General features: G+C 37.2%; 2 protein-coding genes across 3 annotated transcripts; both read left to right on the forward strand.

The window, feature by feature from the left end:
- The first annotated feature begins 364 nt into the window (after positions 1-364).
- Positions 365-25017, forward strand: LOC582738 (nicotinate phosphoribosyltransferase). Of its 2 annotated transcripts, XM_003725859.3 has the most exons (15): positions 365-465; positions 2699-3053; positions 7236-7446; positions 8135-8265; positions 8823-8938; positions 9611-9807; positions 10849-10989; positions 11562-11646; positions 14751-14777; positions 18779-18859; positions 19675-19777; positions 20467-20552; positions 20955-21026; positions 21574-21681; positions 22348-25017. In XM_003725859.3, the coding sequence occupies exons 2-15, from the start codon at positions 2735-2737 to the stop codon at positions 22423-22425; spliced, it is 1755 nt and encodes a 584-aa protein (XP_003725907.1). In that variant the 5' UTR covers positions 365-465; positions 2699-2734; the 3' UTR covers positions 22426-25017. The 2 variants fall into 2 exon arrangements, with proteins under 2 accessions (XP_003725907.1, XP_011673723.1); XM_011675421.2 differs by lacking the exon at positions 14751-14777.
- A 10610-nt stretch (positions 25018-35627) lies between these two features.
- LOC582706 (zinc transporter 2) lies at positions 35628-56739 on the forward strand. The gene is made up of 8 exons (XM_030974883.1): positions 35628-35798; positions 46172-46362; positions 47626-47772; positions 48464-48617; positions 49589-49847; positions 54181-54286; positions 54875-55009; positions 55785-56739. The coding sequence occupies exons 1-8, from the start codon at positions 35776-35778 to the stop codon at positions 55943-55945; spliced, it is 1176 nt and encodes a 391-aa protein (XP_030830743.1). The 5' UTR covers positions 35628-35775; the 3' UTR covers positions 55946-56739.
- The last annotated feature ends 261 nt before the right edge of the window (positions 56740-57000 follow it).

A 57000-nucleotide genomic window follows, 5' to 3' on the forward strand; every position in this document is an offset into this window, starting at 1 on the left:
ATATTATTATTATGTCAAAACTCTAAAACACGTTCTTGTGATTTACAGGCATTTAATCTAGATCTAGATTCTAGAGTCTATAGGCCTAATGAAAATTAAGGTAGTTTAAAAGTGTTTTCTGAGCTCTTCATCTTTGCTCTTGAAAATTAATCGACTTTGAAAAGATTGAATACGGCGTATGAATATATCAGGGCAGCCAAAGAAACCTGTTTTTATGGCATTTCAAGCCCTTTTTCTTCACAAAAATCGCCACTTGCCGCGCCGGCAGAGCGTACTACGAAAGTACGGTACGGTACAAAGTCAGAGTAAATTGTCTTGATAATAATCAGTCTTTGCTACGTTTTTACGTACATGGAGCTCGGAAATACAGCTAGTGCTACAAATTGCATTCGAACCGACTTGTTGACATCATCTTACCAAGAGGCCTGGCTTTGTACGATACCTTTCCATATCATCTAGTAATTTGTGAGTAATAAGTAATTACATTTTGCATTTATTGCTATAGTAGGAGTAGTGTAAATCATTTTAGAAATACGACGACGGAATTGATTAATGGAGTCCACACTCCCACCAAAGTACACGCAGCTAGCCGCCCTGGCTCTTCCGATCCCGTGCTGCTGTGACGGCCGTCTTGTTCGTTCCAGCTCGGCTGCTCCATCGACGATGACCACTGCCAGTCAATTTGCAACCGTCGCTAGGGAGAGGGAGATGGAGATGGGGAATTAGCTATATTAACTAGGGAAACACGTAGTCTCACGTCGGCCACAAGCAAATAATGAGAAGAGTCGATACTTTATAGGTCTATCTGTAAATTGTAATCTAGATCTAGACCTTAGGCCAGAATATTATTTTATGCCTTTGAGTTTGAGTTTGAATTTGATTTTGCATACAAGGACCACCTCCTTTCTGGCTGCTACTTTCTGGCTGCTACCAGCATTAGAAATTTCCTTTGTATTTTTTATGTTTGTAAATTGATTCTTCTTCTTCTTCTTCTTCGGGAGTACTCCTCAACGTTCCGTAAGGAACCAAGCGAGGAGGATGAGGGGGTGCGCACTGTGCTTGTTTAGTTCTTATTGCTTGAGTCTTGGTTGCGGAAAAAGTTGGTTGCTTGGAGTTTGAAGGTGTCAATGTTTGTGATCCTTTGGATTTCGGAGGGTAGTGAGTTCCAGTCCTTGATGGTACGTGGAATGTAGGAGTGTTTAAAACAATTGGTGCGGGTGGAGTATTGGATAAAGGAGTTTCCTGAGGTACGTCTGGTGGCTCGTGTAGCTGTGCGTATCTATGGTAGTAATTGTAATTGTGTGAAACTTTGTATGGTCTAGTCTAGATCTAGAGTCTACTGCTTTTGTTTTACCCTGTATGTTTTTTATTGCTTGGCAAAATAAATTGAATTGAATTGAATTGATTCACGTTTCACTGGCTACAAATAGATCTAGACAATAGTACAAACCACTCTGTCTTCTTTTCTTTTCTTTTCAATTAAATTGTTGTAAATGTAATGTTAAGGGTATTGTTTGAATGCATTGTTCTTATCTTATTTAGTCTGCCGATTCTCGATATTGCCAATAGGTCTATACCCAAAATGCATATGGATGTAGCCTCTTGGGCGTAAGTTTGAGCTACCGTACTTCCGATGTAGGGCCTACGGACAGTGTACATGTATATGTAGGTCTATGAAGGGATAACCAAAGTTCGCAGAGATTTTGAAAATATTAGATAATGTGTTATTCGATCTATGGTCTCTCATTCATGTTCTACACAAATGTTATTATTTCAATTATTACCAAATGGACGGCAAAGTTTTTTTTACTACAAATTGGTTGGCGCTTTTTCAGAAACCTATCCAAAATTTGACCCGTAACTCTGGCATGGAGATACCCTACTAAAACATACCCTACTAAAACATACCCAAAATGAAGAAAATATTCATTAAATGTCCAAATAAAGATCATGAGTTAAAAGAAAAGTTTATTACCTGTTTCGTGTCAATTTTCTTGTTATTTTTGGAGTATTTTTTGAAAAAAACATTGATATTATTAGTATACACTTTTTGACAGGTTTCACGGCAAACCGCTGCACAATACAAGTGCATACCGATGGTGGGTTGCAGGCAGGAGCGCGCCTGTGTGAAGTTATCTACAGTACTGAGGATCTGAGACATTTTATTTTTAGTGCTCACCCCCATTGAGCAAAAAAAAAAGGTAAAATTGTGGTTACCATGTTTGGCGGGAGGTTTTGACATAAAAATCGAAGCAGGAAGAAGGGCAAGGTAGCAACATTTTTTCTGCTACGAGCTGTTGGGATGGTCGGAGAATGAGCGTGGTGGCTTGAGACTCCCTCCAAATGCAGGAGGTTTGACAGCTCTTCATCCTACTGTAGGTACCGCACAAGAAATTTCACTCCTCCAGATCTCGTACATGTAATTTCTGCTAAAGCATGTCAAAATTGAAATATTGGTCTGGTCAGGTTAGGCAAAATTTATTAGCAGTTTGGGCCTTGGAGTTGTTTAGGGACTAAAGGTTTAAAGGAGATATCAGAGCATCACAGTACATGTAACTCTACAATTTAAACTACTGTAGTTTTCAATAAGTGATGCCTTATGTTGACCTTGAAAAGGTCATGCACAGTAACCTGTACCTGTGCAGAGAAACATTTTATTTAGAATTCTAAGGATGATTACCCTGGTTCTCTCTTGCAGCAAACTAAAATCTAGCTTTGACCAAGCGAAACCAAGATGTCAGCTGGGGATGCTAACCCTAACACATCCCTGAACAACAGCAGCAGCAAGAGCGACAAAGTGCCAGCGATGAATGGTCCTTCGCCTGCTGAGCTTCGTAGGGCGGCCAGCTATCCCTATGGCCTTGTCCAGCCCCTGCTCACTGACCAGTACCAGGTGACCATGGCTTATGCTTACTGGAAAAGTGAGAGAACCAATGACAGCGCTGTCTTTGACTTCTTCTTCAGGAAGAATCCCTTTGACGGAGAGTTCACCATCTTTGCAGGACTTAGCGAATGCCTCAAGTTCCTACAGAACTTTGAGTTCAGTGATTCAGGTGAGTTTAAGATTTATTCAGGTAAATTGGTCTTCAAATTTTGCAGGAAAAGTATGAGCATGGCTCTCTTATGAATTTGTGGTTATTGTAGAATATTTGTGGATAGTGTTGGTGCAAACTTTGCTCTGGTGAAATTTCTCAAGGTTTTATTTCACAGAAGATATTGTTACGGTAAGTAAAGATTAAAGTAAGGAGTTTTTAATTGTTTTTGAGGGTTAGAGTTCGGAATAGTCCATGGTTGATGTTGGTATTGTGCTTACATGTAGTATAACTGTAAGATATGAACTAGAGCAATAGGCCTACTGTTATAGAATACGATTTTTTGTTGGTGTCTTTTATTCCTTGACATTCAGAGAAAGTTCAGTTTTATGTTTCCTGTCCTATGGTTCCTTTTTACTCTAAAAATGATCAGATTTACTAAAAACTCTTGTTCAGTGTTTACACTAATGAACAAGTGGGAAACTTGTGACAGTTATAGTCCCAGCATGAATAACCTTTCTTCTGTACTACTTTTCTAGACTGACGATTTATTGCCATTCTAGAACACTTAATGTAAACACACTGTAGTCTATGACATATTATACACTGTATTTCTTGCATGTCTTACTTTGGGTTTTTGTTTTTTTTGTTATCGGTGTACATGTATTTTATAATACTTTGGTCAATTAGCTTAATTGCATGCATTGTGAGTTTTGTATCTGTCTAGGTCAAGGACTTGTGCGCAGTTAATGTATATGTACATGTAGGTGTTCAGTTTTGTGTACCAATAACTACGAAAGGGCAGGGACATAATACAATAAATAGCACTGACCTTTGATGTGTGCTTTTATCCATGAACTACATTTTAGTTTATAGTGTTTTTGTAAGTACCCTGTCAGAGTCATTACTTTGATAAATCTAGGTCCATATAATAACCATCACAATCAACAACCAAATTCCATATATACGTTATACGTTACAGAGGCAGTAGAATTTGCTATAATCACTATTTTTTGTTAGTGGTGGTTAAACCCCCAATTTACATGCATTAGAACAGAGAATGCAGTTTATTTTTACAGATTGCCAGACACTGTGGTTTGAGTGCATTAATAGGAATCAGCATGGCTTGGACCAAGAAGAGCTGTGCTTTTTATTTTTACTTTTTTTTTGTTGCTTTCATGGATTCCTACAAACTAACATCTGGAGTAATAAAATGCTCAAGAAGAATTTTAAGGACATTTTCAATATATGGAGGAAAAAAACTCTCTAGATGCAACAAAATTACAAACATGGCATACAATGATATGGATTATAAAAGACAAACTTAGTATTTGTAGGCCTGTGGTATATAAAAAGAAGGAAAAAACACCAAGATGAAGTCTCCGGTTTTGTGGAATCCAGGGAAACCTGAAAGTACATGTATGCTACACTCTTAACAGAAGTACAGCACCTGACACCTGGGTATGCTGTTCGCCCACACCAAGGGTTCATCTCCCATCCAGGCATTACTGTACCTGCACTCAATGCCTTGCCCATGACCACATGAAATACAATTTCTATAGTCAATCTTCTACATTTGTACTGTATGCAAAATTGCAAAGACCCTTGACAAAACAACAAAAATGTATGTGAGGATCATACTCCTACATGTACATACACCTGTAGTTGAGTTCTACAAATAAAAATTATATGTGTGAACAAAAGGTTGAATAGATGTTTATTCTCCTTAGCTAAACGCCATTTTCATTTGCATTTTATCACGGTATTCTTTTGTACATGTAGATGTGTACACAATGTACTCCTGTTGACTTATAAATACAAGCGCCTCAGTCACACCCCCAAACTGACCTTTCTGGGGTAATGTAATTATTGTGTGTCGTTTTCATTGGTGGGACTGGGGTTCCACAGTAGTTTGATCTGTGGTACTCTGTAGTACCTGTTGCTTGATTTTAATTTAAAAAAAGCATTTCAAGGAGCACAGGTGCATGCCTCATTGAATGAATGAGTACAACATAAAGTTGATAATAAAACATTTATATATCCAGGGATTTTGTGTAAAATCTACTCTTATTGTCATTTTCAAGTCCGCAATTGTACAACCTTGCATTTGTATTCAAACTTTGTTAATGCATGTTTGTGACTGGTCTCCAGTCAAGTGCTTGTGTTTGTCTTGCACTACTGTAATCCCATAGTCTCTTTCATTTTAAGGCAAAATAATTCTTACTGAAATGTATTTTTTTGTTGTAATTGAGCTGGTAGTGAAAATATAGAAAGTAGAACATCAATATTGTTTGAAGTATGAGAGGATCCGTTTTGAAACCAAACGCACAGCATTGCCTATACATGTATGTAAGTCCATTTCAAAACAGGAAATAAAGGCAAGGATTATTTACAAGCCTTATTCTTGGTAAAACGGAGTATTATAGATAATGGGTTTTGTTTTGACTGCTTACTATTGCTAAGGTAGGAATAGAAAGAAAAAACATCCATCCAACATGGCAACAGGAAGTAGACTACTGGACTTACTCTGTAGTTGATCCTATTGTGATAGAAAGCCACAAAGGTCAAGCAAAAACGACCTTATTTTTGTAATTAGTTGATCAATTTTTGGGACGTTGATCATATACATGTTTGTATTTTCTGTATAAATTTATAGGAACGGGAGAACAGTTTTTTTTCCAGTGTGTCACTATGATGAAAACTTTCTCCATTACTTACATGTACAGTGTATGACTACAACAGTATACATTTTCTTGTGATTTTAAAAGGTTAATAAATTGATGTTATTAGGGGATATTTGTGAGATGTTAAATATTTCAGAGGTATTGATAGGATGAAAGAGTTAAGGTTAAGCTGGTAGGCCTACTGCCTACATGTGAATTATGTGTTTAATTAAAATAAAACTTTCCCCTTTGTGTCTCTCTCCCCATTCAGTATGATGGACAATTTTATTTTGTATATATCTATTTTGGGTGGAGGTATATCGTTCAATCGTTCATTACCAATTTAAAGATACATAGCTCTTAAAATACATGTTGGAAAGTCTGTTTAAAAAGTATTGTGAAGGAAACTAATACTTGAGTAGATGTTGATGATCATGTTATAAATATGGTTATTTTTCACCACGGTAAGGAGTAACCACATTCACAGTTTTCATACAATGAAAGTTTTATCTTATATTGTAATACAACAAATTTATCAACCATGCCTAAAACATATTAAATTGTTTAGTTTAACAGGTCATGGGAAATAGGTTTGGGAGCAGGCAGGGCTGCACACCACAATTTTTAGTAATAACGAAAAATTAAGCCATAGAGTACCAAAGTGTGACATCTTAAAAAGAAGACAATAAATGATATATTCTATTCTTTTCTATTCATACTGGCCTAGTTGTGAGATCGCTGATTACAAATAATTTTGTGCCAAACAATGGCGTGGTCAGGCAGGCGTGGTGATCACACCAGAGCCAAACGCTGAATTTGCACTGCTCCAACCCTCTGCTTGAATGATTTTGCAGTGAACCTCATGCGCGGACTCTGTTGCTTAAAACCAGTAACCTTGACAACGAGCAAATATGATGTTACCACTTTATTATTACTGTGATCCAATTTCATTTTAGCATGAGTTTTTGCATTATTTGTTTAAAGTGAGTAGTACACTGTACATGTACCTGTAGGTGCTTGCGCATAAAATTACATTTTCATTATGCCACAAATTACATTTTGCATAATTAAAATGTGCATTATTGATGAGAAACCATTACAGAATTGTAATCAGCAAGAAGCAATAAGCCATAAGTGTTAGAGTGTGTTTGAGTACATGTACGCGATGTAGTGCAATTATCATTATGCAGTGTGGATGTGTATTTTATATTTTCATTATATCTCCCTAGTAACCAAGTTGATTTTCAGTCCATGTGCAAACTACAATGGAGTAGAGAACAGATGCGCTCTGTAAAGAAAAAAAAAACTCTGTGTATTTGGGTCTGTCTGTCTCTCTCTATCTATCTACCAGTATCTATCCTTCTCCCCCCCCCCCCTTCTCTCTCTCTCTCTCTCTCTTTACATCCTACAATTTCCTGCTTTTTTTTATTTCCCATTATGGTTCCATAGAATAGGAGCCAATGCACATACATTGTATATGAAGAATTTTGAATTTGAACAAATGTTTTCCCTCATGTTCACTCTCAAAATTAATTTCCAGACATCGCATACCTGAAGACAACCCTTCCCGCTTCAACCGAGGAGGGATTCTTTGAATACCTGAAGACCTTGGACTGCTCTAACATTGAAGTGTACGCCATCCCTGAGGGCAGTGTTGTGTTTCCCAGAATGCCACTGTTAAGGCTAGAGGGACCTCTGCCCCTGCTCCAGTTGATTGAGACGCCACTGTTGACACTCATCAATTTTGCAAGGTATGGATAGCTGCATTCAGACTAGTTAGTAAACGTCCCTTTCCAGTATTAAAGCAGAGAGCCACATTCCACATTGCAATTTCTTTCTCAGTTAGGTATGGATTTATATTGGAAGGACCCTTGTGAATATATATTTTTCTTTCATTTTCTAAAGGAGGGGAGGGGGTGTCACATTGTAGGTGTTAAACTCTGCAATAATACATTTCTAGCAGCATTACAGTATTCATTGATACTATATTGCTGTGTTCAGACTAGCCAATATTTGTTTCAATCAGAAATTATTATATTAGCTTTTTATGAAGATTTAGAGACATGTTTTGTATTTTGGATATTTATGAGTCAAATCTTGAGATGTTGTATGACTTAATGTGAAACACTTTCAGGATATCTGATTCGACAAATCAATGATTATTTGAACTTTTTTTTTCTTCATTTTATTTTAAGTACTAGTCAAGTCCATATACTAGTAGCACAAATCTAGAATGGAGTCAAGTAGGCATTCAAGTCTTCAGCCAATGGTGAATAGATTGTATTGACGAGTCAGACAAAAGCAGACTGACGAAAGAGTAGAATCACCGACTCTAATGACTTGAGTCATATCCCTAATGTTTGAATATGACATAAACCATCCCTTTATCTTCACAATGCTCTTCATCTCCCCCCCCCCCCCCCCCCACTCCCCACATAGTCTGGTAACAACCAATGCAGCACGGTTCCGGTTAGCGGCAGGCAAAGAGAAGGTACTATTAGAGTTTGGGCTGAGGAGAGCCCAGGGGCCCGATGGGGGGCTCTCGGCCTCGAGGTACTGCTACATGGGAGGTGAGAAGACTTTCCATGATTATAAAATCTTATCCAATTTTGAGTTTTTAGTATTTCATAACCTGAAAGAAAAATGTAAGAAATCAGGGGATAACAATTTACTGGTAATAAATGGGTATTGCTTGCATTTGTAGGCTTGAATACATGATAGCAAATTTTGGTTTGATCAACCCCAAACGGATGCCCCTATAATTGGCACTTGGCAGTCCATTGTCTTGATGGTGACATAATATTGCATGGCTGCACAATCCTATTCTGCTGGCACCGTGCAAGCCACAGATATTGCATGCATGATAGCTGGGCCTACATGGTATACATATCTAGTGCTGGAACTAATTTTAATTTTTTTTTTACCAGCAATATGGGGGTAAACATGTAAGATGCTATTTGGTTATTTGTGTAAAGGGTTTTATCCATATTATCACTTGACAGTATTTCCTTAGGAGAAAGTGATGATCGACCAAGTCATAATGAAGGATTTGGTAAAACAAAAAAATCATTAATGTACTTGTTTTCTTTCCGGGAAGTTGATTCTTATTTTGCTTGATCCATCCCAGGTTTCAACGGAACAAGTAATGTACTAGCCGGAAAGCTGTTTGGCATTCCAATCACAGGGACTCACGCACATTCCTTTGTCATGTCATACGGTGGGCTTGATGAAGTGAAGAACAGGGTATGTTGTGAACATTACTAGAACGTAAAATGAAGAAAAGACAAAATGTAGATACAATGACTTTTTGTCTCAGACATACCACAAAAATGAACCCAAGCACACTCCAAAAGTGACCAACTCTTGGCCAGTCGGGATAATGTAATGTTTGATCTGTTGTCAGTTTGATGTTAATCTCTTCGCTGTGAATGGGGTATCAAATAACTAATGCACATGGTTCTTCTAAAGCGCATTTACACGTAGATGTGTGATCAAATAATAATCAGAGGTTGTGGATGTAAGAATGTGAGTCGGAAGTGCTGAAATATCAGGTAGAACGAAGAAAACAAACAATTTCTGATTGACTTATAAATGTACAGGCTAAATATTAACAATAGGAACATGGTAAGGTAATACTGTGTATCCTCTTTAAGAGAATACACACCTTAAATTTCCTCTAAAGTGTGAAAGAGGATCTCATTTAAGACACACTTCTGCAAGGATTTTCAAAACAAATGTGTTTGAAGTCGAATATTGATTAAAAAATTTTGCCATCAAATGTTTGGCAAATTTGGTGCTCCCAAAACTTTAAAGGGACTTTAAATGTGCTGATGAACTCTTCTCAGAGCCTTCTGGTGAATGCATCGTTTGCTGTTCTCTCAAGATTTTTACCATGCAAATCCCTTTGTTATGCAGATGCTTCAACCAGCAGATGAGAGCAAGCCTCCTGTAGACTTTGTAGAGATCTGTATCCGATGTCGCGAGAAGGTCTGTCAGCTGATCAAAGTTCTCCAAGAACAGACACACGAGGGCGAGCTTGCTGCGTTCATCTCATATGCACTCGCCTTTCCAACAGGCTTCTTGGCACTTGTGGATACCTATGAAGTACTCAAGTAAGTCTGAGAGCAATGGGAAGGCCCAAGGTGCAATAGTAATAATGATAATAATAATAATTCCGCTTTTATATAGCGCTTAATACATCTATAATGTCTCTAAGCGCTTTACAGACATACTATTACCCCGGTCGTTGGATTCAATACTTGCCCGCACCAATTGTGTGCACAATCTCTACTCCCTGGGGAGCATTCCAGCCAGGCGTTACTTGACGCTCAAAAACTGTTTGGTCGCATCCTACCGGGTACCCATTTAACACCTGGGTGGAGAGTAGCTAGTGCAGGTTAATATCTGGCCAAAGGATATTAGTGCCGTGTCGGGATTCGAACCCTCGACCTTTTCATCTACAGTCAAGCGCCTTAAACCACTCGACCAAGACACTCCTTAGTGCAGTAGAGTAGTGGTCTTTGGACGCAAGATTCTTAGACCAATTATCACTAGTACTAGTTTGATATTTCAGCCACACCCCCAAACCAACTATAGGCCGACTGCACAACGACCAATTTTGGGCTATTTGGGGTAATGATTTTTTGTTTGGTGTGTAGTCGAGCTGTGGTCAGTCTCGTTGGTGTGACTGAGGTATTGGGTATTGATTTGTGATAACCTTGAAAGCAGATTCATATGAATATGGTTTTAGCATAATACCTGAAAGATCATCTTGAAGGATTGTGTTAACACAATTACAAGAATGGGATATATATATATATATATATATATTTTTTTTTTTTGGGGGGGGGGGTAGTCAGAAAGTAGCCCCAAGATGGATTTTGAGCTTATAGTTTGTGAGCAAGGATGTCTTTTCTCATTGATTCATCTCCGCTGAACCTCCTCAATTTCAAATGGATCATGGAATTGAGAATCACAAGCATGATTTATCATAATGACTGGACTTATTTATCAAGATTAACAAAATATTATTGACAGGACTTTCATTCCATTTCCTTGCCTTAACTTGCCTATAGAATATATTCATAATTATTTTACCAGTGGAAACCCCAATCCCTAATCCCTATTTTCTTCATTTTGTTTGTTTTTCACAGGAGTGGTGTTGCTAATTTCTTAGCTGTCACACTAGCCCTGGATGAGGTTGGCTACAAGGCGAAAGGCATCCGTATCGACAGCGGTGACCTCGCCTACCTGTCCCTCTGTGTCAGGGATATCTTCAAGACAGTCGGAACCGAGTGAGCTCTTGTTTCCCCCCCCCCCCACCTTCTATTAATGTATATAATCATTACAATTATCTGATATAAGGCTTAAGTTCAGTCAAACCTCCTTTAGTGACCACCTGATTACAAAGACCACCTGTATATAAAGACCAAATTTTTGGCTTCCCTTGGAAATGGTTTCTCATTGAGACACGTACTAAAGGAACCTGTCTACAAAGAGCACATGTCTACAAAAACCACTTTTTGTGTTTCCTTTGGGCGGTCGCCATAGACAGGTTTGACTGTAGTAGATAGTGACTGTCAATTTTGTTTGTCAAGGAAATTTCATTCTTGCTTTGTTATCGTTGTTGTTGTTTGTCATCATTTTTGAAGGGGTTTGAGTAGGGTCTGGACTTAAATTATTTTTTTTAAATTAATTTAAAGTTACTGCCAGTCGTAACCATTCACATTTGATACAGTAAAGTAGGTCTAAAAATCTACTGTACGTTGAAGGGGATCAATATACAGTACTGCCAGCAGGTGATGATCATGAATCCAAAAAGATTGTTGTCACAACTTCTTTTCTTATTTACACTTATTGTCTACAGATATAGCTTACCTTGGTTGGAGAAACTAATGATTGTAGCCAGCAATGACATCAATGAAGAAACATTACTATCACTCAACCAACAAGTGAGTATGACATGTTGTTAATTTTGATTGTAGTAACCTGGTTATTTGTTGTTCCACCTTATTTTACCATGTTGATTTTTATAGATTTGTATAGTTTTGATATCAATTAATCTTTATCTTTTTATGCCTCCGCCCACTGAAGATGGTCTAGAGGCATTAAGTTTTCGGGTTGGACGTCCGTCCGCTTTCTCGTTAACGCGATATCTCAAGAACCACTTGAGAGGTGAACTTCAAACTTGATGATAGTGTGTATCACCATAGGAAGACAATCTTATTAGATTTTAGAGTAACTATGTCAAAGGTCAAAGGTCACAGAGGTCAACTTATGAAATTCAAGGTATTGACCTCGTTATTGCGATATCTCAAGAACGACTTGAGGAAAAAGCTTCACATATAATTCTATCCATTACCTATAATGAATTTAGGGCGGAGTCATATGGGAGATATAGTCCTCTTCGTCTTCTTATTTCTAAACTTAAGCACGAAGCACTTTGTTATGATGGAAACTTTAAAACCTTTGAAAGGTGTTTAAGAAAGTGTGCTGTATCACAATTGAGAGATAAGCTTGTCAAGCTTTGGGTAAAGGAGCTAAAGTTCTATTTTGATATTTTTTATTTTTTTAAACAGAAAATTTAAATCATGTAACTTTACACTTGGTTCAAGTATTAAGACCTGTAATCATGTAAAAAATACACTTATTCATGATGTTTACGAATTGTGATTTAAAGATCATATCTAAAAAGATATATATGTATGCAATTGTTTTGATTAAAAAAGCTTTGAGTGTGCAGCTACAAAAAGATAATATGAAAGAAGAAGAAAATGAAATTAACATAACATAACCATTACCCCCAAAGGCTTTATTAGTAGAATCAGGATAAACTAGTCTCTTCTAGAAACATGTAGAGTCATCATATCATTACAACACGAAGGTGGAAGATGAATAACATTGCTCTCTTTTGGAATTGTCATTCTTGCAATTGGTTCTAAATCATCCATTATTTTTATTTTCCTTGCCTCTTAAACACATACATGTAAAATGAGATCGTTTTCACAGCATTGAATCATTCTTTTTCTGCATGAATGTGCATTCATATTACTGGTGTCAGAAAACCTGTTTTACAAATGCTTGGGCAAATGTTGCACTTGGGGCTTGAGAGTTGTTGCTGGGTCTTAATATATTGAGAGCCATTTGATATACCTTTATGCCTTATGTAGTCACATATATATATACATTTAGCCTGAAGGAAAACTAAATCAGGGTTTGACACTAACAGGCGTCCTGGTAACATGGGCACCCAAAATTTAAGTCTGGACCGCCCCCCCCCCCAAAAAAAAATAAATAAATAAATAAAAAATAAAAAAATAAAATAAAATTAAAAAAAATAAAAAATAAAGAAATAAAGAAATAAATAAAATAAATAAATAATAATAATAATAAATAAATTAATAAATTAAAAAAATTAAAAAAATCGCATAGGGCTCCTGCATCCAGAGTGTACAAATTTCAGTTTGGACCCCTTCCATAATTGTTAATGTGGAGCCATGTTAATGCCAGCAAATGGCATTACAATGTACTTAATGCATATATTTTTCTTTTAAATCCCAAATCACCAACGCCAGGCTTCAAAAATATTCTATAAGCTTTTAATTTTCATATAGTTGAAGAAAAAATTCATGAAAAAATACAGCAACCTTGCATTTCATTAAGTTAAATTATCTGTACTTAGAATTACTTGCACACGTAAAGAATGTTATAATTACTTTAAGATATTCCCTCATTAAAGTGATTTTTCTACCAAGAAAAGGTTGTAGTAATTGATGTTATATCATCTATTGATCCCTCATAATGTGTATGTTTATTTGATGCACATTTAGTTTATGTTCATGTTTAAGGGTAATCCAACCTTGAAAGCAAACTACTCTAGAGGAAAGCAGAAAAATCAGAGAAGTATACTGGTGACATTTTGAATAAGATCAGACAAAACATGAGAATGTTATGAAATTATTGAAAGTTATAATCACTGTAGATATGAGCTCTTCAAATTGGCTGAATAGGTAATGTTTCTGTCATGTAGTAGTGGACACCTTTCCCATTTGTTCCAATACATTAAATGACTAAAAAGTAAAAACTTATTTTCCAAAAAGTATGACCAAGGAGGATCTTTCTCTTTAAAGGAAATACGATGATACGCAACCCATCATAAATTTTGAGTACAGTAGTGCCCCAAGAGAGAAGGCACTTAAATAGCAGAAAAACAGAATTTTATGATATTTTTTAACACTCCACTGACCAAACTGCCAATTTGAGATTCACATTGACTTAGTGATCTCATATTTCAAACATTAAAAACTTTATTATGATTGGTCCGATTTATTTCAAACTTTCGCCATTCTGTTTATTTTATTTTTTTGCTTCCATACAAATGAACTTATTACCAGAGTTGGGTTGCCCTTTAACCAATGGCTATTTTAGTTATGTGCATTGTATACATGTACATGTGGTAGTCTTATTTATATTTGCTAATTATTGAACATGCATTTAAAATTGAAAATATTTATGTGGTAGTAATATTTGTATTTTGATATCCAATTTTAGATCATGCCATAACCTGTTGCTTAAAGCCGCCAACTGAATTGCATGCGTGAAAATTAATATTAGTGGCGCTAATTTATTATGCCTAGAGTCAGGTTTGCATGTATATGTTAATGTGAATACTAAAGAGCAATTTCAGTGAGATAGCAAAATACATATAAATCTTATTCCTGGTCATTTGTATATAAAAGGCAAAATGATGCTTATTTTCGATAAGTAAGCACCAACAATGAATTACCGGTATGGTTAAAATATATTTGGTTAACCCCTTGGATATCAGAGCTCACATTTGTGCATAGACTCACTCTAGATCATCAAGTTATCTTGGGGTTGGTATTTTTAGGGCAAGTTTCAACAGAGATTCATGATAGTAAAAACAGAAAATAGACCATTATTATATCCTCAGTCCCACCCCTTTGAATATGTGTCAGTTCTTCTGGTGTCGTGTGCAATTATGACTAATCCACTCATACCACACTAAGCACCATATGTGTCCACATTTCCTCAGATGATCACACAAACTATCCTTGCCAAGGTGAGTGTGCCCAAATCTCATTCCTACTTACTAATGTCACCTCCTCTCTCCTTTATTTGTTGCCACTGATTTCACCCTTTCTTTAAAAATCTCTCCTATTCATTGCCAACAGTGTATTTTAATGCTCAGGGTCATTTTGCAAAACTTACTCCTGCTTGCAGCTTCCCAAACATCCAATCAGATTTTGCCTTTCAATGTGGTATTAAACACAAAAAGCTTGAATCTGATTGGTTAATTGAAGATTCGCAGTTGTATTCAAGTCTCACAGGTATATTGTTTACATGATGATGTATGCAGGTTGGCCCTTTGTAGTTCTAGAATCCTGTATATATGTGTGTGAAATAAGTGATAATCTTCATGTGCTAGAATGGCAGGGTACTAAAAAGGAAAGTTAATGTGCAGATGAGCAAGCAATTTGGATTTCCGTTTGCCAATTTAGCCAAGCTATGAGCCAGAATTTATGATAATTTTCATTATCTGATTTTTTAATTTTTTTTAAAAATATGGGCCGGCGAAAAAAGTAGACAGAAACGGCGAGCGATTTAGCTCTCCAAAGCTCCACCATAATTCTGATTAAAAAAATAACATACATAAATATCGCTGTGAGAAAATCACACTTTTACAACAACATTTTCTAAAGGAGCCCCTGCAAAAAAAAAGAGTATTTTTACACTGATTTGAGCGAATAGGATGAAATCATTACTCATGGGTTCATGAGAAAAATATAATCCATAAACCTCCTCATATAAAGACAAATTGAAGCTTATTGTCTTGTATTCATCAGAGAAAAGGCAAGAATGGACAGAAAGAATAAATATAGGAACTAATGGGGAATAGTCGCAAAGTATTTCTTTTCTCCTTTCTACTTTGATTTCAATATTTTGTTCATTCTTGCATTTCACTCTGATAAGGCCTAAACAAAAAAGATGTTGTATTGCCCTTCGCGACCGACCCAAAAATCTTGAAATCTACCATCGGCTGTCAAAAAATTTTTTTTTTTTTTTTTTACCGTTTTTTTTAGAAGAAAAAATGTTTTAAGCATTCAAAACTGAGAAATATCAGCCCAAAGAGGGAGTAAAAAAAAAAAAATTCTGATCGACTGACCCATGTTTCGGCACCTAAAGGGCAATACAACATCTTTTTTTTAAAGGCCTAATTGCAAGATGAGACTCTTCATCATGTCTTCATTCATTCATTCAGGTCAATAGTTTTTGCCGTGCCCTCCATGTCACCATATTACACATCTCTAATTGTAATAACATATTTCATTTTCATCCATTTTGACTATCAAAGCCCTTGTTTTGTATTTTTCCTTTGCAAGCGATTGTACCTGCTCTCTAATTAGAATGGAGGTCATGTAACTGTACATACTTGTATCTATTCTGCTTGCTCAGTCGGTTGTGTCAGTGAAATATAAGACATTCTGATTGTAAAAAGAGGTTTTTAATTTTGTTTAAATAAATTTGAGACCGCAAGTCAAAGAATTGACCAATCTGATTAAAAGTTTTAGGCATGATGCAATTACATGTTCATTTGACCAATATCAGTCATTTTTTTACCTATTTTTTTCTTCCTATTTGGGTGAACCAAATAATTAGCTTGTATCCCCCCCCCCCCCCCCACCTCCCTCCCCCAAGAAAAAAAATGGTACTTGTCACTGCATGTCTGGATTTGGCCACACTGATGGGGTTTGGCAACAATGTTTTTTGAAACGTGATGTTTTCTTATCAATGCAACAAAGCTCGCACATATTGTATATTTCCACAAGTCATTGACTTCCTTGTTACTTTTCTTGACAAATACATTGTATATATCTAGAACACAGTGTGTAAATGACAATGAATACATTTTTTGATAAAAAAGGGGGTTTTTCATTTAAGATTGATTCATATATTTAATCAGGCACTACATTTCATTTTAGACAAGATATAATATACCTGTACATCTTAATCTTATACATATAAAAAGGATATGTGATTGTTAGGTAGTGTGTACATGTATATGTAAGGACAGATCAAACTTATTTGACCTATACTTATCTATACCAATTATGCCAGACTATTTGGTATATCATACAATTGTCTACAGTAAATACCTGTAGCTTAGAACAGACCAAATAATTTCATTTTTATTTCATTGACACTTGTGTTATTATAGGACACAAATTACAAAATTTTGATGAGTTGCCAATCAAATATAGATAAAAACAATGACATTTTGTTAAAGCAAAGCCTCTAGAACTTTGTTGATATATACTTTTGTGAAGTGTATATTATTAGGTAACATGGCAGTATGCTTTTGCATGGGTATCATTTTTTTGTTTGTATAGAAATGCACTCATTTGTGTGCGTTAGATATCAAACTGATCTTTAATTACATTTTAAAATTTGTTAATATACATCTTTCAAATACATACATGCTTATTTAATTAATCTTTACTAAAGACTTGGGAAGTTGTAGATAAGGATAAACTTCACCTGCTGTGCTATTCTATTAAACAATTTCACTAGTGTACATGATGACATGTATGCTTTTTTAAAAATTCTAAATTCAAGTTTCTATTCACCCTGCATTAATATATATAGTGCCCTAATATTTCTTTTGGTTCCACATAATGCTTTTATTCACTTTGTAACCATTTTGCTATGTTATGTATCCAAAACGTAAAGGGACTTCCTAAATAGTTTAACACTTCACTACTTTAAAACCAGAAACTCGAGCATGCATGAAATATATATATGTGAATCTATTGAGTGGTTCAAATTCATTTAAGTTTAATGCTGTGAAATAATTAAATCACAATTGACACAACAATAAACTTTCTCAATTTGCAAATGTTTCCTGTCACGACAGTTTTTGGTTTTAGTGTTGTAATAATTAAGCTGAAGTCAAACTAATTGATAGAATCAGTTAATTTAGTTAGATAATATTTTCCTATCCACATTACACATGCACGCTACTGGGTCGTAGTACACTACATGATCACGTATATATATCTCTGTAGAGTAGCACAAACATACATTACTAATTATAAAATCATGACGGAGATACAGGTTGTTATAATTTATACTCACAGTTATTGCAGATTTTAATACCGGTGATATCTTAACAGTTTTCTTGTGGCAGTTTTCTATTTAAAGAAATTAAATGTTACTCCTGCCACCTACATGTATGTGAAGGTACCCATGCCATTTTCTGTGAAAGTATAAAGCTTTTATTCATGCTACTGTATTTGATTGGTAATTTTCTGTCACCTCTGTTATGTTTATCTGCATCATACTCGATATACCTGTACTTTTTTCATTGAATAGAATAGCGCCCTCAATTTCTCTTTTTTCCAAAGTCAGTGTATTCTGTGAGGATGTGAAACATGGTTTTAACAATCAGTGGTTGGTCAAGCTCTGTTGTCTTTTGGAGATGTAAAGTGGATGTTGATATTTAATTGGCAAAAACTAGTTTCAAAATGCTGAAATTTCATAATCTCACCTCTGAAATTTTTGATTAGTTCACTTGCAAAGACACAAGTGTTAACTGTATAGATGGAGGGTACATAGATATTTTGATTAGTACAATATATAATTTATTTTTGATGTGCCAATGTGGCCATCATGTCGAATCAGGTCCATACTGCCAAATCATATTTTAGATAATATTTTAAAAATAATATTTGTATTTTTTATTCATTTTTTCTTTCCTTCTCACATGTAAACAACACATTATTTATCTCTTTCCATACCACCACCCACCTCTCTCTCTCTCTCCCTCTCTCTCTCTCACCCTCTCTCCTCTCCCCCTCTCTCTCTCTCTCTCTCTTTCTCTCCCTTTTTTCTTCTCTCCATCCTTTCTTTCATCATCCTGCCTTTCTCTCTTATTTCTTTCTCATTTGTTTTTTGTTTCCTTCTGGTTCTTCCCTTTCTCCTGCTCTGTTCTTCCATCTCTATCCTACCCTTTTGATTACCATCCCCTCTTTGTGCACCTGACATGTTTTACCCCCCTTTCAGGGCCATGGTATCGATGCATACGGTATCGGGACCCATCTAGTCACCTGCCAGAAGCAACCCAACCTTGGTGGTGTGTGTAAGGTAAGCTTTAAAGCTCCACTACCCCACTAAAGCTACTTGCGCCCTCTATATGGCAAACAATGGCTAATTGGTGACCATTGGTTCCTCATGGTCCCCTTTTTCTTATGTTAATTGAGAGCTTATTTGATGGGATAACCATCTGTCAGTGACCATGCAGGGAGGTCTATTCCCTCCTGGCCAAACTAGTGCAGATAGGCTTTAAATCTTACATACAGTTAACAACTAAATCATTCACACCTCTTGTAAATTTGATATTGGTGTGTTTTTTGTAATTCAAGAATGAAAGGTGAACTGGTTAAATCATGGCCTTTGTTGAATACTTTTAGATGTAAGCTTTAATATGTCATACATCCTACCCTCAACAACTGCTGTGGTAAACAAAGGAACATCCCTTCACTGCTATTATGTAAAAATGTGCAGAACAGGGCCCCGTCTTACAAAGAGTTACGATTGATCCAAATCAATCGCAAGTCCTCCAATTAATCTCAAGTTTGCAATCTCCTATCTCTTATGTACATAGTTGCGATTGATATCAACTCTTTGTAATTCAGGGCCCAGGTGTCACATTCATATTCACCTGTTCTACACATTTTTACATTATAGCGGTGAAGGGATGTTCCTTTGTCTACCACAGCAATTGTTGAGGGCAGAATGAGGAACTGTATATTTTGTCCTCTTTCTTTGTCCGTCATGTTCATAGTGTGAAGTGAGTTTCAAAATATATGAGTATGAAAGAAATAAAATATCAAATCAAATAAGTGCCAAATGAAAGGAATTGAATATGTCCCTTGAACTTTAACCTCTCTGACCTGTAGCTGGTGCAGATCAATGGAGTTCCTAGGATCAAGCTGAGCCAAGACGTGTCAAAGGTCACCATCCCTGGTCGCAAGGTCGTCTACAGGCTGTTCAGCAGTGAAGGTGAGCAGTTGCTTATTTGTGAATGATTGTATAAATCCTGTCATTTTAATGAGATGAAAATACATTGACCAAGTCCAAGACCACTAGCATATCAAAGATTAAGGTAAGGAGAGGCTTGATGCATGACTATAGGTAACAACTGCTGTCCACCCTATTGCCATATCGACAATTGCTGCAAAGCATGCTGCATGTGATATATCATTAATTATTTAAAGATAAAGTTGAGTTCTGGTCTTGCGATTTCATTGTGAAAGAAACGTGGAATCGATCAGAAAAGGTTAATCATCTAGCATACAAGTATTGGTGTGTGTACTCCAAGGTTCTGGAACCATCAAAATGATAAGAAATTTGGCCAAGTCTTGGTAAAATTACAAGCTTTGTACACAGAAAGATGTATAATAATAATAATAATAATAATAATAAAAATTGTTACTTTTAAAGCGCTTTGGGACTACATGAACATGTGGTGTAAAAATCCGTCCCGATTTTTATGATGTTACATGCCATATATTTAGAATATTAAGGCATTTGAAGAGCCATGCTTTTCAGGGAACATTTTTTCTCTGATGTTCTTCCACTCTTGCATAATAACAATGATAACACTCACAAATTATTTTTTACCTCATCCCAGAACTCAACCTTCTCTTTAACTATTTTTGTAATGTATCATTCGATTGTATACATTCCAGGTCATGCATTGATTGATCTGATGCAGCAGGTGGACGAGGAGCCCCCTAAACCAATGGAAAGAGTTCTTTGTAGGCATCCATTCGAGGTAAGCCATTTACAATGTATTTCCTTCACATTTGGACACAAGCAAATTTGTTCATCAATTGATAATTTCTGCAATCATCTTTCCAGGTTGTGTAACACACATGGCGATCATATCAAATAAGGGTGACTTCTGTATCCTTTTTCAGTCTGCCATTATGACAAGCTTTGAATGTGAGGCTTCCTGGGAGAAGCGTCAACTCTTTGCGATTATGTTATGAAGAGAATACCAAACAACAAATTGTCAGATTTCTTAGCGGAAATTTGTTTATGAAAATAGGAATGTTCATCTTGTGTCAAGGGGCACCCAGGTAATACATCAGTCAATTATATATAATGCAAGTTTTGAACAAGTTTCTTGCTAATCAAGAAATCCTACGTATACCTGTTATCTTGTTTTTTCCAGGAATCTAAGAGAGCCTATGTAAAGCCTAGGCGAGTTGAAGTCCTACACAAGCTTTATCTCAAGAATGGAAAAGTGAGTCATTGAAAATATTCCTCAAATGTTTATATTTTAGAAAAAGTTATTCATTTGCAGCAACCAAATTAGAAACAATTTTTTTTTATAGTAAACAAATACACATTCAGATGACTGGTTGCCCAGTGCTGAGTTTGAGGTTCTCTGAGCAATCGCCTTGTAAATAATCCCTGTTCACAGATGACTTTCAAGTTACTTAAATTGATGAAATGGGATAGGCATATGTGGAGGAAATACTATTGAATTAATGTGTTTTTCATAGGTAATAATAAATTATTAAGTTTCCACCTGCTATCCATTGGGGGAATATTCTATTGTAAATCTAAAGGAAATTAAAATTTTGTCTCTTCCTATCAGTCTGTAAATGCATCCATACATTCAAAGTTTCAATTTTTCTGAAAAGGCTAACAGTAGACACCTCTCCACCCAAAACTTCAAGATAGTTGCAATGTTGTACAGTCTGCAATACCTCTGTCTGAAATTTATTTGAAACCTTGCTTTGCTTGTATAATTATAACTGTTGTTGTGATGGTATATCCCCCAACAGCTATGCCAAACACTGCCCTCTCTTGAGGAGAAAAAGCAGCTGGTCCAAGATTCTCTAGACTCTCTACGGCATGACCACAAGAGGGCGCTCAACCCAACTCCATATAAGGTAAAGCACACAAGTGGACAATTGAATAGTTATCCTTATGAGTGTATGAGAGGAAATTGGTTTCACCATTGATCTTGTGAATTTAATGCATTTATTTAAATAATGAAACAGTTTAGGCATTGCACCAATGCAACCCCTACTGAATTACGTGTAATAATCAATATCTCTGTTCTACACTATTTACTCAGGATTTGCATTGTTCAATAAGTGCTTATATCATGTTTAAGTTTTAAATCCCCATTGCACTACTTATAGCTACTTGCTCCCTCTATATAGCAAACAATGCCTAATCGGTGCCTGTTGGTCCCCCATGATCCCCTTTTTCTTATGTTATTTGAGAGCTGATTTGATGAGATAACCACCTGTCAGTGATCTTGCAGGGAGGTCTAATCCCCCCTGGCCACACTAGTGCAGATGGGCTTTAACATACATTAGATGTATATGAATTGTGAGGATCTTGACTTCTGCTACACTTTAAATATGACATAGAAAGTTCATTTGCTTGCTATAGGATGCTTATTAAAATAATCATCCTTCAGACCCCCCCCCCCCCTCCCTCCATCCCTCCCTCCCTTTCCAAAATGCCACCTTATTCATCATAGATCATCATCAAATTCAGAGAATTACCATCTCTCTCTTTTTTTCTTTCCCTTTGGTTTTGTACAGGTATCTGTGAGTGACCGCTTGTATCACTTCTTACATGACCTTTGGCTAGCCAATGCCCCCATCGGTGAACTGTACTAGACTCTACTGCTTGGGTCAAAGGTCATAAGTAAGGATTATCATAAATATTTGACCAAACAGAGCTTCGTTCAGCTGCAAAGAAATGCAAATTGGGTAAAATTAAAAAGACCAGCAACTCTCTTTCAAGCAACAGCAATATGATTGTGAATTACGAGTATTAAAAATAAAATAAAAATCAGTACATGTGTCATTTTGTTGTTGCTTTTGTCCGGTTGTTGTAGTACTTATATAAAGCTCAGTATTGCATCATGCCAGATCACTTAACTTACTTGTGTGATTGATGAGCTAGTTCATGATAAATATATATATATATATATATTTTCCATAATGTAGCTAAGGAGTTGAATTTTCTTTTCTATGACAGAATGATTGTAAATTTGTTTAATTGGATATGTGGTCAATAATTGTCATTATGCATATTGTAGATAGTTATTATCAGTGCTTTCTGGCTAGGGATCATGTATATTAACCCTTGAATAATGATGCAAGGAAGTGACATTGGTATGTAACAATCAGTGTAGAATTTCTCAGTATCCACTTGCCTTCTATACACCCCTTCGCAGTTAAGGCCGTCATTTTAATTTGCGAGTAAACATTGCGTCATCAATGTTTACAGACGTGCATGTATTGTTGCGTCACTGCCTGCGCTGGGCTGCGCACCATTGTATCGACACATGCGCTCTGCATGCTGCATAAAATAAAAGTTACTCGCAATATTTACTCACAATTTGAAATGTTGCCCATGTAACCGTCTTGTTACCTTGAAAGGTTGTATAGGCTGGCAAGATAATGTGCACCTCTACTTCACACTGCCTGCTTTAAAGCCTCTGTACAAATAAAATGTAAGTTTATTTTCAAACATTTTGCACAAAAGCTATAGTGTAGAATATGTTATTCTTTGATTATTTGCAAAACTATATATTTATGACTATATATGCCTCATTTTTCATAATTAAACAATACCAGTTTAAGATTGAATATCTAATTTTGCCAGTATGTATTAATTATCGTATGGGGGAGAAAATTATTGATCAGGTTAATATACTCTTCATTGATTATTGTGACGCCCATAACTCATTGGACCAAGTTTCTTCATTTCAGGTTTCTGTTATCTTTTATATTTTATGAATTTGAAATCATTGAATGACTAGATTATAAAGGAATCAATGTATATGATTTCTAGAATATTCCTCAACTTCTATGATTGAAACTGAAATACCAGTAACATTTGTTGTTGTTTATGATATATTTTCATTATAATGAGAAGCATATTGTAAAGGCAATCATTTTTGTTTTGCAGTTATTCTCAGTCACTAATTTCATATTGTGTTCTTAGAGTTAAAAATCAATAACAACGTGGATAGGTTAGCATGTTTTGGTATGGAAGTGAAGCCTCAAACAATCGATGAAGTACATGGCTTGTATCCTATGTTGTTCATGTAAAATAAAATTGTTAAAAATCTTTTAAAGTAATGAATTTGAGCTTTGCATATAACAAAATAACTAAGACAAATTAAAAGTACTATAATCAGTACATATTTCATTGAAAACATTAATTTGTATAATTTGAAAACATTAATTTTTATAATTTGAAAAACATGTCAACATTAATTATGATTCCTTTTTATATATTTGTTTCATCAACACATTGTAATAGATATTGTTGTATCATCATAGTGTATTACATACTGCTAAAAAACATTTTTATTTGATGAAAATTAAGAATATTGTATGCCTAACTCATGTATGTCATAAGTAAATGACATTGTTTCGAGAAAGAGTGATTTGGAGAAAGGACCGATTAAATATTATAGTGAATCAAGTATTAATGTGCACTGTGTTTGTTTTCTTTTATGTAGTGCGTAATATGGTTTTTATTGTGTATTTATAGTAGTTTTTTTCCAATATATTTTTCATCATTAGCTGCGGTTAAAAAACTAATTAGTAGAATACAAACTTAGTATACACTGTACTTATTTAGTTTATGTAATATTGATTTAGTAAGTTTAGTACCAACAATGTGTTTAGTTTATTAAGAATTCATTAATCTGGTTCTTATCTACTATTTCCTTTATTTGATGTTAACTTGAAGAAGAACAAATTCAAGTTGATCAATGTCTTCTTTTTACAATGTGTTGTTAGTTTTTAGAAAAATGAAATAGCATAATTTACTGTTTTTTATGTTTCTACTTCATCATCATTATATTACTCTATGGAAATATTTTTTTCTGGTATGAGTCTACTAATATTATATTACTGAAACGCCAAATATATAATTTATATCACTGAATAAATGTTGCATGTTAGAACATTTGTTGTCGGGTAAGTGATATGTTATAAGGGTACATGTATTAGTGTAAGTCAATTGCCACAAAACAACATTTTGGCTGACTATACATACGTGTGTAAGTAATTTGTAAATACTATAATGCAAAACAAAAGAAAACTTACAAAATAAAGACAGAGTTTAATCTTATTACCTTTTTGAAAAATAATGCAATATCTATCCTTTCAAAATGTATGCTGAATGTATATTAAAGCACTGTGAAACATGAACGAATTCATTAATAAATACATGACAATCTTAGAAAATGCATGTTTTTTTCTTTCTTGTGTCTGTATTTTTGCCGATCTAACTTCGTCTGGATTAATTTTTCTCGTTGATCATGATTTAATCAGCACTTTACACATGTATTAGTATTACCTCATCCAACAATATGTGCACCTTCTTCACTTGGGCATGGAGGTGCATAGATCATTCCAAAAATTTCAATGTGTTAGACTGTATGGATGATTTATTTTAGCGAATTCTGCGTCTGAACTTTGGAATCACTGATTTTGTTGTTTTTTGAAGTGTCAAGTATAACGTAATGGAATATGAAAAATATAGTTCGAGGAGTCGTTCAATCTATCTACGTTGTATATCTGCCTTTCTCTTGTTCTTTCCCTCCGTCTTCCTCTCCTTCACCATGTCTCCCTATCCCCCCCCCCTCTCTCTCTCTCTCTCTCTCTCTCTCTCTCTCTCTCTCACACACACACACGCACACACACACTCTCTCTCTCTCTCTTTCTCTCTCTCTGCAATTCTTCGCATTGTTCCCATCATTAGCTCTTCAAGCGTGGAAAAAAAAACGAAGATAAACTAAATTTAGGAAGTTGTGTCAGTATTGAAACTTTGAAAGTTTGCTCGCTTCGCTTGCTGAAACGAAATACTTGTTATTGATTAATATCACCATCACTATTATTATCATTGTAATTCCTCATGATATAGACGATAAGATGGCGGTTGCGTTGCGTTACATAAAACTGATCACGTTGATTGTTGTTGATAAGATTTGGTTGGTTGCAACCCACCCCCCCCCCATCCCTCATATTGACAAAATGATTGATATGAAGCAAGCTGATACTGTAGAGATGATCCGAGATACAAACAATCGATCATCCATCGACAATTAATGAGGATCGAAGTTATAGTTATGACCTCCCTTTAACAAGTTTTTTTTTGTTAATCAGAGGGGGGGGGGGGGGGTGTTGAGTACATGATTTTTAAAAAAGAGCTCCATAAGGATGCCACTGAAAATTTCATTTTTTGCAGAAAAATGGAAAAAGTATCAAAAATCATGATTTTTAATATTTTAAAAAAATCAAATAGGCCTATGTATTATCTGGTAAAGACCTCTCAACTAGTTTAATTGTTATTACGAGTTTGAAGTAATAAACCTGTAAAATACATTTGAATGTTGGATATTACACCCATTATGTGTGGTGCAATGAAAATTGTCGTTGCCATGGAAACAAATTGTAAAAGAAGTTTTAAAATGACCGTTTTCATGGAAACATAATGTTAAAGAATTGAATATCTGTCAACAAAAAGACAAATTTAACTAATCAATACAAAATATAAAACAAGCAGAATAACACTGAAACAATGTCAAATGATTATCTGTTATATACCCTCAGCTATCAGAATTTGCTCGTGTTGCCATAAAGTTGGGTTTGGATGAGACCAATTGGAATTTAATACAAGCAGAACATATTTGTGATTGGACAACATATACATTTATACAATTTTAAGCATATGTTATTTGAGCCTTTAATTTGATTGGAATCTAATCTGAGCCATTTGAGGTCACGATAAGGTATAAGGGGAGAATATTGTTAGTGTGGAAACGATACAATTTATTGAGAAATTGATTTTTGTGTGAAAAAAATAATACTTATGTAAATAATTAATATAACAATTATATAGTAGTTTCTGTGTACAATAATTTCCAACTTTCAATTTCTGCAAGTAATAGATACGATTATACCTCCGAATCATGTCTATTTTCCAGGCAAGTAGGCAGCACCTTCCAAAAGGAATATAGAATTGCTCAAGATAGGAAAAATGGTTTGAATATGTTTGTGGAGCCATCGTCCTTACAGGGACACGGTGACAGCTTAGCTTAGCTTATATTTTCTTAGTGTATATTTGTGTCAACTTATTTCTTCGATGTACTCTTTAATGTATGGTTTATGTGCTCTGTATAGCAATTACATTTTTTTCTCGTAATGATTCTCAGCGCCTTGATCGACGTGGAACTGGCGCTTTACAAATAGTCATTATTATTATCATTATCAGACAAGTTTTTGCACAGAGCATTTACAAATGTGCACATTTGCCAGGGGCACATAACTTCTGACAGGGGCCTCGGGGCAGTGTTATATATTGTGTCTATACAATACACAATAGTATACTAACACCGCTACAGCCCAAAGTACAACATTGGACAAAGAAATATTGAAAATTCTCCCTCTCTGATATTTATTATGTTCTACAAAGTGTGATTGAAAACAACCGAAGGTATTGAAATGCCCTCTACTTTGGAAAATGTTCCGCCTACCTGAGATTGTCCCACTGAATTTACACGACTGAAATGAAAATGTCTATGTTTGTGGATCGCCCAGCACAATTAATAAAGAACCTCTCCTCAACATATTTAAACGTAATTATGGAAAAGTTAAATTTGTTTTCTTCAATATAGTCAATGATAACTTATTAATTGTAAAAATGATATAAAGTTGACTACTGCTCAATAGATAGAAAATCAGGAATCACAGAATTCTTCATACCTAAGTTATGGATAAATGGACATTTTACACTTTTTTTTAAATGCATGCAATTGTAAATAGTATATCGTTTAACGAATAAATTTGCACGCATTTTCAGGAAAAGTAGTCTAATCTAAATAATGTTAAAGTCTGATGATCCAGCCAGTGTATATCTCCTGGAATACTCATACAGAATGTGCATACTACTATTGCATTTGCAGATTTCAATCTTTTATAAAATGTTATGATATATCAGAGAACTGTAATAAGATTTGTCGCTTTGATAACGGCATGCTTCGTCTTCGGAAAGATAGACATTTGCCCCTACTATATATCGGAACTATTTTCTGCTTCAGTTAACACTTGCATTTTCGCAATAAAGGTATAAGCGACAGGTCACGACAGGTGTGAAAACAAAATTTCGTTACAGTTCAAAAGAGCAGCTAAAAAGAGCATTTGTAAAAATATTTGTATTCAATTTTATTTACTGTAGTAGTGCAAACTTTCTCGGGTCAAATGGGCACTTTATAGCTGGAGCTTCCTCCCACTGATATTAGAAGGATTATGACAGCGGTAAGTAGTGACGGGGCACCTTGCTGACAATCGAGTAATCCTCTATAACCCCCACCCCAGCGCCATGCACGACCCTTTCATTGATTGAGTATAGAGCCAATCTTACGGTAGATTAAAGCGGTAGATTAAAATTGATTTGTCAAGGAAGAGCGAATTGATAGCGTGAAAATGAGCACAATTTTGCATTGACAAGCGGCACTCATCGTTTTTTTGTAATATTTAGGACATTGTTGGCAGAATGGACCTATCAACACCGAGATTGATCATTTTCTTGATGGCAATAGTGTGATTGATCTTGTCGAAAGCTTTACAAAAGTCGATGGCACTGACATTGGCGACATAGCCTGGCCGGTCAAGGCCTTTGTGAATATGGTCAAGCATTCCAACAAGGTAGTGATCGACCGAAGAACCCTTCATGTTATGTTATACCATTTTATAACTTACATTTTTTTTTCTCTTCATATTTTAAGTTATTACTGAATTTGTAAATCAACTGTTTTTAATGCATTTTTATATGATACAACGTGAGCAATGTACTTTAACTTATTACTGAATTAATAGATCTACTGTTTTTAATGCATTTTTATATGATACATTGTAAGCCAATTATTGTTAGTCTTTGGACTTTTTATTTGGTATACTTGTAATAAAACCGAAATTGAATTGGGAAAAAAAATTGTGCCCCACTGCCTCATATTGTGATACTACTAATAACCCGTTACAACATGATACTGCTTTGATTCTTCAAGCGAGAAAGTATAGGTTAAGAAGGGCAATTATTAGGAGAAAAATTAGTACTCATAACATAGCAGTTTTTAAATGGATACTTTTCAGATTTGAATAGAGACACTTTATTAGCCTAAGGAAAAAGGGGCACTTTACGAATGAAACATGGGCACTTATTTGAAGGGGAAAGGGGCACCTGTCAGAAAGGAAAAGGGACACTTATTAGACCTGAAAATGGGTACCTATCCAAATTTAAATGGGCACTTGTCATTATTAAAAAGGGACACGTATCATTGCTACTTTGGGGTACTTACACACTGTGGGGGCACTGGGGCCCCTTGCCCCGGAAGCGCCGCCTCTGACCAATACTGACAAAATCATGGATCTTGGCTAAAATGAAGGTATGCTAGGGGAAAACATACGGATGATTTTAGTTCAAAGAGCCATGGCGGAGATAACGCCCGAACGGTCCTTTTTCAGGACTATATACTCACACGGTAAACCGAAATCTTAATTAACCTCAAACACACCACCATACCAAACTTAACATTTGAATATCATCCGAAGAATATATATGAACAGAGAAATACAGAGAAATACTAAATAAACATTGTTTACACATTAGGCTATCGCTTTTCATTGATGGGTTTAATGTACATGAACATACTCTAAAAATTTACAAATTACACCCATTTATATTCTTTTGAAATCATCATGAAGTCATGAAGCATTCCTGCTTTAAAAGTCTTTGTGGTAGCATGAACCTATTAGGTTCATTGTGGTAGCCTCGGTTTGGAAACAGTTCTTTTTTTGGACAAAAATGCAAAGAAATTCACACAAATAATAATAATGATAATAATAATAGGCATTTCTATAGCACCGTCTATCTAGATCAGGCCTGATCTAGAAAGACGGCGCTATAATTCTATTCAAAAGGAAAAATATTCTCACGTTTTTCCTTTCACAGCATGTGATGGGCACTTCCAACCTTTAATGACAGAGAAGCATACTTTCGGTTTCGTCCTATTGAGAACGACTTCATAATTATTGTGAGAGAAGTATTCTTTTACCCGTGCATACCTGAAAAGGATTGATCCATTAATCATGGTCCATGGTTACCCACAGATTTTTTTTTCCTCTTCGGCCGCGGTTCAGGTGCTGCAGGACGCGTCATTTTCGTTCCCACTCTAGTTAGCTAAACCTGTGCATGTGCACATGGTAACCGTTAGGTTAGTGATAGGTTTATAATAACATGCAAACCCACCTTCATCGACCCATCCGTAGCTCAATCGGTAAGGACAGCGTTATACATCTTGGTGTTGTGGGTTAAATCTCAGTATTCATTAAGTTCTATTTTTTGCTTATATAAATAGTGAGGCAGAGAAATAAATAATCAGAAGTCTAATTGTTTGGGACCTCTTTCCAAGCTGACAATGACGTAAAAACTTATCAGCCAAGGTCTGGAACTCTCGTGGGGAAAAAAAGTCCCGCATGACATATCTAGGTTACCGCGAGAGAAATGTGTTAAAGGGATAGTTGAGTTCTGTTGCAGAGGGCGCTACACAAAAAAATGTTGTGAGATAATGAAAAACTGAGTGTCAAATTTGAAAGAACATAATATTTAAATGACAAAATCATCTTTGTTTGATCAAAATCGGTTCAAAGACGGCTGAAAATATAACGATTTCTAGTACTTGAGGTGTACCACACCACAATATTATAGATATTTTGAAACATTTGAAAAAACCGTTGAAAAAAAACGAAATAATGCTTTTTACGTCGTATTTCAGCCAATACCGATGTTGGTCTTTTTTGTTGGCATTTTCGTGTTGTTTATATTTATTTATATTGTTATTTTTAATTAATAATTAATTAACAGTTACCATGTTTTTTTTTTAAGTGGAGCTGAATTGGCTAAAATTTCACACATTTTTGGGTCTAAAATTACCTTCGTAACAATTTTAGGTTCTAAAGGGCACTAGAAATGTCATAGATAAGAATAAGAGCAATAACCATGCACTTTGAAGGCATTTGCGGTCTGAAAACAGAACTCAACTATCCCTTTAAGTCTATTTTTGATCCATAGTGAAATAAAGGTCGATTTCATGAAAACAAAATATATAAAACCGCTGTGTATTTTCCTGAAGAAATAACGTTTAGAAACCAATTTAGTGTCTTATTTCCTCGCTCACTTCACTCGATCACAACATTCAGAAACAGTATGTTTTCAGTCAGTGAGGTGTATGGATACCCACATATCATTAGTCAACGAGGTTATCGAATATAGCTTTCATTTTTATATCGAAATTTTATTTTTACCACACTCGTTCGCTTCACCCGCTCAGGACTTTCAAAAAAAAGAATGTTTCTGTACTATGAGATGCCCGAATATTCTTATATTTGAGCATAGAGGTTACTGAATATTTGACTTTTGTTTTTCATACATAGAGCAGCGTGACCGCACTATCATATCTTATAAAGTCTGTTTTGTTTACAAAGTAATGTTTTCACCATAGTAAAAATTACATTCTTTATTACTCGCTCGCTTCGCTCACTCGCACTTTGTTAGAAAAAATATGTTTCCATACATGTGTACATGGCACTTGATGTGTACTAGAGTGAGAGAAAATAAATCTTCAGATGTAATGATTTGGGATTAGGATGCCGCGAAGCTTTTTATTCCTCAAAAGGGTGACGTCATAATAACAAAAGGTTTTTGAACCAGATTATGAATGCGGGAGAGAGAGAAGAGGGAAGAGAGAGAGAGAGAGAGAGAGAGAGGGGGGGGGGGGGAGAAAGAAAGAGCGTTACCTCTACCTTTTGAACTTGTTGACTGCTCGTCATCAGAAGATTCAATAGAACGTTATCGAGCAATATACGTACGTGCATGTTATAATATAGGATTTCCCGGCCAAATTCGCGTGTTTGTCATTCGAATTCATTTACATTGCATTTAAGTTAGCGCAGATCGGCTTTGCCATGCCAATTATCATTCCATTTTCCAGTTTTTGTATTTAATTTAGGATTTTGGTCGAAGGTTTCATAGATCTGTCATTCAATTTAGAAACTGCGCAACCAGCATTCAAATTAATATTCACTTGTCGAAGCGTAATTTTTATCATTCAAATTAACACCTGTCATTCGTATTCGTAATATTTGTATTCAAGTTGGGAATGTTAGGGGGAAGAATTGCAACAAACTTTTACAGATTTTAATAATGCAGTTAAAATGCATGATTTGCCATTGGGGTCTAAGCTGTTATTCCATTTATTCATTTTCAGGACAATGCAGATGGATGTAGTCAGACATAAAGTAAAGAAGGGAATCAAGGGATATGGCATTTCTGCACGGACATGTTCATATACCCGGGAAAGGTGGGGGTACCCTCAATTGCCCCTTTTTACTACAGACTCGGAATTTTTACAAAAGTAATCCACATCGTCTCTTAACCCAGCACACCCCTCTGTTTTTTTTAAGAGTTTCATAGTTTACTTGCCCGCCAGCAGATCGATGGCTAAAGACTTGGCTAAATAATGAATCATGTCAAATTGTTGACTCTAGTCCCTACCCCAGTCACAATATTGTACCCTTCTTCCATAATGAAATTAGGATAAATTTATGATGAAACATAAGACAAACAACTTCCTTACATGAACATTTACAAATATATTGAGACCATCAGGTCCGTAGATGCAAGTCGTTTCTTTTTCTTCTTAACAATCAAACTTAAATGCTGATGAATATCAGATAAATCTAATAAGTATAAGTGTATAAATGCAAGACAATGAAATATGATGAATACACATGAAAAAACAATCTTGAAAGAAAAAGAATGAGCTATAAAAAGTGTGTAATAAACGAGAAATGTATATTGACCATCAATTTAAGTGCACAAAGTGCTAATTTGAATGCTACAAATGAATTAGAATGCTATCAGTACACCGTTCGCGTTGTCAAAAAATCGTGTTGCGCCAAATCGAATGACCAAATAGCGAAAGAAGCACATTGTTCATTAATTTAAATGAAACATACGTAGATTCTAACGAAAATTCCACAGATTTGAAAACTAGAAAAAGAATATAACCCAAGATATACCTGACTGCACTAAAACCGTCGAATTTGAACGCAAGACAAATTAATTTGAATGACAAACTCGCGAATTTGGCGGGAAATCCTATACAACTTGTTTTCATAGTCAATGGGGTCAGATCGAGCAGTTGAACCTGTCGCGGAAGAAATACAGATTTCGTTAAACGTGGCCATGATCAGGCGCGGATCCACAATGGGGGGCCCGACGGTTCCCCCCCCCCCCTAGCAAAATAAAAACAGGTACAAAAATTAAAATGGTTACGTAAAGTGTCCCTTTTTTAAAAAAAATAAAGTAAAGCGGCCGCCCCCCCCCCCTCCCCCCCCCCCCAAAAAATCACCATTTATTGTTAACGCCGGCTGGCTGATTCGCTGAAATATTTTCTCACGTATTGGGCAAAAAAAAAGGTGCTCTTACCCCCCCCCCCCCCTCGCTTATTTGCTGACTGTCTGAGTCGCCGCTAATATTTCCTCCCAAATTGGAGGGGGAAAGGTGTTCCCCCCCCCCCCCCCCTTCATAACATAGGAAGTGAACGCCTGTCGAGCACTGTGGTGGGGGCGGTTCGAAGGGCCCAAAATTGAGGGAAAATTGTTAAATGTTATTGCCACGGAATGAAACCATTTTTTGAATCTCCCTTCCCTCTCAAGGGTTCTGTATGTAAGATGTATGAAACCTCACAAACCTGACTACCTGAGGAAATACTATTTCGTTACCCTTAATTCAACTTGACTCAAAATGGCACCGAAGCACGACATAGTATATTGAATTCATTCTAGAAAGCGTTTTTGTTTGCTTGTTCAACAAGTATCGACAAAGTAATAGTGATCCAACAGTTGGGAAATGTGTGTTTCTTTCTTTTGTTTGTGCATAATATGTGAGCAATTTGTGGAAAACATATTTTTTCAAGACAAGTTTTCATTATTTAGTTCACAACAAAGGTATGCGAAGTATGCTTTTACCCGACCTGATACAAAACCCTCTATGCATTTGGGCCATTCGAATGTGGTTCTTGAGAGCGGACATAAAATAATCTTTGATCTGCCGAAATTGTAAATCCAAGAGAGAGAGAGAGAGAGAGGGGGGGGGGGAGGGGGGGAGAGAGAGAGAGAGTAAAATTATTAAAAAAAACTTCTTTATGTTTTTTTTTCCTCAGTACACACTAAGAAAAAAATGGTGCAACTATGCACCTTTAGGGGTTCAAACCGATGCAACAATAGCAGCACCTTTAGGGGTTAAATCCTGCACCCTTTTAAAGGTGCAATCCTGCACCCTTTAAAAGGGTGCCAGATTGAACCTTTTAGGGGACATGTTAGTACCCTTTATGGTTCAATCCTGCACCTTAGGGGAGCAAACCGATGCAACAATAGCAGCACCTTTAGGGTTAAATCCTGCACCCTTTAAAGGTACCATGTCCCTTTTGCAGCCAACCTCAAATGCTGTAGAACTTTGCAGGAATTATGAATATGTCATGTATGTCCTATCTTTGAAATTTAAACGTTAGCAGTGTCCTCATATTCAAATTATGCAAGGAAACCTGTTTACTTGCTAGACTTCACTGTCAGACACTTGAGTGACTGACTGGCTTTTTTTTTCTTCTTTGGTAATACCATACATGAAAAGATTTGTAAAGGGTACATGAGCATTTGTCTACATCAATAACCCACTTCTTGTGATGGCCAAGATTAAACTGAATGAATCTTTGCCCAGCATAAAACGTATGACCATTCGGTACAATTGTCTGAAAATCAAGACTATTACTTTTGGGCTCTATAGCCCTAAAGTCGATTTGACAACTAATAGTCATTATTTTCCCACTTGAATACATTTTCAAGCCCCACTTTTTTTAGGGAAGTTCTAAATTAGTATTATCTTTCAAATGCAGTTGGAATTTAACTTTTTCATTTTTTTGGCCTGCAAATGGGACATAGTACCTTTAAGGAGGGTGCCAGATTGCACCTTTTAGGGACATGTTAGTACCCTTAATGGTTCAATCCTGCTCCTTTAGGGGTGCACACCGATGCAAAGGCAGCACCTTTAGGGGTTCAGTCCTGCACCCTTTAAAATGTGCAATCCTTCTCCCATACTCGAGGAATACTCGTGATATTTGCTCGTACACAAAATCATGCATGTTGTTTATTGGTTAGTAATCATATAATCAATGTATCTATTGCTAAAACGTGGATGTAATTGTAACATGATCAGACAAAATAATATATTTGTTTAATGATTGCCGAAGGAAAATTCAAATCACAAAATTGATGCGCATTGTCATAATTTGTTTAACAAATCATGATAAATGTATTTTTTATGTGAACACGTGTAAAGTAATCATAAATATATGCATGCAATATGCAAACTTTTATTTTGCACCCTTTTTGGTCGATAGGGTTCATTTTTGTGGGAAGGGTGCAAAATCTTATTTTGCACCCTTTTTTTAACCCCTTTTTCATCAAAAGGGTTCATTTTTACGTAAAGGGTGCAAACTCTTATTTTGCACCCTTTTTTGCACCCTTTTTTCTTAGAGTGTAGGGCGTGGGGCGTCCGTTGCGCTCATCCCCATTCCCGCACCCAATATGCAGCCTGATAACGGCTCGCCAAAAGTTCAACCAGGCAATTACGAGTCATGGGTGATATTTTACACACGGCACTAATTTAAGTAGCCTTTCATGAATTGTTTAAGAAAAAAAAAAAGAATGTCTGCTGTAAAGCATCTTTCTATCTGAACTACAGACCATACACTCACCAGAAATATATACCGAAATATGAACAGTATTATAGGGCTTAGAAGCTTGTTACAAACATACAAACATAACTCTCCGCTTTGCTACTATCTGCATGTGGGGTAAAGACATCTTGGAAAAAAAGTTTCAAATATGACCGAGAATGGTGGAAATAGGTAAGTCCATTAATCGAATGAATTTTTTTTAATTTTTCCATTTCGATTGGGTTAATAAAGTAATGAAAATCGACTCTTGTTTTTCATAGCGTTGGCATCAGCCACCTCGGGCATTTTGGGCGTTATCTCCAATGTTGTCTACTTGGAACGCTCGAGCTCCTCGAGTGTATTACATGTGATATGGTACAATGTTTATGATTGTAAATTAAAATCAAGTTGAACAGGTTTTCATTCGATATGCATCTTTCATCCAGAACAGGGGTTCTCATACCTATTCCTTGACGTTCAAGATGTAACTTTCATGAAAGCTAAAAGATCCGAAACAACGGACAAATTTAGTTTACTTAATCATTATTATTTCCACGAATATAAGTTTGTGATATTATACATTACGTGTCTTTACACTTACCTTCATTTCTAGAGTAAAAGGTAATGCAAAGTTTTGGAAAATGTTGATAATTGGATACATAGTACTTCTTTAAAATGTCGCTATTTTTGGATGCCCCTGTGGATGTCTTATAAGCACTAAACAATTTATCCCCGAAAACACGTCTTTTTCTTTCCAGAAATTGAAATATCAAATTTTAAATGTTTCAAATAATATTATTATTATTATAAAGAGTTTTTTTATTTACAATTTCATCACTTTAGACTCGATTTCAACCACGACAACGATCATTGAATATTGCTAAATCGCATATGCTTCATTTTAACCAAATTCATGACCCCATACCAAAATTTTGTATTACCTATAAGACAGTCAAGAGTGGAAGTTCTGGTACATAGGGTATATCGGTAGACAAAATAGCACTGTTTAACGGCAATAAGCTGCTAAAACATTGACACAAATGGAGTGATTACAAGACGAAGGCAATAATTAATGCAGATGTTCAGACAATCTATTCCCAAAACTGATCTGAGGGGAATCGTTATAGTTTAATCCTAAGGAGGGGTAGGGGGGGGGGGTTGGGTACCCCCTAGGAATCTCGGCCATGGAACGACGAAAAACAATCAACTTGGCAAGTCCATGAAATGTCATATCTATGTCTCAACTGGTGTTTGAATGATTTATATATCAGCAAAGTGACAACTCTGCATGGTGTACATAACATAAGTATGATGGGGGAGGGGTTCCACTACGCATTACCCTCGGGACCCTTTTGTCGAAATTATACTCTCTCAAAAAATCGAGTGATCACGGACGTCACTCCTCTGGAGAGTGAAAATGTAGTGAAAATAGAGAGAACATTCACTCTTTTCTTCTTAGAGAGCACTCTAAAATCAATCGATTTTCACTCCTAAACAAGTGATCACGGACGTCACTCCAATAAAGTGAAAAAAGAGTGAAAATTCACTCTTTTTTTTTAAAGAGGGTACAAATTTGGTACAACAAGATTCTGCCCCCGGCCATTTTAGGGTAAACAAAAATCAGATCCTGCTCCGCAGTTCTGATTGACATGCCCCGAGCCGTCCGGACTTTGAGAAGCCCTGCGACGTGCCCTATAGGAGATAACCTCCGTCACACTGCCAACCGACTCCAGACCGACTCCAAACCGACTGATTTATTGCCATTGGGGTTAATGTAATTGTTTGATCGGTCTGCTGCTGGTCTGGTGTCGGTCGAGTCGGTGTTGCTGAGGTTCAAATCAGAATTATTGGTGGGGAAGGTTTGAATAGTTTATCCAAGGTCAACGAAAAATCGCTGATTCTAAAAAATGTTGGTCATTATGGACCCTACTATAGACAGTCGATGGTCATTTATAAATTGGTCAAAGGCAGTGGCGTACCTGGGGTACTCCGTCAGGGGGGGGGGGGCAAGCGACCGAAACAAACAAAAAAGGCGATGCTAATTTTCACGTTTCAAGTAACGTTTGGTATATAAACTGGTATTGTTCCAAATGGGGTGGGAACATTCACTTGTTAGCGACGTTAATTTCATTTTTTTGCAAACGAGCGTAGCGAGCAAGAAAAAAATCACTTCTTTTTTAATAATTGCCACTTAAACTTGGTTCAATTGTCCCATGCAGGGCCCGGGAACAATATTGTGTTTAGGGTGATTTTATACCCATTTAAGCTAGCGAGCGAAATACATCTTTCTCTCAATGAATTGCTATATAAAATTTGTTTCATTGTTGCAGGTCGGGGGCGGGCACAATCGTCTTTAAGGCAATGTCAATCCCATTTTGGCGGGCAGGCAACCCCCCTACATTTCTCTTTTTAATGCTATTGTAGCAGGTTAGTGGTGGGCACATAATTCCACGAGCTTGCGAGCGTAGCGAGCGAGCGAAAAAATTCACTTCTCTTTTATAGGGAAAATATGGTACATAAAACTTGGGTTCATTGTTCCATGTCAGGGACGTGATTATTAAAAGCGGTGTTATTTCTATTTTGGCGAGCGAGCGAGTAAAAAAAAAAAAATCACTTCTCTTTTATAGGGAAAATATGGTACATAAACTTGGGTTCATTGTTCCATGTCAGGGATGTGATTATTAAAAGCGGTGTTATTTCTATTTTGGCGAGCGAGCGAGTAAAAAAATTCACTTCTCTTTTATAGGAAATATGGTACATAAAACTTGGGGACGTGATTATTAAAATAGGTGTTATTTCTATTTTTGGCGAGCGAGCGAGTAAAAAAAATCACTTCTCTTTTATAGGGAAAATATGGTACATTAACATGGGTTCATTGTTCCATATCAGGGACGTGATTATTAAAAGCGGTGTCATTTCTATTTTGGCGAGCGAGCGTAGCGAGCGAGCAAATTTTTGTAATGATAATTGGTTCATAAATTTCAGATATTTTTGTTGCAGGGCAGGGCTTACACAATCATGTCTAAGGTGATGTTAATTCCGTTTTGGCGCAGGTCAGGATGGACGCAATCGCGTTTAACGCGATTCAATTCGAAAAAACTCTTCCATTTTTAATGATATTGTTGCAGGTCAAGGGTGGGCACAATTGTTTCCAAAGCAATGTCGATTCATTTTATTCGCGAGCGAGTGTAGCGAGCGAAAAAAATGAATTAGTCTCTTTTAGTAACATTTGGTACATACATTGTGTGTTATTGTTGCCATGGTTGCAGGTCGGGGCACGTCGGGGCAGGCACAATTGTATTCTAGGCAATGCTAATCCTTTTCTTTTTTCAAAAAAAGGGTTGGAAGCAGTTCGCGCCAGCGAAGAGTTTCGAATTTGTTTATCACTTATATTTTCCTATTTTCATTTGTCTTATTTTTTCAGGGCCGTATGCGGAATATTTTTCTGGTGGGGGAGGGGGAAAGATGAGTTAAAAGTTTTCGAAGAATCTCAAAAGCAAAAGGAGTGAAGGGAGTTCAAGCGACCGAACTGGTCATGAGGGTACTTTTGCATTTTCAAAAGTAGAATTGAAGGATTTGGTATAGGCCCACACTACATTTTCAGAAAAAACTGTACGTTTTCAAAATATCTGGGGTCAACTGCCTCCCCCCCCCCCTGTTGCGTACGGCCATGGTCTTTTTTTTTCAATTTCCCCATTTTTTCCTTTCCTTTTCTTTTCCCTTTTTCTTCCTTTTCTCTTCTTCTTTTTCTTTTTCTTTCCTTTTCTTCTTTCCTTTTCCTTTTTTTCTTTTTCTTTCCGTTCCTTTCTTTTCTTTTCTTTCCCCTTTTTCTTTTTTTCCCGTCAGGGGGTGGGGGTGGGGGCACTCTGCCCCCTGCCCCCCCCCCCATAGGTACGCCAGTGGTCAAAGGTAAATTGTTATTATCAACGAAAAGCTTTGCCCTGATGCTAGGAAAAGTAGTCAAATTGACCCGCCTCAACAACAATGTGGTCATATTAAAGGGAAAGTTGAGTTCTGTTGCAGAGGGTGCTAAACAAAATAATTTTTGTGTGAGATAATGAAAAAATGACTGTCAAATTTGAAAGAACATACAATTTTAATGACAAAATCATCTTTGTTTGATCAAATCGGTTAAAGGTCCCATTTGCAGGCCAAAAAATTGAAAAGGTTAAATTCCAACGGCATTTGAAAAATAATACTAATTTAGGACTTCCCTAAAAAAGGTGGGGCTTGAAAATGTCTTCAAGTGGGAAAATAACGACTATTAGTTGTAAAATCGACTTAGGAGCTATAGAGCCAATAAGTAATAGTCTTGATTTTCAGACCATCGTACCGAATGGTCATACGTTTTATGCTGCGCAAAGATTCAATCAGTTAATTTTGGCCATCACAAGAAGTGGGTTATTGATGTAGACAAATGCTCATGTACCCTTTACAGCTCATTTTATGTATGTTATTACCAAAGAAGAAAAAAAGCCGGTCAGTCACTCAATAGTGTCTGACAGTGAAGTCTAGCAAGTAAACGGGTTTCCTCGCATAATTTGAATATTAGGACACTGCTAACGTTTAAATTTCACAGATAGGACATACATGACATATTGATAATTCCTGAAAAGTTCTACAGAATTTGAGGTTGGCTGCAAAAGGGACATAGTACCTTTAAGAGACGGCTGAAATATCTATAAATATAACGATTTCTAATACTTGTGTACCACCGCAAATATTAGATAATTTTAAAAAGCCGTTGAAAAAACGAAATAGCGCCTTTTACGTCGTATTTCAGCCATTGCCGATGTTGGCTTTTTTTGTTGGCATTTTCGTGTTGGTTATATTACGCACAACCAACCGGCCCATGTATTGTTATTTTTTATTAAATAATTTGTTAACGGTCACCGTATTTTTTTATAAAGTGGAGCTGAATTCGTATTGGCTAAATTTCGCACATTTTGGGGTCTAAATTACCTTCATAGCAATTGTAGGTTCTAAAAGGGCACTAGAAATATCATAGCTAAGAATAAGAGCAATAACCATGCACTTTGAAGGCATTTGCGGTCTGAAAACAGAACTCAACTATCCCTTTAACTCTCCCGTTAACTGTGGGCTAAAGTATTAATATTAAATTCTCAGTTTTCTCTCATGCGCCTTTTCATTCGGGACAGTTCTCAAAGTATTATGGATAGCATAAAGGTCGTCCAAAAGAAACACATTCCGGCTACATCCGGGTTTTCGCCTCCTTCCGTATCTGAATTATTTACTGTATACTCTATGTTGAAAATAATTGTTACATATATCATGTATTGTGTTTCATATTGTACTGTTGAGAAGGAAATAAATGTTAATAAATACAAAATAAAAAAAAAATCGAATAGTGCACTGTGAACAATTGACAATCATCCTTTTAAGTAAGATATATGGCGACCATTCATACAAACCTCAGGAAATAATTTTTCGATACCCTTCATTCAACTTGAATCAAAATGACACGGAAGCGCAACATAATATTAAATTCATTCCAGGAAGCATTTTGTTTGCTTATTAGTGATCACAACTTTGGGAAAGGTTCTTTCTTTTTGTGCGTGCAAAATATTTAAAAAAATTGGTGGAAAACATATTTTTTCCAGACAAGTTTTCATTATTTAGCTAGCCGATTTAACAACAAGGTAAATGCGAGGTATACTTTTCCCCACCTGTCGCAAAACGCTCTATTTATTTGGGGTATTCAGATCTAGTTTTTGAGAGCGGACCTACAATGAACTTTGATCTGATAAAATTGTACATCCGTCACTGATTTGATGGTTTCAAGGAGGTTTCAAGCTTTTAAACAAAAAATTATTTTCCATTAATGTGATGATATAGCTATTGCATGAGAAGTCCATTTCAATAGGCATTGTTGGGTACGTGCCTTATCCCTCGGTCATACATGCCATTACGAACTGCTACGAACGCCGTACGAACGATTTTCAGACAATGGAAATTCGGGAAGACAATGGAAAAACAGGGAGATTCGTACGAAATAATCGTTCGTACGAACCTTTGTGACCGTAGCATAAAAAGGGTCTATGCCTAGCCCTTGCCACATAGCAGCGAATATAGAGGCTGGATTTACAGTAGAGTTTTATCTTTTGGGAGTAAAGATTTTCCCTGATGCTAGGAAAAGTAGTCAAATTGACCCCCATCAACAACAATGTGTTCATATCAACTCTCCCGTTAACTGTAGGCTAATGTATTTAATATTAAATTCTCAGTTTGCTCCAATGCATCTTTTCATTCAGGACAGTTCTCAAATTGATGTTGACAGCATATAGGCCGTCCAAAAAGAAGCAGATTCTATATCGAATAGTACACAAATTGACATTCATCCTTTATGTAAGTTGTATGGCGACCTTACAACCCTGAGGATACGTTATTTGAGGTCAATGTGTAATGCTGGCTATTGCATGAGAAGTTAATTTCAATAGGCATTGTTGGGTACCGGCCTGCCTTCAAAGGATCTATGCTTTTGCCAAATAGCAGCGAGTATAGAGGCTGGATTTACAGAAGAGTTTTTTCATTTTTTCTTTCGGGAGTCGGGCACTTATATGGTGCATAGTATGAATATCCCTTCAATCTCAAGGGCTCAAAGGATGGGGGGGGGGGGCAGGATTCCCCAAATTTCTATGAACAAATTATACCCCAGAGAGACAAGGAGAGAAAAAAAACTTCTTCACATTTGGTCATTATCCTCAGTAGGGTGTGGGGCGTCCGTTTCGCCCATCCATTATCTAGCCTATATAGCTCACCTTTAACCTAGAAAGTACGAGTCATGGGCGATATTTTACACACGACACTGATTTGAGTAGGCTTTCATTATTTGTTTATGAAACAAGAAAGAAGGCCGGCTGCAAAGCGTCTTTCTTTCTGAACAACCGATTATCACCGTTCTTCAGAAATGTATACCGGAGTATATGAATAGGGCTTGTTATCAAACATTCAAACACAACTCTCCGCCAAGGCCAAATATCATGCTTAGTATTTGAGTTTATTGCCACTACCACACAATTGAATTTTATAAGAAAATTCTTCATATATAAAATCAGAGTAATGCCCTTTTCCGTTCCTTTCCAAAAATTTGCCCATGCATACAAGGACAATATCTTGTGAAAAGGAGAGGCTTATATCTTTTTCCAGTGAAGGGTTATAGCAACCCAAAGTAATAGTAATTTGATTTCAACAAAAACGAAAATTTGTGCCCATATGTGTATTTTTTGTATGTATAATTATACAGTATTTGTATTGGGGACGTGTTTGGTGTGCCTAATTCGATTTTGATAGATTAGTTTTAAATAAAAACTCAAATCACCATGGGTTTTGTGTCATAAATTACCTTCAAATTGATATCAATTTCATCGAGTTATGTAGTGCGTAAATACATATTTTGAGCCGAAAAGGTGTTTGACGAACCCCCCCCCCCCCTATTTTTGGCCAGTATAGATAGATAATTTTATTGATCCATATTCAAAACATAGAAAATTGGCCTCCACTGGCAGCACATAAACAAAATACAAAGTAGTTACAAAATAATTGACACTTAGGTGTATACGTCACATAATGTACATACATTCACACGAAATCATGACATTAACAAAAAAGCATAAGTATAAATTACATAGTCATGGGGAAAACTTAAGAAAGGAGTCGACATTTAAAGATTGAGAAGGGAGAAAAGGGTCGTAAGGAGACTAGATGAAGAGCAAAAAAAGTAAGAGAGAGAGAGAGAGAGGGGGGAGGGGGAGAGGGGAGAGAGAGAGAGGGGGAGAGAGACAGAGAGGGAGGGGAGAGATAGACAGAGAGATAGAGAGAGAAGGGAGAGAGAGAGAGAGAGAGAGAGAGAGAGAGAGATATAAATAGAGGGAAGGGAAAGAAAAGGAAAATAAAGGAGGCGAGTTGTACACGATACACGACACACGACGGTATATGAACTGGAAGATAGTGATTGGACATTTAGTAACGCAGAAAGTTCAACGGATTAGGAGTACTGAGTGCAATTGCAATTGTCAGAATGCCCATAAGACTGACACGATGGCTTTGTTATTCCTCAAGTTATTTTTAAGAAGACCATACAGAATGCTGAATATTTATGTGGTGTAAATTCTTTTCAATAAATGTGGATATAAAGTCAAAAGCCAAAATGTTTTTTTTTTTTTTATTATTGTAGAAAAAGCAAGTCGGAACAAACTTCATTTTACGTATCAGAATTGCCCCTGAAGACTTATTTCTATGGTTTTACACCTTTAATTTTGTTTTTGTATAAATTTTTAATTTCGTTAATATAGCTGATACTTTTCTTCTTTAAAGAAAAAAGAAACATTTGCTAAGTTGTTAGATACATGTACTTGGACAGCCTATTGCAGTAATACTTACATGTTTTATTTTGAAGGCAGAATGAGCGATTTGAAACGCTCATCGTAATCGCAGTTCCACGGTGTACGGCATGATTCTGGCTCTGCAGCTGGATTCGCAAACCTGCACTGCGCGTGCTACGTTGTACGTTGACCCCTTTTAAACGCGTTTAATGATTGTGCGTTTCCCCAGAATCGCCGATCCAAAACGGATCGTTTTGTGAGTTTACGATCGGCGATTACGATCGCCGTTCTTCGGTGATTCTACAAAAATAAGAAAGGACGCAACCGTGTTTTGAACTAAACGCGTAACAAATGCCTCATTCTGTCCAGAAAAAGTTGAACATAAACGTATACAAAAAGCAATGTGTACATAGATTTCCTTCTATTGTATCTTGTATGCTTTATCTAACAACACTAAACAACCCACAGTGGTTGTTTTTGAAATTTGTATTGCAAACTCAGCATGTTATCTCAAAGACACCAAATGTCATCCTGGCTATTTTTCAACCCAGTTGTGGCTGGCCTGGGGGCACTCGTATTTAAAAAGGTTCATTATTCTGAGGGAAAATAATTGTGAACACCCAGACTTGTTATACAATGTACCATTGTGTTCATTACTCTTAAGGTGAAAGAAGGTTCAACACTCCGAAAGCTTAGTGTATTGCTCCGAAGGGTTTGGCGTGGGGAATGAATTTTCCATTTTCATTTCTGAATTTTTCCCGCACGGGAATCACTCAGGCCTTCTTGGGGTTCTGAAAAGGAGGGGTTCGTAGACCAGTATGTTACCCCTAGCCTCAGGCGCGTACGCAGGGGGGGGGGGGGGGGGGGGGGGGTTGTGGTGAAACCCCCCTTGAGTTTTTTAAGTGTATGTTTTTTGGGAACCCCCCCCTTTTAATTTGTTTTAAAATTTAAAAACAAAAACAAAAAATTTATGCCAATGGCATACCTCCCCCCCCCCCCCCAAACGGAACAAAATGTCAATTTTTCAAATTTCAAGACCAAAAAAAAGAGTGTCCTCTTACCCCCCCCCCCCCTTGAAAAAATCCTGCGTACGCCACTGCCTAGCCTTAACTACTATTAGTAATCCAACAATCGGAAAATACTTTTGTTTAATCATATGAACAATGTGTGGACCATGTATTTTTCCCGACAATTTTTCATTACTTAGCTAGCCGATTTCACAACAAAGGCATGCGAAGTATACTCCCCCCACCTGTCTCAAAACGCTTTATTCATTTGAAACATTAATTAGAGCTCACATAATACCAGCTCTGAGCTGCCCAAACTGTTCATCCGTCACTGATGTTATCATTGAACAACAAGTTTCACAATTTAAACATTCAGGATGTTTCAAGGCTTCAAGCTATTTGTTTAAATATTCGTTTTCGTTATAATGTGATGGCAGGTTTTGTATGAGAAATCAATTTCAATAGGCAGCGTTGTGTACAAAGGATCTATGTCGAACCCCTGCCACATAGCAGCGAATAGACCTAACTTATGCCTTGATTTACAGGATTTGTTTTTCTTCTTTCAGAAGTAGGGCACTTATGTGGTGCTAGTATGAACTATGCTATGTTACCGGAAAATTATGCGACTCACATAATATTGGTTTGATAACATTGCTGCCCATAGCCAAATACGACAAAGAAAAACACTTTATCAGAAACTGAAGAACATCGTTCAATTTTACGATGTAAACAAAATATAATTTTGATACGAGTAATAATATTTAAATCACCATCAATCGAAATTTTCGAATCTTCTTTAACTCCTTTGTGTTTCTAAACAAACGAAAGGTAATGAATATGTTATGATATGAAAAACTCGTCGATGGATGCTATTAAACTAATCCTCTTTCTTATACGTGGGATTGATATACAAAAGGACGTCAAACATTGGTTTCAAATTCGCCTCGATATCCGAACTGTGATCACTTTGTATTTAACTCTGACGGAATGATGTTCTTGGAAGGGATTACGAAACTTCTTCAGTAACATTTTTTAATTGGAGGAAAATGTCCTATTTTGGATTTCCAAGCAATGATGGTACCTCTTTGTCCAAGCGTTTATACCCAATATTTATAAGATTACACTTCTCGTCTGATCAGAGCCATGTAGAAGGGTGGTAACTCTGAATTCATGCCCTTCTGGATAAAAGCAGTCGTTTAATGTCATCTTTCTACAGGGGCATAATGATGACTAGCTTGGGGAACGGCGGCCATCGGAATAGTTATGGCGCCTTGAAGGAAGAGACGATGGCAGAAAGCGAGGAGAATCCCATCAATGCCCAAAGACAGGTTCTACTGAAAGGAGCCAAGGCGAGACTGATCTTCGCCCTCTCTCTTTGTACCCTCATCGTGATAGCTGAAATTATAGGTAAGAGCTATTCGTATTGTTAATGTTACAAGACAATTGACTAAAAAGTGCGAGAGGTAAAATGTCAGAGGTAAACATTTCAGATACCACATTTTCCCCGAATCGATCTGACTTTCAAGGATGGCGCAATGATGGCGCCAAACGTGTTGCTCTATCACAACATTGAGTAGGCCAACGTAGTCACTGTATTCGACAAACGATTTTGAAATAGGGCAAATTCTATACCTTTTATTGTACTACCAAGCACTTATTAATATCTGAATGAACCATTATACTATTCCATTTATTCTTATTCAAAGCTTAAAGGGATAGTTGAGTTCTGTTGCAGAGGGCGATACACAAAATTTTTTTTTTTAGATAATGAAAAAATGAGTGTCAAATTTGAAAGAACTTAATATTTAAATGACAAAATCATCTTTGTTTGATCAAAATCGGTTCAGAGACGGCTGAAATATAACGATTTATAATACTTGTGTACCACCACAAATAATTGACATTTTGACAAATTTGAAAAAACCGTTGAAAAAACGAAATAACGCCTTTTACGTCGTATTTCAGCCAATGCCGATGTTGGCTTTTTTGTTGGCAATTCCGTGTTGCTTAGATTACCCACAATTAGCCGGCTCATGTATTGTTGTTTTTAATTAATAATTAATTAACGGTCACCGTATTTTTTTTAAAGTGGAGCTGAATTGGTATGATCGTATTGGCTAAATTTTACACATTTTGGGGTCTAAAATTACCTTCATAGCAATTTTAGGTTCTAAAAGGGCACTATAAATGTCATAGATAAGAATAAGAGCAATAACCATGTACTTTGAAGGCATTTGCGGTCTGAAAACAGAACTCAACTATCCATTTAACTGCTTAATGGGCATAATCGCTTATATTGAATTTTCATTTCTAAAAGGAATTTTCGTAAGATACAAAGCGCATAAAACAGACATTCTTACAAACAAACGAAGAGAACATTGTCATGCGAAGCTCATGTTAGGTACAAACAACAAGAAGAAAGAGAAATATTAAAACTAGAAAAGACGTATTTCAGACACTTCTTGAAAGCTGCGAGAGTATGGCAATTCTTTTTTTTTTGGCCGGGGGGGGGGCACGCCCCTGTTTTTCAGTACATTTTGGGAAAATTTAGGACTGATTTTAACGTATTTTTGGGGCCGGGGGGCACGTACCCCCTGTGCCCCCTGGATCCGCCACTGCCATTGACTAATTCTTTTCGTTTCATTATAAAATCCTTTCTTCCCTTTTCAGGTAGTATTTTATCTGGAAGTTTAGCCATCATGTCTGACGCAGGTCATCTTCTTACCGATATTGTCACCTACATCATCAGTCTTACCTCAATCTGGCTTGCAAAGAAACCGCCTTCCAAGAATTTCACTTACGGGTTGCTACGTGCTGGTAAGTAAAAACAGATTTTCAACTTTTAATATTTTCCATGCAAGTCTGTTTTATTCTTTAATCAAAGAGATGCACATAATACCTTTTCGAAACCTCTGCTCACGTTTATTGTGAGCTCATTTGCTTTTAATCGTCATAGTTCATGCCAAACAAAGTGATTTTAACCGTTATTAGTTATCTCAATATCAAAAAAGTGATTTTTGTTTTGTATTTTTGGTATATAGGCCTATTGCGCATTTGAGAACAATAGTCACTTCAGGTATCAACAAAATAGTCACTGACAGTTGGTCACACCAGCAGTCCCTGATGTAAGGAGAGCCCCGAGTAGGCCAATCAAGTTCTCTGCAGCTCAAAGAATTTTATGTTTTCCTAATCTACTTTACAACAAAAGTAAGAAAACCTTTCTTACACTCTTACACATGTAGCATAAGAGCATGGAGCAAACGATGTGAGAAAGAAGAAAAGTACACTTATATCTGAGAAAACGACATTCATTTTTGATATATTCTGTATTCGATTTATTTAGACAGGGTATTAAAACTATTTTCCTGAGAGGCCATGGCAAAAACGCAAAGACGAAGTCTATTATTTCATATCCAATATACCCTTCAGCTTAAAACCTGGTATTTACCCCAAGTCAAAAGTTTTGGTCTACATTACATTTTAACATGAATTCTTCTTGATTTTCTAGAGGTCGTCGGGGCTCTGTTTTCGATTATCCTGTCCGTCTGTCTCGCGGTCGTTCTCACCTATTTTGCCGCTTTGAGGATCGCCCACCGGGACTTCGAGATCGATGGCAAGGTTATGCTTATCATCAGCGTCATCAACTTCCTCGGAAATATTATGTAAGTACTTGTAACTTTGAGGCCAAAGTCACACTTTGCTAACCGGCAGCCGTTATCAGGGGACTATGCATATCCTCCGTTAAAGGTACTATGTGCTACTATGTACTAAGGTTAAATTCCACCGTCATTTGAAAAATAATACTAATTTATAAATTCCTTCAAAACGAAAGGGCTTGAAAATGTCTTTTTGTGCGAAATAGCTACCGTTAGATGTCGACCCGACTTTAAGGATTGCAATCCTTTCAGTAAATAGTCTGATTTTCAGACCCTTGTACCAAAGGATCTTACGTTTTGTGCTGCGCAAAGGTTAAATAAGTTTGAATTTGGCCATTATAAGAAATGGGTTATTGATGTAGACAAATGCTCATGTACCCTTTACAGCTCATTTTATGTATGTTATTACCAATAAAAAATGAGGTCAATCAGTCACTCAATAGTGTCTGACAGTAAAGACTAGAAAGTAAACGGGTTTCCTTGCATATCATGAAAACTAGGACTCTACAAACGTTTAAATTTCACAGATAGGACATACGTGGCATAGGCCTTTTCATAATTTGTGCATAGTTCTACAGAATTTGATGTTGGCTACACAAGAAAGCATACAAAATCAGAGCAGATTATTGAAAGTTTGAACAAAATCGGACAATGTCACAATGCGTGTTCAGATGCGGAACTTTTCTCGTTAACGGAGGACATCAGTTGTCTTCCTAAAACGTCTGTCTCACTAATAAGGGTTCATCTCTTTAGCGAAGCACAACAATTTACTGCAATCTCTAGTTCTCTATCTCACTACGATAGCAATATAACCTGAACCATCAGGATTTAGCATTTGTGGATTAAGTCCGAGGTTTTGGAGGTTCTGAGTCATGCTGGTTCGTTTTCAGTTATTATTTCATTTTTCTATCATAAACTACATTGCTTGTGTATATTGAACCCGTCTCTGTTAATTACATGCTTACCTATGCACGCAGACAGATTTTCCAGCTCCAGTTCGGGTTCTGCTGCTGTGCAAGTCTATGTGGCGAGGAAGAGGAAGGTCTTCTTCCCAGCGGGCACGGGCACAGCCATGGGGGCGGGCACGGTCACAGCCATGGCTCCCTTTTCGGCGGTGGGAGCAAGGATAATGAAGTCAACGATCACATGAATGTACGAGCCGCATGTCTGCACATTATTGGCGATTCTCTTTTTGGGTTCGGGCTCATGGTGGGCGCCTTAATCATCTACTTTAAGGCAAGTATTATCACCACCCTTGGTAATTGGACTTGTCTCACTATAGTCTCATAATTTCACACTCGTGTTCTACTAGATCAAGCCCTGACTAGATCAAGGCATAATTTATAAGAGAGAGCTCCTGACTCGATCTCCTCGGTTCGATCCCTCCTCTGTCCTTACACCCTTCAACAAGATTCAAGATTTGACCCACATTCGGCCAAAAGATCAATTGTGTACCTCCCACTCAGACGACGAACGTTCGAGTGCACTAGAGCGTAACACCAAGGTACCTGACTCGTCGATTTTTATGAAATAGGGGTTTATCGTAGAAAACTGGTGAGAGTGTAAATGTCAACACCGCTGTGTGAGCGTGACTTGTCAACTCTCTCTTCCCTCTTTTTCTCCCGAAGAAAAGAAAACAAATCAGGAAATTATATATGTTAGTCTAGTAGATGCAGATGCACATCACAATGCATAAGTCCATTGTCATCCCTCCGTCTAAGATGGGCGGGATCACCCTGCAATATGAATACACGATTCCTTCACTAGCAGATCGACCATGAATATTTAGATCTGCTCATAAAGCGAGTTCAGAGTGACATTCATTTGCTAATTTCAGGAAAACTAAGAATTCAGTGTCTCGTGAGCAGGGGCGTACGCAGGGGGGGGGGGGGGGTGGGGGGTTTGGGGGTTCAAACCCCCCCCCCTTTGGTATTTTTATGTGTGTAAACCCCCCTAAAAAAACCCAAAACCCCCCCCCCCCCCCCCCTTTGGGTTTTTTTTTTTTTTTTTTTTTTAATTATTAAAAAAAAAAAAAAAAGTAGGTGACATTACCCCCCCCCCCCCCCAACGAAGAAAAATGTCAAATTTTGAAATTTCGAGACCAAAAAAAAAAAAAAGTGTCCGCTTGCCCCCCCCCCCCCCCCCCCCCCCCCCCCCCCCCCCCCCCACTGAGCGACTTTTCGGCTGGCTGAGTCGTTGCGATTTTTTTTGGACTCCAAAAAAAAAAAAAAAAAGTGACCGCTTACCCCCCCCCCCCCCCCCCCCCCCCACTGAGCGACTTTTCGGCCGGCGCGATTTTCAAATTTTCGGGAGCAAACCCCCCCCCCCCCCCTTGAAAAAATCCTGCGTACGCCCCTGCTCGTGAGAGATATAATCTAATCCCTACACACCTTTTTTTGTAAATGATCGTCCAAAATATCCAAATTCCCTTCAGTAAATTGCTGAAATCAACATAAAATGTATCTTTTTCATCGCCGCGGAGCTGAGTCAAATTTGGTGGTAAATTTTTATTACGGAGGTCGATGCGTAAATTTACGAAAGCTTCTTTTTATTGGATTGAAATTGGCCCTAATTTCTCGACAACCAATCAAATTATGTGTTACATCAGACGGCAGGGGATTATATACTCTATGTTTTGGCATCCGAGACCACCCAATAACAAGTAGTAGTTACGAGCATTATCTCCTTGAAGTACACAACCCCATTGAAAAAGGCGAATTTTCCTGTGACCTCCATAGAGAAATCACAAATTGAATGATTGTTGTCCATTTTTTAAGACGAAAAGGCCCTATTTTCCAGTATACAAATCAGTTCGATATTGGTATCAGTGGAAAGAACAATATTTGAATATGTGATTTCCACCCGAGATGGTGTGTAACCAAAGTTTGTTTTCCTTGTAGGAGCATTTCTTTGCACACTTAGCGCATTTCCAAAGACGATTTCATGTGTTGTAGACCGCGGAGCGAGACCATGACTTGTGAGCAGATGCCCGAAATTTGTTCATATGAAAAAGTCCAAAGACTAAAAGTGCAAGTTTACATCAAACATACAATCATATGAAAAGAGCATTAAAAAACATATATTTATATATTTAAAGAAAACATAGGCGTTATTGTATTGACGAAGGCTCTTGGCTCTCATACGAGAAGTCCTCGGTTCGATCCCTCCTCTGTCCTTACATCCTTCAGCAAGGTGCTATTGTGTTGACGAAGGCTCTTGGCTCTCATACGAGAAGTCCTCGGTTCGATCCCTCCTCTCTCCTTCCATCCTTCAACAAAGCGCAATTGTATTAGTGAAGGCTCTTGGGTCTCATACGGGAAGTCATCGGTTCGATCCCTCCTCTGTCCTTTCATCCTTCAACAAGACGCTGTTGTATTAGTGAAGGCTCTTAGCTCTCATACGAGAAGTCCTCGGTTCGATCCCTCCTCTGTCCTTACATCTTTCAACAAGGCGCCACTGTATTGACGAAGGCTCTTAGCTCTCATACGAGAAGTCCTCGGTTCGATCCCTCCTCTGTCCTTACATCTTTCAACAAGGCGCTATTGTATTGACGAAGGCTCTTAGCTCTCATACGAGAAGTCCTCGGTTCGATCCCTCCTCTGTCCTTACATCTTTCAACAAGCGCTATTGTATTGACGAAGGCTCTTAGCTCTCATACGAGAAGTCCTCGGTTCGACCCCTTCTCTGCCCTTACATCCTTCAGCAAGGCGCTATTGTGTTGACGAAGGCTCTTAGCTCTCATACGAGAAGTCCTCGGTTCGATCCCTCCTCTGTCCTTACATCTTTCAACAAGGCGCTATTGTATTGACGAAGGCTCTTGGGTCTCATACGGGAAGTCCTCGGTTCGATCCCTCCTCTGTCCTTTCATCCTTCAACAAGGCGCTATTGTGTTGACGAAGGCTCTTAGCTCTCATACGAGAAGTCCTCGGTTCGATCCCTCCTCTGTCCTTACATCTTTCAACAAGGCGCCACTGTATTGACGAAGGCTCTTAGCTCTCATACGAGAAGTCCTCGGTTCGATCCCTCCTCTGTCCTTACATCTTTCAACAAGGCGCTATTGTATTGACGAAGGCTCTTAGCTCTCATACGAGAAGTCCTCGGTTCGATCCCTCCTCTGTCCTTACATCTTTCAACAAGGCGCTATTGTATTGACGAAGGCTCTTAGCTCTCATACGAGAAGTCCTCGGTTCGACCCCTTCTCTGCCCTTACATCCTTCAGCAAGGCGCTATTGTGTTGACGAAGGCTCTTAGCTCTCATACGAGAAGTCCTCGGTTCGATCCCTCCTCTGTCCTTACATCTTTCAACAAGGCGCTATTGTATTGACGAAGGCTCTTGGGTCTCATACGGGAAGTCCTCGGTTCGATCCCTCCTCTGTCCTTTCATCCTTCAACAAGGCGCTATTGTGTTGACGAAGGCTCTTAGCTCTCATACGAGAAGTCCTCGGTTCGATCCCTCCTCTGTCCTTACATCTTTCAACAAGGCGCCACTGTATTGACGAAGGCTCTTAGCTCTCATACGAGAAGTCCTCGGTTCGATCCCTCCTCTGTCCTTACATCTTTCAACAAGGCGCTATTGTATTGACGAAGGCTCTTAGCTCTCATACGAGAAGTCCTCGGTTCGATCCCTCCTCTGTCCTTACATCTTTCAACAAGGCGCCACTGTATTGACGAAGGCTCTTAGCTCTCATACGAGAAGTCCTCGGTTCGATCCCTCCTCTGTCCTTACATCTTTCAACAAGGCGCTATTGTATTGACGAAGGCTCTTAGCTCTCATACGAGAAGTCCTCGGTTCGACCCCTTCTCTGCCCTTACATCCTTCAGCAAGGCGCTATTGTGTTGACGAAGGCTCTTAGCTCTCATACGAGAAGTCCTCGGTTCGATCCCTCCTCTGTCCTTACATCTTTCAACAAGGCGCTATTGTATTGACGAAGGCTCTTGGGTCTCATACGGGAAGTCATGGGTTCGATCCCTCCTCTGTCCTTACATCCTTCAACAAGGCGCTATTATATTAGTGAAGGCTCTTGGGTCTCATACGGGAAGTCCTCGGTTCGATCCCTCCTCTGTCCTTACATCCTTCAACAAGGCGCTATTATATTAGTGAAGGCTCTTGGGTCTCATACGGGAAGTCCTCGGTTCGATCTCTCCTCTGTCCTTTCATCCTTCAACAAGGCGCTATTATATTAGTGAAGGCTCTTGGGTCTCATACGGGTAGTCCTCGGTTCGATCCCTCCTCTGTCCTTAAATCCTTCAACAAGGCGCTATTTACCCTCATTATTTTGTTTCTCTTGACCCAGGTACATCAAATGAGTACCTAGCAATAATAATTATAAGGTTCCTGGAAATTTAGAGCAGAATTAATAGTGATGAGGTTAGCCTGGATAAAATAATACTATACAGTTATAGCTATCACACAAGGTTTGGAAATTAAATAAACCTTTTGGCCTTTCTGCTTATTTTAATCAAATGAATAATAAATGTCATGCCCCTACGTTTGGAAAATGTAAAAGCTCAACCATTTTTTTCATTGCTCATTTCCCCCCACTCTCTTTTCTCCCCCATCCACTTTTAGCCGGAGTATAAAATCTTAGACCCGATCCTGACTATCATCTTTGGTATCCTGGTACTTCTCACTCTCCTCGGTTTGTTCCGAGAATGTATTCATATACTCATGGCAGGTATGTAATGAGAAATCTGTAATTGCAGGATAATGTTAAAAAATGAACCTCCACCCCCCCCCCATCCCCCGTCATATTATACTCAATTAGTCAAACTTTTCATATTTTCATTTATAATCGTCAAGAGAAATTGTTTAAAACATAATTTATATGATTCAAGTGATGCTTAATAAATTCAATTATATTGTGAACACGATAGTAAAACCTTTCAAGGAATCATCTCAAGAAACATGTCAATATTTCCTTTTTGTATTGCTTAAAGAAATTTTTGGATTATATACCTTGTCTTTGTAATGTTCGCAAAGAGAAGGATATTGACAATATAATTCAATTTTTCGAAAGTCTTTCCGATTTTGTTGAAATGTAGGCTTTATAACACTGTACGCTGATACTTCGAGTAGGTGCAGCTCACTTTGGGTCTATTTCTTTTATGTTCAACAGATGGAAAACGGGGTAAATATGATCACAAATTTGGTCAACGCCCCTGCTTGCCAGATGGAAATGTCTGTTTTTTAATTTATTTGTTCGTTTGTTCGTTTGTTTGTTTGTTTACATTTTCTGTTTACAGTTTCAATTTTCGATCAACAGGTACACCGAGGGGCTTAGAATATGATGAAATTAAACAAAGGCTTGTTGAAATAGACGGAGTGGAGGGCGTACACTCGCTTAGAATGTGGTCTCTAACATCAGATGTGCACCTCATATGTGCCCATCTTGTTTCAGGTGAGCCTAATAGATTTACGTATACGTGTCGGTTGGAAATCTCTTGTTCACCAAATTTATGCCCCCTCCCGCCCCTAAATGGAAACAAACAAAATGCCTTCAAGCAAGAAACCCCTTTACAAAATCCACTCAGCACAAGTCAAATCCAGGAACGGTTCTTGAATTATATATATTGTATTATATTTATATATAATATATGTTTTTGTTTGGGGGCGGGTTCGGGATCTTTTTTTACAGGTTATATCAATATCAATATGCCACCATATGACAAAATACTACAACAAATCAAAGAAATCAAAGAAATTTCGTTTTAAGATTTTAACCCTATGCTATACGTATGAACTTTATAAACAAAGAATCGTACACCCAGTCAAAGGCCTACCTAGGTCCTCGATTTTGAAATGGTATACACCTATCATCATGTCAAAGACCAATTTTGAGTTGAGGATTATGGGCCATTGTTCTGCGTTTCGGGTTGTGGGGATAGGTTGGGAGTGGGGAGGGGGGGGGGTCGAAATTAGTACCTCCCAAGTCTTTGATACCCATTTGAACGTTCAAAGGATAACACATACAATCACGTAGATACAAAACAAGGAATTGATGCATTGTCCATAATGTTACATGTAGATAATGGAAATAATTTGTTCGCAATAAATTTATCCCTTTTCTTCTCTTTCTTAGAAATGTACAGTATATTGTCATTCCTGCAGCCTAATTAGCAGCAATGGAGTTAATCCTTTTTTTCCAATCATTTCTCTCCTTATCGTATATCCAGCTCGGTTTTACGACGGTCGGCCAATTGATGCGCCCAAGATACTGCTAGACGCTCGTCATATCCTAGAGACTCACTTCGGCGTCGTACATTCCACCATTCAGATAGAGACTGTGGAAGATGGAGTAGAATTCTTGTGTGCAAGAACTACCGGACCAAAATAAAGAAATACTCCACGTCGGTCGGTTGTAGGACAAAATAATGCAAGCTCCAGCAACGATTGCTCTACGTCAATTTTGTTCACTTACCGAATTCTGAATGTCAACACTGGACCAAACACTATTTGTAGCTTTCTTAAAACCCGTGCAACCCTTACCTAACTCTAACTTGTTAAATTTTTAAATTTGTGATATATCATATTCTCTCATTAATTTGTTTTGTATTGTAAACTGGACCCCTCGGTAGAACAGCTGTGCTGTACTAGCGCAGCTGAGCAGGGCGATCCATCCAATTTTATTTTCTCATGTTATCATGTATATTGTTATTTATGTTTTTATATTGGTAAATAAAAGAAAATCAAATCAAATCTAATTACACCTTGATTCATTGACGAAGTAAAGCCTGGAGCAATTGTTTCCGGAGCATATCCACGATCATTGAAACTTAAAATATACTGCTTATAATATACAAAATCCAAAGACAACCGCTTTAACGATTCAACTTTTGACTCACATTACTTTGTGACCGCATACGTCATTAGAATTGGACATGGAATTGGACATAACATATATAGGCCTATATGGAAGTCCCTGCCTTTGGAGAAAATGATTATTCACTCAGAGTTTGAATTCGAAGCGGCAAAATGCAATTTAATCATGGATATATTTCTCTCAAAATGTATATTATTTTTATGTACTCTCTCATAACAATGCATGTTTTAGGTCTACACCTGCTCAGTAATGGTACATGGAACCATATTTATTTGTATTCCCCCCCCCCCCCCCCCTCTCTCTCTCTCTCTCTCACTCTCTCTCTCTCTCTCTCTCTCTCTCTCACTCTCTCTCTCTCTCTCTCTCTCTCACTCTCTCTCTCTCTCTCTCTCTCACTCTCTCTCTCTCTCTCTCACTCTCTCTCTCTCTCTCTCTCACTCTCTCTCTCTCTCTCTCTCTCTCTCTCTCTCTCTCTTCAGTCTATATCTACCTTTCTTCCCTTCTCCTTGTTGCTGTATACTTCTACATCACCAGGAACCCCAAATTATGTTTGTATTTTTTATATCAAA

Source organism: Strongylocentrotus purpuratus, unplaced genomic scaffold, assembly GCF_000002235.5.
Source record: "Strongylocentrotus purpuratus isolate Spur 01 unplaced genomic scaffold, Spur_5.0 spur5_scaffold_7, whole genome shotgun sequence".
Lineage (NCBI taxonomy): Eukaryota > Metazoa > Echinodermata > Echinoidea > Camarodonta > Strongylocentrotidae > Strongylocentrotus > Strongylocentrotus purpuratus.

Bases quoted from the DNA above. Each gene is read 5' to 3' on its own strand.
- LOC582738 (XM_003725859.3), top strand. From the start codon at position 2,735: ATGTCAGCTGGGGATGCTAACCCTAACACATCCCTGAACAACAGCAGC. The intron at 3,054-7,235 runs GTGAGTTTAAGA...ATTAATTTCCAG, and splicing joins CTTTGAGTTCAGTGATTCAG to ACATCGCATACCTGAAGACA. The intron at 20,553-20,954 runs GTAAGCCATTTA...TGTTTTTTCCAG, and splicing joins TTTGTAGGCATCCATTCGAG to GAATCTAAGAGAGCCTATGT.
- LOC582706 (XM_030974883.1), top strand. From the start codon at position 35,776: ATGACCGAGAATGGTGGAAATAG. The intron at 47,773-48,463 runs GTAAGTAAAAAC...TTGATTTTCTAG, and splicing joins TTACGGGTTGCTACGTGCTG to AGGTCGTCGGGGCTCTGTTT. The intron at 48,618-49,588 runs GTAAGTACTTGT...CTATGCACGCAG, and splicing joins AACTTCCTCGGAAATATTAT to ACAGATTTTCCAGCTCCAGT.